The sequence below is a fragment of the Schistocerca piceifrons genome, chromosome 4 (genome assembly GCF_021461385.2).
Source record: "Schistocerca piceifrons isolate TAMUIC-IGC-003096 chromosome 4, iqSchPice1.1, whole genome shotgun sequence".
Lineage (NCBI taxonomy): Eukaryota > Metazoa > Arthropoda > Insecta > Orthoptera > Acrididae > Schistocerca > Schistocerca piceifrons.
Window position 1 is genome coordinate 609,995,793 of NC_060141.1, and position 72,089 is coordinate 610,067,881.

The window sequence follows — 72,089 nt, forward strand, 5'->3', positions numbered from 1 at the left end:
ATTTGCTAACTATGCCTATCAGTAGTTAGTGCCTTCAGTAGTTTGAATCTTTTATTTAGCTGGCAGTAGTGGCGCTCGCTGTATTGAGTAGTTGGAGTAACGAAGATTTTTTTGTGAGGTAAGTGATTTGTGAAACGTATAGGTTAATTTAGTCAGGGTCATTCTCTTATAGGGATTATTGAAAGTTAGACTGCGTTGCGCTAAAAATATCGAGTGTCAGTTTAGTGATGATCAGAATAAGTAAAGAGAGAAATGTCTGAGTACGTTTAGTTTTGCTCAGCTGTTGGAAAATCAAATAACGTAAGGGGTTTACCAGCGCAGTAATTCACTAATTTTTCGAAGGGGACGTTTCATAACACCTGGACTAGACAAACAGGTTGTTGAACTGGGTGCCACATTGTATGTCTATCACGTCAAGTTGGAAGTAATGAGGTACATCAAAAGCCAAAAGCGGAAACGATCTGACAGATAAATTTAAATCAGTCTTCAGTTGCGAAATTTCTTTGCGAAATTGTGATGAAAAGTTTGAATTATTAAAACGTAGACATTTATGTCAGGTCCGCAAATGACTACCTCGACTTATGGAAAATGTTCCAGGCCATGAATCGAAAGCTGTTGTTTTCCCAAGGACTTCTTTTTGTTTGTTGGCATCAGTCTGTTAATCTCACGTTAATAAATGATTCTTCCACTGCATTAAGGCATTTCATGAATTCAAATAATACGTGATGACCACAAAACATTTTGCCACTACTTTACTTACCTTAGCCTCAGTTTTTGTCCTAATGGCTCCCTTCAGTTAAGCCACCATTCACCGCCGTTCGTTATGTTAGTAGGCAGTTTAGGTTTTTATGTTGGTAACGCCACGTAGCGCTCCGTATGAAAATCACTGACTGTGCTGTGTGCAGTCTGTGGCTGGTTTGCAATGTTGGAATTTTTGCTATTGTAGTGTAGGGCAGTTGTATGTGAACAACGCATAGCGTTGTCCAGTTGGAGGTGAGCCGCATAAGACTGGATGTCATGAACTTCGCTATTAAGGTAAATACATTGTTTGTTCTCTATCAAAATCTTTCATTTGCTAGCTATGCCTATCAGTAGTTAGAACCTTCAGTAGTTAGAAACCTTTATTTAGCTGGCAGTATTGGCACTCGCTGTGTTGCAGTAGTTCGAGTAACGAAGATTTTTGTGAGGTAAGTGATTCATGAAAGGTATAGTTTATTGTTGTTAGTCAGGGCCATTCTTTTGTAGGGATTATTGAAAGTCAAATTGCGTTGCGCCAAAAATATTGTGTATCAGTTTAGTGATGATCAGAATAAGTAAAGAGAGAAATGTCTGAGTACGTTCAGTTTTGCTCAGCTGTTTGAAAATCAAATTACGTAAGAGTTTTTCCAGCAGCGTCATTCATAAATTTTTCTAAGGTGAGGTTTCAGTCAGAAGACAAGTGCATCGTATCGACTTTCTGGTTGGTGTCATAATGTTCTAGTAAGTGTTTTTCCAGCCTATAGTAGTGCGATGGAATATTAAAGCACTTTTCATGGTCTTTAAACGGTACAAAAAGTAAGGCAATTCCCATTCGGCACTGAACGATGTGGCATCTCCACATTTCATTTTTAGACAAGTGCATAGATGCCGCAGTATTCCTGAAGTAGAACGTAAATGAAATTTAACGTAAGCAGTATTGTCAGAAAACTGATTGGCGTCTGAGAAGGCGAATGTTTTGCTCTTCATCCTCAGCCCCAGTCACTGCTGTGCCCGGGAGCACATTCGGAGCACTCGCGCTCGTAGAGCGCTGTTTGGCAGGCCTTCACTAATACCTTAAACTGTATTCAAGTAAAAGGTGAGGTGTATAATAAAATATTTACACAAGCATTGTTTAAACGGCATAAAGTTAAAATTATTTATGTGGTACATTACACAACATTTCTGAAAATATTCAATGTGTCACACAGTTCAAAATATTCTACATAGAACGTAGTAATTTTTGAAGTCACTAAATCATGGACGAACATGGTCAATAGAGTGTAATGGTCAGGTATACTGGCTTGAGGGTGTAGAATGGACGCAGGGAGCTAATGAACTTGGTCCTTCGTAAGAATTGTGGCTACAGGCCTCAATATGGGATGTGGAGCGATGATGGCAAAGGTATATTTATAATATTATAATGGAAGGACATTAACTTTGAATTAGGATATTTAGAGATTAATAAGTCACTGGGATAGGGGACGATTGATCTTACATTTTAATCTGAAAAAACTAGTCATACATCAGGACTTCAACTGATGGGCCTTAAGTTTGGATCTGAAGGTAGAGGCTGGGCATTGAGATCTGAGGGTATTGGACGAAGATTAGGGTCAGATGGTATAGGTCTAAGATTGGGATCTGAAAGTATCGGTTTTAGGTTTGGATCTGAAGGGATCGGACGGACATTGGGATTTGATGGTAAGGGATGGAGGTTAGGGTCAGAGGGTATAGGTCTAAGGTTGGGATCTGCAGGTATGGGTTTTAAATTCGGATCTGACGGTATGGGGCGGAGGTTAGGGTCAGTAGGTATAGGTCTAAGATTGGCATCTGAAGGAATAGGTTTTAAATTTGGATCTGATGGGAGTGGCTGGACATTGGGATCTGAGGGTATGGGATGCAAGCTAGGGTCAGAGGGTATAGGCCTAATATTTGGATCTGAAGGTATCATTTTTAAGTTTGGGGGACTTGAGGGTATGGGATGAAGGTTAGGGTCAGAGGGTATAGGTCTCAGATTGGGATTGTATGGAAGGGGCCGTAAGTTTGGTGCTATAGGAACCGATCTAGCACTCCTGTCTAAGATTACAGATGGGTGATATGAACTGGAGCGCGAAGTTTTGACAATATGGTTGATGAAATGGGGAGCTATATCATCACTTGCTCCCCGGAAATCTTGTTGATTGATGTGCTTAGAAATGTAATAGTCTTCATGTATTTTTTCACTGTGCCGTCTGAAGTCCGAATCACTTCCAATGGCAAAGTCGCTTGGCTCTGAAACTCCGTGGCGATCACCTTCATTATATTGTGCACGCACTATAGTGACATAGAATGCGAACACCTCTGCGATTATCTGGAATGACAGAAATATTTGTTAGTCTTTGTTAATGCCCACAAGTATGTTAGCAAAGTTTCTGTTTAGCTTTAAACAAAGTTCTAGGAACAAATTACACGTTTTCTAGCTGACAACCACAATAGCTCCATGAGTGAATATGACTCCGTGGCAAAGTTGTAGCTGTATGCGGTGCTGGTGTAAAGGTTAGATTGTCACTAACTGCGCAAAAAAAATTATGCAACGTTATTAGAAACGCATGAACAAACACTTGCGAAACGATTATATTCTGCTCTTAAACATGGCTGGAAACACGCATTACATCGCTGCGATACTACTGTTTTCTAATCCAAATGAGAAACTGTGAACATATTTACTAACGTTATGTAGTCATCAGATATGCGGGACGTTAATTTATTATTGTTACAATAGCTCAACAATTTCGAGGAAAAATCAAAAGCAACTTTAAGCTCGTATCTGGAGTTTTGCGTCAACCACTGAACTCGCCTGTGAAAACTACAGACAGGAGCAGAGAAAGTTTAATTCAATCTTTCACTCTTTAACAGTCAGAAGGAGTTTAACGACCAAACATATTTAGAACGTAAAGGTCAGATTCATATATTGTAACTGTTCAGTGCATATCGTAACTCATTTTATTTTGGAAAGGAATATTTGATGGAAATATAGTTCGATTGTAGGTGAATACTCAGTCAATATCGAGGCACATGTATACGTAGCAAAATAGTTACAAAGTGCGAAGTGCCTCCATGGCCGTCGACCAAATTTATAAGCATATAATGACGGCTCACAAAATGTACACTGCTCACTCACATTCCAGTGTAACGTTACGTGATGTACAATGGGACTGTCTGTACACATCTTGTCCACTGCTGGATTAACTAAGTGATTTGTCTGAGTTTGTAACAGAAATCTTGGGCCTGGGGCTAATGGAGCAGTATATTTCGAGATAACGAATTTGAAAGCATTCACTGTACCATAAAAGAGGGTCGCGATTGTACGGGTGGCGTTCAGTACGTAACGAAACACATTTTTCTTTTAGGCGGCCAATTTCGGTTGAAAAAACGCAGAACTTATTTTGGGACTTTGTGTAATATTTCCGCTTCAGCCCCTATAGTTTCATGAAGTTTCGATGGGTGACGGCGCTATACGTAGCCTGCGAAATGCTTTTTTAATGGAGGTGCCTTCCAAGCAAAGAGCTGTCATTGAGTTTCATTTGGTGGTAAACCATAGAATTACAGATATTCATAGGCGCTTGCAGGATGTCTACGGAGACCTGGCAGTGAAGCACGGTGAGTCGGCGTGCAAGGCGTCTGTCATTATCTCAACAGTGGACCGGTACTCGTCATCTCCCTTACAACCCGGATTTCGCACCTTCCGACTTGTATCTGTTTGACCCAATGGAGTATGCACTTCGCGTGAAGCAGTACATGGATGATGGGGAGGTTATTGATTCAGCAAGATGTTGGCACAGAGGTCGACCAGCAGAGTGATACATACAGGCCCTCCAGGAAAGATGACGTAACGCCACCGAATTGAACGCAGATTATATTGAAAAATGGAGTTTCGTAGCCAAAAGACTGGGAATAACACAGTGTAATGGCTTCCTCAATAAAACCAACCTACTTTCAGAAAAAATGTGTTGCATTAGTTAATGAACGCCCCTCGAACAATGACGGTACTGTGACGCTGTAGAGCTACACGTACTTCTGACGTTCGAATAGAACGTCGGCTACTATAGGACATGAAGGCTAACTGTCTTCCTACATTGGAACATACCACAGCCCAAGTAACATATGGAACAACCTCAGTTGGATCCAGGATAACAAGTAAGCAAAAGGGGTCTTCGAAGTATGCGCTATGGATTCATGCTGATGACAGTAAAGAAACATTACTATTTTAAATTATTATGCGAAAATATCTGATGGAGAGAGGTCTAGCGTATGCTCTAGTGGCCTCCACTAGGATTATTCGTTCATTTTATGAGTACACCTCTCTTTTGTTTACGAAGCCGTTCTCGGAGTTCACTTTCGGCATCAAATAGTGATTATCTGTCTTGGAAAGGATAGGCAATCATAGGAAGGTATTACAGTTTGCAACATCCATAGAATTGTCTTCGTGTGATTGGACGAACAAGCTCAAGAATTCAAACGGTTTTCCTGGGTGTAAAATGCCTCGGAATGTAACCTTAAAGAATATCATGATATCTGTAAGAACTCTCCGCGATGCATTATTTAACAGCTGAGGAACACACTCCAAACAGCGTGGATTTTGATATCGTATTTGTGTCCATCTATAAGCACCTGACTACGTCACTTCATGATCTATCAATAACTCCTCAGGGTACTAAAACGAAGTTAGAGTTTAACGTCCCAACGACGAGGGGATTGTTGGAGACATAGCACAAACGCATTGGAGAAGAATGGGGAAGGAAATTAGCCATTTCCTTTCGAAAGGAAATATCCCGGCATCTCCCTTAAGAGCACTGATTAGTGTAGCTTTCTATTTGTGAACTGTTACACAAAACAAGTTTTCTTCATTTCTATTCAACGTAGAGGCAAATGCTTTGTACAAAACGTCACGAGCTGTATTTACATAGTGCAGAAAGGACGAAAAATGGTGTAGGCTAGTTCAAATTGACCTCACGCATTCTATTTATAACTTTAACTGGAATTATTATTTTTTTGTAGTGCAAGAGTCGATTTCGCTGCACTTTACAAGAGATACTTCCATGTAATGTAATAAAAAAATAATCACCAATGAAATGAGGGCAACCTTTACTATTTATTTATGTCCGTAATGCCAAAAGATTGGAATACGTATCACATGTAAGAAGTCTCCAAAGGTTTGGAACTTTTTCAGTATTTTCCACTTTTGAAATATTTAAGGAAAACTGTTCTGCCCATTATAAAGTAAGTCGCTGGGTTAAGTAGAACACAAATTAAAGTGTGCTTGAAGTATTGCAAATCAAAGCTATGGGAAACTGAAGAAGCTATGTACAAGAGTTCAAACAATTCAAATAGCATCAGAACAGTCCAGCACCTTCAGCTACTTCAACCTAATGCACGGTGTCTTCCTTTTTTATCTTTCATCTTCTCGCTCCTGCGTTCAACCTTTATTTATTATTTGTAGAGAAAATCTCTGCTGATCTCCGTATCAGCAGTGTTATCGTCAACACTATTCCCGATCCATAACTCCTAACCCCCATCCCCCTGTTGTTTCTGCGCCACCAAAACGTTTTACATCACTCAGATTTTGAAAAAAATTGTTATTGGTCGTCTTCACTGCTTTTTGCGTAAGTTGCTCTATTCAAAAATGCCTTGTGAAAACCATATCCTTTCTCGGAACATTTCGGGCAAAATGTATGCCGTGATTGGTGTTTGTTGAAAGTTAAAAAAACTGCTTATATTGCTCTTACCAGTATTGCCAAACCTCAAGTAACACTGGAACAAATCACTCTCATTATCTGGAGTTATTCACGGCCGGTTAACGATTGCCACTCATTAATCTTCTACCTTAATCCCAACTATTTTGGCGCGTTTTCACAACATTTAAATTCGAAATTTCTTTCTATGCATACACTTTTGCTTCCCTCACCTCCACGAAACCTTTTGAGTCTCTGTCATCAAACCAGAAATAATAATTCAGATCTTTGAAAAACTTTAAAAACATATTTACCTTCCATTTCACCTCTTCAAACCATAAAACTTATGGAACCATTAAATAAATGGCTCGCAACTTCATAAGAGAAAACTTTCAATGAAAACTTGAAAACGGATAACTACAAACACACATGTCTGAAGTCTGAGTCTCAAGTAGAATAATTTTGTCATGGGTGACTTTCCCAAGAATACCCGTTAAGTAAAACAGGGTGTCCTGCTGCGTGAAGAAGTCCGTAGCTGCCTGCTGTACGTCCTCGTCAAAAGGGAATCGTCGACCTTTCAAGGCCTTTTTTATGGAGCCAAAGGCGTGATTATGGCATGGGGAGAGATTAGGACTATAGCGCTGGTGTTCGAGTGTCTCACATCTCAGTTGGCCTAACTTCTGCGTTACGACATTTACGATGTGGGGCAGTGAGTTGGCATTAAGTAGCAGCACTCCTTGTTACTCACCATCCCACAATGGCGGTTTTCGGCAGACATGCAGCCCCTACCCCGTACACATTCTTCATCATCCGATAGATATCTACCCGTGTTTGTCCTTCGGCAACCAAGAAAAGAATAACATAACGTTGGTCGTGTTTGGACCTATTTGGTAATAATGACACCATAGTACACGTTTTCGCATTTATCGCACGCACCTTGGAAAGAACCGAATACCACACTGATCCCTTGCATACATGTTGATGCATATAAACCCCCATCCGAATCACGCTACGTTCCATACACACTGCAGTAACGCCCTCAAACGGAAACTTTTTTTCGCCCTTTGTTTGATATTGTCTTAAATTTCATTTCCCTTGTAGAGGCCCTATATATCTTCTTCCCACCTTTCAGCATTCCCTTCTTTGCATAGCACTGGCTTGCCATCTGAGCTCATGAGATTCATAAAGTTGCTTCTGTTTTCGCCAGTTTTCCTATAGGCAGCATCTATCTCTCGTCTAGTTATGTGTGATTCTACAGCCTTTCATTTATCTTCTAGATCTTCCCGCTTAATCTTTTCGCATTGTCTTTCAATCTCATTTTTTACACTCTCTTTATTCCCTTTTGCTTCATTTGCTACCATTTTCGTCAGTTAAATTCAGTATCTCACGTGTTATCCAAAGTTTTCTACTGTCTCGTCTTTTCACCTATGTAATTCTTTGATGCCATCCCTATTTCATCTCTCAAAGCTACCCAGTCGTTTTTTGTTGTCTTCCTTTCCCCAGTTTCTGTCAAACGTTGCCTAATGCTCCTTCTGATACCGTTAACAACCTGTGGTTCTTTCAACTTAGCCACGTTCCATCTCTTTAATTTCCCACCTTTCTGCAAATTCCTCAATTTTACACTGCAGTTCATTACCGATAAATTATGGCTGGAGTCCGCTGAAAGAGTGGTTCAGTGTGGGGTGGCGGAGGGGTGAAATGGACTGCAACAGTCGTCGTGGGGCTGTGGACCACTGTGGCTGCGGCGGCGACGGAGCCTCTCCGTCGTTTCTAGGCACCCGGTTATCATACAATACATACAATACAATGATTGGAGTCCAGTTCTGCCCCTGAAAGTGTTTTACAGTTTAAAATCTAGTTCTGAAATCTCCGTCATTCCATTATATATTCCTGAAACGGTTCGATGTCCTCAAGTGTCTTCCACTTACACGACCTTTTACATAATTCTTAAACCTTAGCGTTGATCCGTTTATGCTCTGTGCCGAATTCTAAAGGCAACTACGTCTTTCATCCCTTCCCCCTCCGCAGTCCTTGGTCCATGTTCTCCTACATTTCTTCCATCTATTCCTTTTCCCTACCGAATTCCAGGCACTTATCACAGCTAGCTGAGCAATTTCCTTTGTCTTATCGTACGATGTGTAACTTTCTTAATCATCTGCAGAACTAGCACCCATATAAACTTGTACTTCTGTGGTGGCTGTTGGCTTGATGACTGTCTTGGCTGCAATAATGCATTCGGTATGCTGTTCATAGTAGCTAATCGGCACTTCTGTTTTCTTATTTATTTTTACGCCTACTTGAGACTTAGGTACACTTGTCCGATTTTGTGTTGATATCTTTGTGCTAAAATGACCAGAAGTCCCGATCTTCCAGCTGCTGCACTGTACTCTTACTATATCTAGCTTCAACTTCCCGTTCTCCTTTTTAAATCCTCTAACCTACCTGCCTTATTAAGAGAGCTAATATCCTACGTTCCGACCCATCGAATTCCTTGGCTTTTTAAAAAATGTTCAAATGTGTGTGAAATCTTATGGGACTTAACTGCTAAGGTCATCAGTCCCTAAGCTTACACACTACTTAACCTAAACTATCCTAAGGACAAACACACACACACCCATGCCCGAGGGAGGACTCGAACCTCCGCCGGGACTAGCCGCACAATTCATGACTGCAGCGCCGAGACCGCTCGGCTAACCCCGCTCGGCCCTTGGCTTTTCCTGAGGAAGACATCCTTATGAATAGTCCCAGTCCAGAGATCCAAATGAGAAGTCACTACCTCTAGAATACTTTGCGCAAGAGGATGCCATCATCATTTAACCGTAAGTGCAGCAGCCTGTCCTTGGGAGAATAAAGTCAGGCCCATAATTTTGCCTTGCTTTCAGCCTTTCGCATTACAACAAGACAATGTTGGCTGATGTTGCAAGGTCAGATCAATCATTTCGACTTTTGCCCCGGCAACTACTGAAAAGGCTGCTGCCCCTCTTCGGGAACCACGAATTAGTGCTGCCTCTTCACAGACACTCCTTCGCTGTGGTTGCACTAATGACGTGGCTATCTGTATCTTTTAATCAGCATAGCTCATTTAGGTAATATTTTCAAATAATGCTTCATTTTTATTAAACCTGCCCTACAAATCACAAAATTTCCTAAAGGTATGTAGAAAAATTCCAATAGACGTTGTTTTTCTGAGGGTGGAGGGGAAGGAGGAGGTGCAGCCTTGGCAGTTCTGCAAAGGGCACAGGATCACGACAGTACGGCTCTGTTGAATGCTGAGGGTTATAAACGTCTGCCCCTGTGGTGGAGTAAAAACCTTGATCCATCGCATGAACAGCACTTTAACCAGTTCTCACTGACCAGTTCAAACACTGGTTACACCAGCTGAGTCGTTTTCGATGTTGGACCCATATGAGGCGGAGATGAACGCAATCACCATTTCAATGTGAGAAATAGATTTATTTATTTAATCGTATGGCTGGGGTCCCCCGTCGGGCAGACCGTTCGCCAGGTGCCGGTCTTTCAATTTGACGCCACGTCGTCGACCTGCAGTCGATGAGGATGATAAGATGACAACACCCAGTCCTTGGGCGGAGAAAATTGAGAAAGAGATGTGTGTTCGTTATTGCTATACCGTATTCTCGATTATCTCTGTATAGAGTGGTCCCCTGTTGAACGAAACAGCTTTGCAGCAACTCGTGACACTTGGCCAGCAGAAAGCCAAAAAATTACTTTATTTCCCTTATGCAACTGAATAGTTGGTAATTCGTCATGATTCAGATGTAGGCCCCCGTTATAGACTACATGTGTGTGTGTGTGGCTGGCCGCGGTGGCCGTGCGGTTCTAGGCGCTACAGTCCGGAACCGCGGGAGTGCTACGGTCGCAGGTTCGAATCCTGCCTCGGGCATGGATGTGTGTGATGTCCTTAGGTTAGTTAGGTTTAAGTAGTTCTAAGTTCTAGGGGACTGATGACCTAAGATGTTAAGTCCCATAGTGCTCAGAGCCATTTGTGTGTGTGTGTGTGTGTGTGTGTGTGTGTGTGTGAGGAAGAGAAAGAGAGAGGGAGAGAGAGCATGAGAAGACAGCCAATTACTCGAAAACGACGTCTATCCATCAGGTAGTTTCAGAGGTTGCAAGTAATCAACTATGGAACAGTTTGGGGGACCGAAGTACTTGTAGTCTCAAAAAGAAGTCACTTTATCTACTATTTCGTCAGTATTTTGTTAATTGTTACAACACTTTATTACTGAGCTTCACTTTTTTAATAAAAACCAGTTTTCTTGTGGGATCATTTATTAACCCCAGAATTACAACAGACTCCTAGCAAAAACTATTAAGTTAGTGCAAATATTAAATGTGTAGCCTACGGCTTACCTAAACTACGCTTCTAGGGATCCAGGATTTTATATTCACATTTTCTTTGTTCTGTATCTGCTTAGTTAATGGGTCACTACATAGGTGTCCATACTTAACAAATGCTAACAAAATTCTGTGACAAATAATTAGCAATTGTATATAAAAAATAAAAAGCTTGTTCCAGCAAACAAGGAGGCATTACTTTATTACAGCATACTAATCAAGTAACTTTTCAGGCAACAGAAACCGTCCTGGAAAACTTTTGCAGATACTGTAACTTGTCAACAAGAAATTAAACAGGAAACTAGAAATTTCATTGTGTTTAGTAATGAGTATTGTATTAAGACTTTTGTATAACACACGAGACGATGAGTTCAGCGATTAAACGCATATAACATGAAAAATTGACGACTTACAGTGTGACTGATGTAACATACATCTGATGATTACTGTCCTTTACTAAAACTGTCCACGAAGAAAAGTAAAAGTGCTATCCAGCCTGACAGTAAACAGTATTTTACATTATGTATGAACAAACTATGTTCAGAGCTGTTTACACTGAGGTACAACATATAATGGGATCGATCTGTCCTGAGTTTCAGTGTGTTTTCATTACTACTATTGCGTGACTGGTAGCTTTCAAGCATATTTTATGGAGAGGTTCCATATTCGTTCCATCAAGATGCCTTTCAAATAGTTTATATTAGCTCTAAAGTAGAATGCATGTATAGAGTGAGGAAAGGAAAAGGGAGAAACTATAATAATTTGATAAGCAGGTTTTGTAGTATAGTTTCATTTAATTATAAAATACAGTATGGCTGCTATGAGATTAGAGTATAATTTACCCTTTTGAGCTTCTAGTTTGATTAAAGTAACCACTGTGAAACAAACATTCAGACTAAGTGATTTTGCAAAATATTTATTATGTTATTGTACATAATGAAAGCTACAGTTAATTGACATAATATGCATTTTTTAGTCGCAGGCAGGCGAAGAAAGTCAATGATGAGCTAACTGCTGCCTGCCAGATCATTGACCAATTGGTCGCAAGAGTCCAGAGTTTACATTTCCAGGTCTGGTGAAGCCTGGGTCTCCTACACTGGCTGGTCTGTTGTATTCTGGGTCCTTGATTGGCCTCGTGAAGCCTGGGTCCCCTACACTGGCTGGTCTGTTGTATTCTGGATCCTTGACAGGCCTGGTGAAACCTGGGTCCCCAATGCTGGCTGGGTCCTTGACAGGCCTGGTGAAACCTGGGTCCCCAATACTGGCTGGGTCCTTGAGAGGCCTGGTGAAGCCTGGATCTCCTACACTGGCTGGTCTGTCATAGTTTGGATCTTTAACAGGCCTGGTGAAACCTGGGTCCCCAATATTGGCTGGTCTGTTGTGTTCTGGGTCCTTGACAGGCCTGGTGAAACCTGGATCTCCTACACTGGCTGGTCTGTCATAGTTTGGATCTTTGACAGGCTTGCTAAATCCGGGGTCTAGAGGTCGTTTACCTCCTCCAAACTGTGCGTTTGAGGTGGTGGCAAACCATGCCACCGTAGCTATAACCATCTGAAACAACAGATGAAATACTGTAGGTGCTATATTAAACTAATTTTCCATTTAGTATGAAGGTTCTAAACTAAGAAACAAATAATGCAGGTATTACCTTTCTACTGTCTTGATATACTATATCCATCTGGAGACTATGGATTCAGTAACATAATTTTTGAAGAGATTGGGGAAAAAACTGAATTTACGAATAAATTCTTTCAATGATAGTCAGAGGCAAAATTTTAGCTATCGACGTGATTCAAATTTGAAGAGAAAATATAGCAAAAAATGAAGTTTTTAGCAACATACAGAAATTTCTGTGTCTCTCTATATACAATGAAGGTAACGACCTTAACTGAACGAATCTGGTCGTAGATCGTATGATCACTTTACTTCTGGATATTCCTTCCACTATAAATGAATGTTTCATTAACAACCAGTAAAAAGCGTAGTGTAGTAGGCCGACATGTTAACTTTCAAGCTAAATTTAAGTACGCTTCAGTAGTAACATGGGAAATTGCGAAGACTATTATGTTAGCATTAATTAAATTTCAGCTGCTGTGCTGTTTAATAATCAGGAAAGGCCAGCCACACACAAGCCAACCATGTTTAAAAAGCCTGATAACTGAAATGTTCTACAAAATTTGGCTGGAATACCTGTACTCTTTTATGACTAGTGAACCTCTGGGGTTACCTCGCTAGCGCGCGTTAGAGCGTGCGTTATTGGTACACAGCAAATCCTATTTCGATTACGGCTACTATTAGAGAATTTTGCTTCGAGAGAGAATCGATAAGGAAAGAGGAGAGCGGGGAGAAGGGAGTAATTAATTCGCCACGTTATGACATGCGAGGAAAGATTATTAGCACTTCCCTGTATTGCAGGTTGACATGAATAGCAGGGAGAGCAAATGGCTCCTTGCTGCCGTCGAATGATGCTTTAGGCAGGTGATGAAGCTTCCACGGTTTAAATATCTCAGTGCAGCCATTAAGAAAATGAAACTGAAACAATTGTAAATTGCCAAAAGGTGAAAGCTGCATATCGACTCAGCTAAAATATCTACAACAAGAGCTGTATCATCAGGCACAAAATTAACACATTACAAAACAGAATTTAATTCAGAATGCCTCTATGGATTAGATACACTTACTCTAAAAAGGGAAACGGACATTGAAAACAGTGAGAAAAAAGAACGAAAAATCGTAAGAAAAATTCTAGGTCCAAAACTTATAGACGAAACATACCCACTGAGATGCAATTAGAAAACAAAAAAATACACAAATATCCATTGAGACATTTGAAACGCAGGCTAAGGTCACAAAACTGAACCCAGACTAACTTACAAATGGCCTATTTTCAAATGGTTCAAATGGCCCTAAGCACTATGAGACTTAACATCTGAGGTCGACGTCCCATAGACTTAGAACTACATAAACCTAACTAACCTAAGGACATCGCACATATCCATGCCCGTGGAAGGACTCGAACCTGCGACCTTAGCAGCAGCGCGGTTCCAGACTGAAGCGCCTAGAACCGCTCGGCCACATCGACCGGCAATGGTCTATTTTGTTTTTACAGTAGAAGCAAAGCCACAACGGGATGAAGTGGGTTGGCGAGATCAAAACTGATCTGCAATTGCGAAGAATTACTCCAGAAGACGGCCAAACGGTGAAATCTTCAGGCCCAGATTTGACACGTGACAAGTTACCGAGAGGAAAATCCAAAGTAAAATACTTGGTCTGAAGAGAGAAAGGGAGCACACAGGAAGAGAACGAAAGAAATATGTCACCAAAGAAGGCATTGACTAACTCTAAGTACTTTGCGTAGTCATAATGGGCTTACTCGCTAATAAAAATAAACAGTCTGTGCACTGTATCGTTTGAACTGCAGAAAGAAAAGAATAAGCTGTAAACTGTGCACTCTGCTTTTATATGTCGATGAACTAACACAGTTTTCCCCCGTGTGATAGAAACAAACCGATGGGTCACTGGCGAAAAAATGCGTGAGCACGATATTAGGTTTGATCATTTGCTTTCGTGTGAATAAGCCTTGAAATGTTTCGTATCAGCCAATTACTGATCTGGAGCTGTGTTACAAGTGCCACGGAGTAATACGAAGTACATAAGAATATATTCCATAAACACGTCAGTGCCGCGTATTTCAAAATCCAGCACATTCTTGAACTGCAATTTCTCTACATCAAGCTTACGACGACAGCTACAACTGCACAGGATCTTTATTTTTGCCTGCTGCAAATACATAACACATATCGAAATCCTGCAACAAAGTGAAGTGTAAGCAATGCAGAGATTCTTGAAAGACTGCTAAATCAGATCACACCCTCAGATTCAAAAGTAATACAGTGCCTGTTTTCTCTTTAAAACGAAATGTTGTTCCAATCGTGAAACTGAAATTTGCCAATCTACGACAACATTGTCATTGCAGCAATACCATCATACAAACACATTGAAGAACAGAAGAAACTGGTGCACCTGCCTAATACCGTGTAGAGCCCCAGAGAGCATGCAAAAGTGCCGCAACACGACGCGGCATGGACCCGACTAATGTCTAAAGTTGTGCTGGAGGGAACAGACACCATGAATCCTGCAGAGCTGTCTTTAAATCCGTAGCAGTACGAGGGGGTGAAGTTGGCTTTGAGAGAAACTGTCAAGTGTTTTTAAATGTCGGAGTGCGGGACATAATGGCGGGGTTGTAGAACTGTTTGACGAACGCTCCCGCTCCATAGAGCCGTCGGTTAAACATTGTACATGAGGACTCTGGATGCACTATAGGAAGCTAGACCACAAGGTTTAGGAACGGACAGTAGCATTTGCATAGTGAAGATTCACAGTGCAGAAAAGAAGAACTGAAGACCTGAAGGAACGTTAATGACTGACGTCATATATGTGAAGCACCGAGAATTTTGGTTTCTGATGGTCATTGTTGCAATACATACTAATTACAGAAGTGCGAATAAATAGTTAACTTCAAGCATTAATAGACTTATGGGAAAGGAAGCTTCTGTGTAACGAACTGCGTCTATCGTATTTACATGGTTAATGATTATATTGCGTGAACACTGGAACTAAGAACTTAATTAGAATTATCAGATAAATTGTGAGGGCATAGTACGAAGTTAATACGCGGAGTGACTCTGCTAACAGATGCGCATGTTTTCAAACAAATACAGTCCTGGAAATTGAAATAAGAACACCGTGAATTCATTGTCCCAGGATGGGGAAACTTTATTGACACATTCCTGGGGTCAAATACATCACATGATCACACTGACAGAACCACAGGCACATAGACACAGGCAACAGAGCATGCACAATGTCGGCACTAGTACAGTGTATATCCACCTTTCGCAGCAATGCAGGCTGCTATTCTCCCATGGAGACGATCGTAGAGATGCTGGATGTAGTCCCGTGGAACGGCTTGCCATGTCATTTCCACCTTGCGCCTCAGTTGGACCAGCGTTCGTGCTGGACGTGCAGACCGCGTGATACGACGCTTCATCCGGTCCCAAACATGCTCAATGGGGGACAGATCCGGAGATCTTGCTGGGCAGGGTAGTTGACTTACACCTTCTAGAGCACGTTGGGTGGCACGGGATACATGCGGACGTGCATTGTCCTGTTGGAACAGCAAGTTCCCTTGCCGGTCTAGGAATGGTAGAACGATGGGTTCGATGACGGTTTGGATGTACCGTGCACTATTCAGTGTCCCCTCGACGATCACCAGTGGTGTACGGCCAGTGTAGGAGATCGCTCCCCACACCATGATGCCGGGTGTTGGCCCTTTGTGCCTCGGTCGTATGCAGTCCTGATTGTGGCGCTCACCTGCACGGCGCCAAACACGCATACGACCATCATTGGCACCAAGGCAGAAGCGACTCTCATCGCTGAAGACGACACGTCTCCATTCGTCCCTCCATTCACGCCTGTTGCGACACCACTGGAGGCAGGCTGCACGATGTTGGGGCGTGAGCGGAAGACGGCCTAACGGTGTGCGGGACCGTAGCCCAGCTTCATGGAGACGGTTGCGAATGGTCCTCGCCGATACCCCAGGAGCAACAGTGTCCCTAATTTGCTGGGAAGTGGCGGTGCGGTCCCCTACGGCACTGCGTAGGATCCTACGGTCTTGGCGTGCATCCGTGCGTCGCTGCGGTCCGGTCCCAGGTCGACGGGCACGTGCACCTTCCGCCGACCACTGGCGACAACATCGATGTACTGTGGAGACCTCACGCCCCACGTGTTGAGCAATTCGGCGGTACGTCCACCCGGCCTCCCGCATGCCTACTATACGCCCTCGCTCAAAGTCCGTCAACTGCACATACGGTTCACGTCCACGCCGTCGCGGCATGCTACCAGTGTTAAAGACTGCGATGGAGCTCCGTATGCCACGGCAAACTGGCTGACACTGACGGCGGCGGTGCACAAATGCTGCGCAGCTAGCGCCATTCGACGGCCAACACCGCGGTTCCTGGTGTTTCCGCTGTGCCGTGCGTGTGATCATTGCTTGTACAGCCCTCTCGCAGTGTCCGGAGCAAGTATGGTGGGTCTGACACACCGGTGTCAATGTGTTCTTTTTTCCATTTCCAGGAGTGTATATCAGATCAAGCGTGTGCTATTTGCTACTGTAATATTTGTACCTCATTTAACATCTTATCAAATCCCATACTGGTTCCTGTCTATTATCTACACTGAAGAGTCAAAGAAACTGGAACACCTGCCTAATGTCGTGTAGAGTCCCAGCGAGCAGGCAGAAGTGCCGCTACACGACGTGGCATGGACTCGACTAATGTCTGAAGCAGTGCTGGAGGGAATTGACACCATGAACCCTGCATGGCTGTCCATAAATCCGTCTGAGAGTACAAGGGGTTGGAGATCTCTTCTGAACAGCACGTTACAAAGCTTCACAGTTATGCTCAATAATGTTAATGCCTGGGGAGTTTGATGGCCAAAGGAAGTGTTTAAACTCAGAAGAGTGTTTCTGGAGCCACTCTGCAGCAATTCTGGACGTGTGGGATGTCGCATTGTCCTGCTGGAATTTCCCAAGTCCGCCGGAATGCACAATGCACATGAATGGATGAAGGTGATTAGACAGAATGCTTACGTACGTGTCACCTGTCAGGGTCGTATCTAGACGTATGAGGGGTCCCATATCACTTCAACTGCACACATCTCACACCATAACAGAGCCTCCATCAGCTTGAACAATCACCTGCAAAAGTGCTGTGTCCACGGATTCGTGAGGTGGTCTCCATACCAGTGCACTCCCATACTCTCGGTACAATTTGAAGCGAGACTCGTCCGACCAGGCAATATGTTTCCAGTCATCAACAGTCCAATGTTGGTGTTGACGGGCCCAGGCGAGGTGTAAAGCTTTGTGTCGTGCAGTCATCAAGGGTACACGAGTGGGCCTTCGGCTCCGAAAGCCCATATCGGTGATGTTTCGTTGACACCTGTCGATGGCCCAGCATTGAAATCTGCAGAAATTTGTGGAAGAGTTGCTCTCCTGTCATGTTAAACGATTCTCTTTAGTTGTTCCGTTGTTGTAGGATCTTTTTCCGGCCGCAGCGATGTCGGAGGTTTGATGTTATACCGGATTCCTCATATTCACGCTACTCTCGTGATATGGTCGTACCGGAAAATCTCTATTTCTCGTTTCCTCGTAAATTCTGTGTCCCATCGCTCGTGCGCCGACTGTAACACCACGTTGAAAGTCACTTAAATCTTGCTAACCTGCCATTGTAGCAGCAGTAACCGATATAACAACTGAGCCAGACACTTGTCTTACATAGGCGTTGCCGACCGCAGCGTCTTATTCTGCCTGTTTACATACCTCTATATTTGAATACGCATGACAATACGAGTTTCTTTACCACTTCAGTGTATAATTTGCTCCACATCCCTCCCTATATTTCTTCTACTTTTTAGTAAAATAATAGATATACATGCTTACAGTAACCGTAAATTGACGGTTACACCTACTCATCAGTTCACTCTGTAAAAGAAAATCTTGAAACGAGTCACAGGAAGAGCTTATTGCACTAGTTAGAACAACGTAAGGAAATGATTCTATCAGTTGTTAATTGGTGTTTTATTGAGGGACTTTGGGTATGCCTTTGAGTCAGCAGACTTTATCTTAAGCATTGTTTTGTTGGTCTTCATACACAAGTTGAACATCTTCGTTAATCGAATCAAAAGAAGCGGTTCGATTTCCTGGTGTAGCGTAGCGCTAAGGTGTAATCTAAGATCGTTCATCTACATGCACAAAGTGGAAACATAAACATATTCCATTATTATGAGTAATACTCCTACACTGAACCTTGAGGTACAAATGACGTCATGTTTCTCTATAGAGCCTTTCGCGTCCCCTCCGTTATACTGGAAAGCACAGTGAAAAATGATTCAAATTACTTGTCATCTGTGATAGAGACACCTTAAATTTCCAGTTTTTCAGTCAGCGTATCAAGAATGATCGACGTAGTCTATCTTCAGCCAGTTTAACGCTGTCGGAGACATTGACAAATGCAGTTATGACACTATGGTGGCCCGACAGCTTGATACATGACTGTGAAATATCTCATTTGTCAATCAGTATCATGTCAGCTCGCTGTGAAATATGTATTCCTCTATGTTCGACAACGCTGGAAAATGAAACATTGACATACAGCCTACGAGACAGCGGTGTTCTAGTACACTACTGGCCATTCAAAGTGCTACACCAAGAAGAAATGCAGATGATAAACGGGTATTCATTGGACAAATATATTATATTTGAACTGACATGTGATAACATTTTCACGCAATTTGGGTGCAGAGATCCTGAGACATCAGTACCCAGAACAACCACCTCTGGCCGTAATAACGGCCTTGATACGCCTGGGCATTGAGTCAAACAGAGCTTGGATGGCGTGTACAGGTACAGCTGCCCATGCAGCTTCAACACGATACCACAGTTCATCGAGAGTAGTGACTGGCGTATTGTGAGGAGCCAGTTGCTCGGCCACCATTGACCAGACGTTTTCAATTGGTGAGAGATCTGGAGAATGTGCTGGCCAGGGCAGCAGTCGAACAGTTTCTGTATCCAGAAAGGCCCGTACAGGACCTGCAATATGCGGTCGTGCATTATCCTCATGAAATGTAGGGTTTCGCAGGGATCGAATGAAGGGTAGAGCAACGGGTCGTAACACTTCTGAAACGTAACGTCCACTGTTGAAAGTGACGTCAATGCGAACAAGAGGTGACCGAGACGTGTAACCAATGGCACCCCATACCATCACGCCGAGTGATACGCCATTATGGCGATGACGAATACACGCTTCCAATGTGCGTTCACCTCGATGTCGCCAAACACGGATGCGACCATCATGATGCTGTAAACAGAACCTGTATTCGTCCGAAAAAATGACGTTTTGCTATTCGTGCACCCAGGTTCGTCGTTGAGTACACCATCGCAGGCGCTCCTGTCTGTGATGCAGCGTCAAGGGTAACCACAGCCATGGTCTCCGAGCTGATAGCCATGCTGCTGCAAACGTCGTCGAATTGTTAGTGAAGATGGTTGTTGTCTTGCAAACGTCCCCATCTGTTGACTCAGGGATCGTGACGTGGCGGCACGATCCGTTACAGCCATGCGCATAAGATGCCTGCTATCTCGGCTGCTAGTGATACGAGGCCGTTGGGATCCAGCGTGGCGTTCCGTCTTACTCTCCTGAACCCACCGACTCCATATTCTGCCAACAGTCATTCGATCTCGACCAACACGAGTAGCAATGTCGCGATACGATAAATCGCAATCGTGTTAGGCTACAATCCGACCTTTATCAAAGTCGGATACGTGATGGTACGCGTTTCTCCTCCTTACACGAGGCATCACAACAACGTTTCACCAGGCAACACCTGTGAACTGCTCTTTGTTTATGAAAAATCGGTTGGAAACTTTCCTCATGTTAGCACGTTGTAGGTGACGCCACTGGCGCCAACCTTGTGTGAATGCTCTGAAAAGCTAATGATTTGCATATCACAGTATCTTCTTCCTGTCGGTTAAATTTCCTGTCTGTAGCACGTTCATCTTTGTGGTGTAGCAATTTTAATGGCCAGTTGTGTAGAATGCTTAAAAAGTACGGGGGTTTTCAATAAGTAATGAAAGGCAACGTCACGTTCTTGTCGGCCGGTACCGGTTGAAAAATGAGGAAGTTTTGGTGGGACATAGTGGAAAATTCCCACTTCAGCGCCTACAGGTTCGTAAAGTTTCGATACGTGGCGGAGCTATACATAGCCTTCAGACTGTTGTCTGTAACGGAGGTGTGTTCCAAGCAGACAGCTGTCATTGGGTTTCTTTTGGTGGAAAACCAGAGAATCGCGGATGTTCATTGGTGCTTGCAGAATGTCTGCGGGGACCTGGGGCCAGGCCTCTGTCATCATCACAACAAGGTTGCGCAAATCTATCCTATCTCCAACGTGCTGGCCGGCCGCATGCAGCTGACTCCTGCAGTATTGGTAAATGTGGACACTATCGTTCGAGGTGATCGACGGATCACATCAGACACCTCAGTGTTCAACTGGACGTCTCTGTTGGTAGTGTTGACATACTCGACAACCAGTTTTCGCACTCAAAGACGTTTATCCGCTGGGTTCCTCACTGCCTAACAACTGTACAGGATGGGCGTATGGGCAGGCGGTGGGCGTTATGAAATGAATAGGATAAAATTTAGACAAAGGCCATTTATTGGCGGAAGCATGTTAAAAAGGGGTCACATGGACCAAGGGAGGTGAGGGTGAGCCAGAGCGTAGAGTTTGGCAAAACATAGTTCCTGAAGCTACCGAAAATTGTTGTCTGCCAAAACTAAGTCAACAGCGCCGCACCACCAGGAGAAACAGGAGATGTTCAATGCCACAGGGTGCGCATCGGACTCGTGGGTGAGCAAGAATACAAGAGTGGGCCCGGTGGCAGCGTACATTCGACGCACTACGCGGCTTCCTCCGCCCTGATTGGTCGCGATCGAGAAAACCGCGCGGGCGGCATGGAATTTTCCAGAGCGCCGCCTGCTAAGCGACGCCTGGGGCGGCGTTACCTCGTCAGCACGTGAGGGAGGCGAGTGGCCAAGGTGCCCTTCCTCGGTGCTGACTTCCTGTTGCTAAATCGTGGGACAAAAGAATTTACAGGCATCTAACACTGCCGGCCGTGGCTCGGCCGTAATGGAAAAATGAAGTTACCGTTTGAAAGTTCATATAATAAAGTAAAATCTCCTACTGTCTGGATCATCCCTTACACAAAAGACCAAAGAGAGCAACGAAGGACCATCTGAGCGGAGTTGCTGGCGCATTACGATGCTGAGTGTGACAATTTTTTGTTAAACATCATTACAAGCATTGCAACGAGGGTTCATCACTTCGAACCAGAAACAAAATTGAAATCCATAAAGTGGCGCCATGCTACCTCTCCCCCGAAGGAAAGGTTCAAAGCTGCACCCTCAACCGGTAAAGTCATGGCAACGGTTTTCAAAAATTGTTCAGTTGTGTACGAAATCTTATGGGACCAAACTGCTGAGGTCATCAATCCCTAAGCTTACACACTACTTAACCTAAACTATCCTAAGGACAAACACACACACACACCCATGCCCGAGGGAGGACTCGAACCCCCGCCAGGACCAACCGCACAGTCCATGACTGCAGAGCCTTAGATCGCTCGGCTAATCCTGGAAACGGTTTTCTTCGACTCTGAACGGACTATTCTGTTTGATGTCCTCCCACATGGTGCAACATTCAACTCTAAAATGTATTGTGTTACTCTCAGGAAACTGAACAAATGACTTCAGCGTTTTCGTCAACACAGAAATGCAAACGAACTTCTCCTTCTCCATGGTGACGCAAGGCCTCAAGTCTACGAGCCTGAGAAGAGCTCACAAAACTTTATCGGACTGTTGCTCCTCTTTCGCCCTGCAGCCCGGATCTCGTATCTTCCGATTTCCATTGGCCCAATGAAGGATGCATTCCACGGGAAGAGGTAGGTTGGTGATGGGGAGTTTATTGATGCAGCACGACCTTAGCTCCAACGTCGACTATTAGAGTGGCACCATGCGGGCATACATGCCCTCCCAGTAATGTGGTGCAAGTCCCTCGCATTGAACAGAGATTATGTTAAAAATAGCGATTTGTAGCCAAAAGAGTGGGTCATAATGTGGCGTGTTGGTACTGTCAATAAAGCCAATCTGCTTTCAGAAATAAATTAGTTGCATCATTTATTGAACGACACTCGTACATGGGAAAGTATGTGTCTTCCAGTAACGACTGAGAATATCCATCACAGCGAGCAGTACTGCATAAATAATATCTATCACTATATATTGGTTCTGGATTAGTGATCTTTCGACATGACTAAATAAAACTTTTCAGCAGTATTTTCGTTTGTATTGACAGCAAAAATTGTATCATTCCTTATATAGAAGTTCATTACACTTCGTGGTTCAGTCTGGAACCGCGCTGCTGCTACGGTCGCAGGTTCGAATCCTGCCACGGACATGGACGTTTGTGATGTCCTTAGGTTAGTTAGGTTTAAGTAGTTCTAAGCCTAGGGGAATGATGACCTCAGATGTTAAGTCCCATAGTGCTTAGAGCTATTTGAACCATACACTTCATGGATTACTTATATAGTAGTCCAATTCCTTAATACAAATGCATATATCTGCAACGGGCAAAGACTTTCATTTTTCTAAGCTACGTACCTGTTTGGCGAGAAAACTCTCTGTTTAAGATCGATTGAAGTACTAAAACCTATATACTTGAGATTATGATATCGCACTGTCCTAAAGAGACTGCGTAAAATTCCATCTTGGTTTTGATTTTAGGGACATTAACTTGCAACCTCCCTCAAATTTATAAGATGACTAACGTTGCGTGTCATCTGTTACTGGGCTTAATAATTAATACGTATTGAGGCTTTCTCACAATGTAATGGAACGCATCGGAGGCACAGCTGCACTCTTCACTGCATAAAGATAAAACTTTCAACAGTTACCAAAATCGGTGGACGCCTGATGAATTGCTTTTTCTTTATGCAAAAGCGTTGCTTTTTGATGTGTTTTATGTTGGTTCAAGTGGATGGAATATCAGATTAGCAATTCAAGGTTAGGTTCGGACGTGAGTTGTCACCGAGGTTTATGTTTATAGACGCAACTATAAAAACGCATCCCTATTTTGGTTCCAAATTTCACAATGTAGTTTCAAATCGAATTAGCCCTCGTACTTTAAAAGGTTTGTACATCACATAGAGGAGTTTAATTTCTGTGAACATGTACGACTGTCGCTTATCACGGTTTGGATTCACACACTCAGATTTCTCGTTAATCTGTGTGTCGTAATATCTAACCATGTAGTGGCTATAAAGAAATGTTGGTTCCAAAATACGAATAGAACTTGATGGAAACGGGCTGTATATCCTAGGGTGCTTTGTTTATGTTGACCTTTCTGCTATCGCGACTCGTTTAAGAAAGTCGTTTGTGAAGAGGTGAGGATCGTATGTAACTGGCACATGTAAGAGCAAATAATTTTGTTATCCGTAATATTTGTCTGCTAATTGGAGGTTGCCGTTTTCAATAGGATGGTTGTTCGTTTAGTTTGCAATTATGTTAGTGTACACTTTACTGTAGAAAGGAAACATTTATTACTGTTAATTTTATTACTAATGTAATCTAACAAGATGCTTCAATCGATAACAGCTTCAAGGATGAGAAACTAAGTGTACAAACCAAAATCTGAAACTGACATTTTGAAGGGTCTTAAAGCTCGAGGACTACGACCAACCGCGTCATATTACGTCATAATGGCCTTTAATCGTACTGACTGTAATTTTGGAATCCATGGTACCTTAATACCGTGTGATTACGATTTTTTCGCAGTCATGTTAGTCCTATACACGTATAATCAAGTAGCCGTTTTGCTAGCTGTTGCTGATTATGATGCTGACTGTTGTAGCCCTGATTCATGTTTTTGCGATCAGAGAGGGAAAAGTGTATTTAAGGCGTGATAGGTCTGAGAGTATTGCAGAGGAATCAAGAAATATCCCTTCGGGTTTCCTTTTTAACCCGTCAAGATCGCTTGCACGTTGGGTGCTTGGACATACACTCCTGGAAATTGAAATAAGAACACCGTGAATTCATTGTCCCAGGAAGGGGGAAATTTTATTGACACATTCCTGGAGTCATATACATCACATGATCACACTGACAGAACCACAGGCACATAGACACAGGCAACAGAGCATGCACAATGTCGGCACTAGTACAGTGTATATCCACCTTTCGCAGCAATGCAGGCTGCTATTCTCCCATGGAGACGATCGTAGAGATGCTGGATGTAGTCGTGTGGAACGGCTTGCCATGCCATTTCCACCTGGCGCCTCAGTTGGACCAGCGTTCGTGCTGGACGTGCAGACCGCGTGAGACGACGCTTCATCCAGTCCCAAACATGCTCAATGGGGGACAGATCCGGAGATCTTGCTGGTCAGGGTAGTTGACTTACACCTTCTAGAGCACGTTGGGTGGCACGGGATACATGCGGACGTGCATTGTCCTGTTGGAACAGCAAGTTCCCTTGCCGGTCTAGGAATGGTAGAACGATGGGTTCGATGACGGTTTGGATGTACCGTGCACTATTCAGTGTCCCCTCGACGATCACCAGTGGTGTACGGCCAGTGTAGGAGATCGCTCCCCACACCATGATGCCGGGTGTTGGCCCTGTGTGCCTCGGGCGTATGCAGTCCTGATTGTGGCGCTCACCTGCACGGCGCCAAACACGCATACGACCATCATTGGCACCAAGGCAGAAGCGACTCTCATCGCTGAGGACGACACGTCTCCATTCGTCCCTCCATTCACGCCTGTCGCGACACCACTGGAGGCGGGCTGCACGATGTTGGGGCGTGAGCGGAAGACGGCCTAACGGTGTGCGGGACCGTAGCCCAGCTTCATGGAGACGGTTGCGAATGGTCCTCGCCGATACCCCAGGAGCAACAGTGTCCCTAATTTGCTGGGAAGTGGCGGTGCGGTCCCCTACGGCACTGCGTAGGATCCTACGGTCTTGGCGTGCATCCGTGCGTCGCTGCGGTCCGGTCCCAGGTCGACGGGCACGTGCACCTTCCGCCGACCACTGGCGACAACATCGATGTACTGTGGAGACCTCACGCCCCACGTGTTGAGCAATTCGGCGGTACGTCCACCCGGCCTCCCGCATGCCCACTGTACGCCCTCGCTCAAAGTCCGTCAACTGCACATACGGTTCACGTCCACGCTGTCGCGGCATGCTACCAGTGTTAAAGACTGCGATGGAGCTCCGTATGCCACGGCAAACTGGCTGACACTGACGGCGGCGGTGCACAAATGCTGCGCAGCTAGCGCCATTCGACGGCCAACACCGCGGTTCCTGGTGTGTCCGCTGTGCCGTGCGTGTGATCATTGCTTGTACAGCCCTCTCGCAGTGTCCGGAGCAAGTATGGTGGGTCTGACACACCGGTGTCAATGTGTTCTTTTTTCCATTTCCAGGAGTGTAGTTGAGCGTCCTTATGTGAGACTAGAATCTTGGACTCAGTGCAGAGTATTCGTTGTAATGATTAGACTTGACAAATTACGTCTGCCTGGGCGACTGGATGGCAGACCTGAGAACTTGCCTTTAGACAACGCTGACTTTGTGAGAACGTGAGCGGCTGGAGGTATGAACCCATTGTGTAATCGCAGACACGTAACTGGTGGTGAGTCACTAGGCCTTCAGAATCTGAGTGACGCAGAAATCACCGTGTCGGAAACGTTTACATGCGAACCGTATCATGCCGCCTGTCAAGAACCACTTCCAACACTAATGGACAAGCTTGCCTCGGGAGAGAACACAACGGCTTTATAACGCCCTTACCAGCCGGATCATGCATCCAAGCCAGAGATGTGCAACGTTATACTGATAAGCGGGTTCACACTGCCTGTTTCTTCGTAAACCGACTCGAGTTTTTAATCATCGAAATAAGAGAATAGGCTCTATCAACCCGAGGAGTTTCATTTCTTTCTCGCCTCCGCTTCAGGATGCTTTTTTTGTCAAGCAGTGTCTATTTTTACACAAAGTCGTTGGAAAACAAATGAAGTTTAAAAAGTAAATAAACAAAAAGACTGTTATAAACTTCAGAAGTACTGAACTACCGACCTCAGTTTGCTGTATAAACAAAAGTGAAAATGACGCATGCCTCAGGAGTGGACATACATATAAAAATTTTTACCTCTACTATGTGCCTTGTACTGTTAACAAGGACATCACTGAATTGTTGCAGCGAATGCGACTGTTCTCTACTATGGGAACTGCAACCTTATACAGGGTGATCCATTGATAGTGACCGGGCCAAATATCTCACGAAATAAGCACCAAACGAAAAAACTACAAAGAACGAAACTCGTCTAGCTTGAAGGGGGAAACCAGATGGCGCTATGGTTGGCCCCCTAGATGGCGCTGCCATAGGTCAAACGGATATCAACTGCGTTTTTTTTTTAAAAATAGGAACCCCCATTTTTATTACATATTCGTGTAGTACGTAAAGAAATATGGATGTTTTAGTTGGACCACTTTTTTCGCTTTGTGATAGATGGCGCTGTAATAGTCACAAAGGTATGAATACGTGGTATCACGTAATATTCCGCCAGTGAGGACGGTATTTGCTTCGTGATAAAATGGACCGTTTACAAATTGCGGAAAAGGTCGATATCGTGTTGATGTATGGCTGTTGTGATCAAAATGCCCATGGAGCGTGTGCTATGTATGCTGCTCGGTATCCTGGACGACATCATCCAAGTGTCCGGCCCGTTTGTCGGATAGTTACGTTATTTAAGGAAACATCAACCACGACCAGCAACAAATGATGATGCCCAAGTAGGTGTTTTAGCTGCTGTCGCGGCTAATCCGTACATCAGTAACAGACAAATTGCGCGAGAATTGGGAATCTCAAAAACGTCGGTGTTGAGAATTCTACATCAACATCGATTGCAAAAAATGGTACAAATGGCTCTGAGCACTATAGGACTTAACTTCTGAGGTCATCAGTCGCCCAGAACTTAGAACTACTTAAACCTAACTAACCTAAAGGCATCACACACATCCATGCCCGAGGTAGGACTCGAACCTGCGACCGGAGCGGTCGCGCGGCTCCTAACTGTAGCGCCTAGAACCGCTCGGCCACCCAAGCCGGCCAACATCGATTGCACACGTAACATATTTCTATGCACCAGGAATTGCATGGCGACGACTTTGAACGTCGTGTACAGTTCTGCCACTGGGCACAAGAGAAATTACGGGGTGATGACAGATTTCTTGCACGCGGTCTATTTAGCGACGAAGCGTCATTCACCAACTCCGGTAACGTCAACCGGCATAATATGCACTACTGAGCAACGGAAAATCCACGATGGCTGCGACAAGTGGAACATCAGCGACCTTCGCGGGTTATTGTATGGTGCGGCATTATGGGAAGAAGAATAATTGGCCCCCATTTCATCGATGGTAATCTAAATGCTGATTTCCTACGTAATGGTCTATCGATGTTACTACAAGATGTTTCACTGCATGGCAGAATGGCGATGCACTTCCAACACGATGGATGTCCGGCACATAGCTCGCGTGCGGTTGACGCGGTATTGAATAGCATATTTCATGACAGGTGGATTGGTCGTTGAAGCACCATACCATCGCCCGCATACCATTCACCGGATCTGACGTCCCCGGATTTCTTTCTGTGCGGAAAGTTGAAGGATATTTGCTATCGTGATCCACCGACAACGCCTGACAACATGCGTCAGCGCATTGTCAGATGTACGAACATTACGGAAGGCGAACTACTCGCTGTTGAGAGGAATGTCGTTACACGTATTGCCAAATGCATTGAGGTTGACAGACATCATTTTGAGCATTTATTGCATTAATGTGGTATTTACAGATAATCACGCTGTAACAGCATGCGTTCTCAGAAATGATAAGTTCACAAAGGTACATGTATCACATTGGAACAAACGAAATAAAATATTCAAACGTACCTACGTTCTGTATTTTAATTTAAAAAAACCTTCCTGTTACCAACTGTTCGTCTAAAATTGTGTTTGCGACTATTACAGCGCCATCTATCACAAAGCAAGGAAAGTGGTCCAACTAAAACATTCATATTTTTTTACGTACTACACGAACATGTAATAAAAAATGTGGGTTCCTATTTTAAAAAAACGCAGTTGATATCCGTTTGACCTATGGCAGCGCCATCTCGCGAGCCAACCATAGCACCATCTGGTTTCCCCCTTCAAACTAGACAAGTTTCGTTCTTCGTAGTTATTTCGTTTGACGCTTATTTCGTGAGATATTTTGCCCGGTCATGATCAATGGACCACCCTGCATAGAGCCTGGACTGCTGAAATTCGTACTGCCTCCAGCTGCACATGTGAAATATACCAGAAGACAACTGGACCGTTGATACACTACGATCTTTTAGGCTGAATCTCAGGGTTTGGACACATCGTGCTCTAATGGGATGAAGAAAATGGCACCGCAATCTCTGACCTACTCTGTTCACTTGTCGTATGAGATAATTCGACCAGTTGTTAAGTAGTGCAACATAAATCTGGCAATGAGCAAAGGTATAAGCACTTTCTTTGCTGCAGAAACTTGCAAGTGACACTACTTATTCTGTAGCGTTTCTTGTTCACTCTATGGTAATTTGTAGACTCATTTAGATTCGACTTCTACGCCGATTGTACATCTACACTCTGCGTAAATTTGCGTGACTGTGTTAGCTCTGCCAAAAGCTGTATATAATTCACTCTGAAAAGCACCACCGGAAGGAAGATTCCTTATATCCAAGCTGAGTCCTATGGTTGTTCTATCCCCGTCGTCAAGTGTTGAACAACACATACGCGGCAGCTAAAATGTTTACCTGAGCTTTTACTAAGACAGTTTCCAAAATTTAGAAAATTCAAGAGAAACAGAATTTATTTGATAAATCTGGGAAATGTCAGAGAAAACCGAAAAGCTCGAGGTATTCTGAGATTCTGGCTGGAACCGATCTGCTCGTTGACGGACAGAAACGTTGCAAGTCATTTTGTTACAAATACCCCTGCGATTTTGCTTAGGGACAGTCGCTTGTGGAGTCGCTCGCCAACCTCGATAATATTCTTTATCGCCCGTGGGTTCTGGTGCTCCTGGCATTGCATGGTTGTGAGTACAAAGGAGTGTAAGTCGGACGTGAGAATTTGTGATGTACGTGTGAATTCGTCATTCGCAAAAAAACAAACTGGACAAGAAAATATACAAATACGAATCCATGTTTAAACATTTATGTTTTCTAGATCGACTTTGAATATTCAGTTTTCTACATCTACATCTACATCTATACTCCGCGAGCCACCTTACGGTGTGTGGCGGAGGGTACTTATTGTACCACTATCTGATCCCCCCTTCCCTGTTCCATTCACGAATTGTGCGTGGGAAGAACGACTGCTTGTAAGTCTCCGTATTTGCTCTAATTTCTCGGATCTTTTCGTTGTGATCATTACGCGAGATATATGTGGGCGGTAGTAATATGTTGCCCATCTCTTCGGTTCTTGTTAACTACTTTCAGTGCAAAGTAGTGTTACGACAATTTCCTGTAGTGTCATGTTTCATGTTAACAATGTCCGTAGAGGGAAAACAGTTCCATTTGAAACATGAAGCATAACTGCTATCAAAGTTTGTTACTTTTACGTTCCAGTGACAATATTGTCTGAAGCGTATTCCTGCAAAGATTTCTCACGCAATTGAAGTGGTTTCACAATGACGCAAGATCGTATAACTTAAAGAACTGTAGATGAAACTGTAAATAAGCTATCGTTTCTTCTTCACCTTTCTGGTCTCCAGCTAATAATTTCGCCACAAACCTCTCTAACAGCGTAACTCAAAAAATCTACTTAATGATCTTTGTCTACTCTGTTTCTCTAATGGCGTAAGTTTCATAATCAGACTGAAGCACTAAAGTGGAGTTAGGTGCTGCTAATACTTTTTTTTTTTTTTGCCACTCTTCCGACGTATTTCTGCAGTAAAATGTATTTCGTAAGGTATTTTATTTGCCTCTGTTCTTAAGCAAAGACACGTCTGATGTCGACGTGAATACGGAGCGTCGTCATTAAAAACAGGCTACTGTGACACAGGAAGAGTGGAAAAAGGCAGTCATACTACTGGAAGTAAAAGATTTGAAGGCAACACAGTTTTAGCAAGTATCCGAAAAGACAGAAGAAAATCCAAGAAAAAAAATCAAGTTGGAAGCAACGGAAAAATTAGGATCAGCACATAATGAGACACAGAAGAGACTATAAATATCTTAGAGGAACTAACAAGTGAAATTATATTACTATTATAATTACTACGAAGAGTCTTTTGTAACGCATTTACTATTTCTTTTAGTACTTTTAGTCAATGACCACTCAGTACGGAAGAAACAGTGTAATATGTTTCGCATCTGCTCGCAGTTATGACACTACAGAAATTTTATTTGCCTTAAAAATTTGATTTGTCGTGTTAAAGTCTGAGTACTTGGATACTAACTCTTTTTTCAGTTACATAGGTACAGTGTTATGATCACTGAGCATAAATAAAGAGTGGTGGATACCTCACTGTAGTAATTCCTATTCGTGATTTACAGTGTTTTGAGTGCTATAACACTGTACATGTAACTCTGAACTGACTTCAGACTAAATTTATCAAGAATCGTAAACTAATGTAAAATGTGTATGGAGCACTTGTTTTCTCAGTGTAAATGAAGTTTACAATAAAATATTTTAAATTAATCAGCAATAAACGTATTACGAAATATCATGACTCATCAGTATTTGCCGGCCCGGGTGGCCGAGCGGTTCTAGGCGCTACAGTCTGGAACCACGCGACCGCTACGGTCGCAGGTTAGAATCCTGCCTCGGGCATGGATGTTTGTGATGTCCTTAGGTTAGTTAGGTTTAAGTAGTTCAAAGTTCTAGGGGACTGATGACCTCAGCAGTTAAGTCCCATAGTGCTCAGAGCTATTTGAACCATTTGATCAGTATTTCTTCAACAACAAAAAGACATGTGTCACAAATACTTTATTTTCGAAACTAGCTGAACTTCGAATGATCACTAATAAGTCACGTGGCAGCTGAAAAATGTGTTTGACATTGCGTCAGTCCTTGGTGGCGATCTAAAAATCAAGTTTGCCAAGATCCCAAGTAACTCGTAACATTACTATTACAGGTTTCGACAGATCCACGCTGCCAACATCCGATGATGGCAGTGTAGATCTATCGAAGCTGGTAAGAGTGATAGAAAGAGTTACTAGCGATCCTGGGAAACTTGATTCTTGAAGACTAATAAAGTTTACCATCACATACAACAAAAATTGCTTCAGGGAAATCTGGTATTTCAACTTTAAGAGAACTATAAATCCCACGGATCTTTTTTTGTTTATGAAACTGATCGACGTTTTGTTTTTCCCTTACCGTTCTAATATTTCATTATTTCAGTAACAGTATCGGGTGAGCCAAACAAACGAATTGCTGTCTCCTGCGACTTTAGTTCGATTATGTGAAGCTAAGTAAGCATCACGTGACCGTCCATCATTCATCCGAAGCTGGGACTCACATGTCACCCAGCACATTTACAACGAATAAAAATTCTAATCTCTGGAAGCTGTAATCAGGATCAGGCCGATGAAGACGAGCTGAATCGTGTAGTACCGCATGCACAAAGTTCAAATAAGCCCATGGTCCTCATATCAAAATGGTAGCAAGAGGTTTTCTTCTACCTACCAGTGTTGACTCTTTACCCTTAGGATTTGATAGTAATCTTACGGAAACAGCTCAGCATCTGGAATAATGCGGTGCATCTTTGTATATATTTTAAAACATTAAGAACTTTTATTTATATATGACAGCTCGAACTACTGTAAGCTTGTAAACTTTTATTTGATACTAACTTGTGTAACATACTCCTTGTGAAACCATTCTAAAAATAAACTTATTCGTAGTGTAACCCAGAGTATAATTAATGGTTCAATTGGCTCTGAGCACTATGGGACTTAACTTCTAAGGTCATCAGTCCCCTAGAACTTAGAACTGCTTAAACCTAACTAACCTAAGGACATCACACACATCAATGCCCGAGGCAGTATTCTAACCTGCGACCGTAGTGGTCGCGTCGTTCCCGATCGTTGCGCCTAGAACCGCTCGGCCACCTCGGCCGGCCGTATAATTTATCTCCCTAGTATATTGTACTATTGATAATGCTAAGCTTGTTCTATCAATCTACTTAAATTCAATATTTATGTTAAACCTGTGCGGCTATAATTATTACTGACTAAATAGCAGATGTTGCCTTAAAGCCAAATAAAAAAAGTGGCCAAGAGCAGAGGCCTTCTATGAACACAAGCAAGGCTGTTAACTTCCATTAAATTAATATTAGATCCTGTTTACTGGCGTACTCGTTTATCAACCCATATCAAAACAGATAGACGAATAGTAAGTAAATTGAAGTCAATTGTGTGACACTAGTTGACGTAAAGTTGTAATAAACGTCGTCGAGCGAGAGGACTAGTGCACGCCATCGGAGGGTGGAAGGGGGGGGGGGGAGAAGGAAGGTTCGGGTGGCGGGTAGAAACACGAATTTAAAAGAAAGAAGTTCGTGTTCCCTATGCTATTTCAAAAAACTGCAAGGAAAAGTTAAATTAAAAAACGTTCATATAAACCGAATCCTAAAATTTTCGACTAAATTGGAAAAACACACTTGGGAAAGAAGTAGCATAACATGAAATAGGTAACAAAATGGACGCTCACCAGTAGCTTGGCCATGTGGCTGCGTGAGCTGGACTGAGAACCGCAGTGAGGCGTTCTTTCGCTTTTAACCGCTGGGCCCTTACCTTGAACCGTTCTTAGCTTGTGTTAGCTGCGCAAACAATGAGTTTGGCGAATCATCGTCGTAGGCCTCAGGGGAGAAAGTTGTCCCACTGCTGATCTTTCTGACCCATAAAGGATTAACAAAGGTGAAGAGACGCACGTATGTAAAGTCTTTTTGCTGGAATGTTTCTACCTATTTTGAATAATTTCAGCGTGTGCATCAAGTATATTGTAATATAAATTAGTGAATAAAAACACAGCAGATGCGAAGCAAACAAACTAGATGTGCGCATTATTTGCCAAGTTCCAAAATGAATCCCCTTTTCTCTTTCTAAGAACTTATGGTTTTATGGAGTGGAATAAAATGTCAGAAGGAGTAACGAGCTAAAGAATATGTTCACCCCCTTATCACTTCAATATCGAACCTAATACTTTTGAGATTCTTTCCAGTAGAAGATTAATTGATGAGGAAATATACGCTATTTCTGTTTGTTATGCACTAATTTAGAGACAGAATAGAGTATGGACTCTCCAGTGAGAAAATATTTGCATAAGTAGAAGAACGTCAGCTTCAGTTGCGACAGTTTAATTTATTTGTGCGTCACTTTCTACCATTAGGTTAGAATCAAGTGCAGAGCAAAGCTGTAACAATGGTGATAAGCAGAATGTATATGGATAGGAGGGGGGGTGGCACATGTGTAGCGCAATTACAGGACATATGAGCTCTTGCTGCGAGTATCAATCCTTACAAAAATAATGCATTAGATAAACATTTTCCAAAACGCCATATTTCACTTGAAATGCTTTATGCAATCAGCTGATCAACGTAAGAGATTTACGTTGTCTATTTTTATTCGAGTTTCATGATAAGGCTAGAGATTTATTTCTTGAAACGAGAACCTTGCGTAATGAACATAACCGCAATAACTGTTACAAGACGTAGTTCGAAATATTACGCATAAAATAGTCCATAACGAATAATAAACAAATTCTTGCATAAATCAAGTTATTTACTTAGTTACAGGCATTGCATGTTTCATAGATAATAAGTGACTACCTGGTATGATTTTAACCCAACAAAGGTGCTCCCTCGACCAGTGGTTATTATTATGCAAATACGATGTGGCTGACAGATTTTGAAAAATTAAAAAAAGGAATGATGGCTTACTACTTGTTTATAACAATATTTTTAGAACTAAAATACACAAATATACAATATTATATAACACAAAAAATTACATAGCTCTGCCATATATTTAATAGAGTGCATGAAATACTAATAGTGCAGAACCAAGCATCTAAAAAACACAAAAAGTACTTATTTATCATTTTCAAGGACTAGTCAATCAGATTCAAATCGGTTCTAATTGTATTTCACTGAAATTTTGGCGCTTTCCAATTTCAAAAATTCTGAACAAGACATGCTTCCATAGTTGTCTGTCAGCTGAAGTGCTGCCTTCACTAAACCTGTTGAGCACTTGTTTCTTATGTCACAACTCTTATTCTTCACGAATGAAAAGATTCGCTCCAGGAAGGCACTGGGGCCAGGGTTACTGAGCAAAAACCATAAGACTTTGGAAATATTTTATATACCTGGCTCAGGTATGAAAAAAAGGAAAGATTTTTAAGCCACTTAGCAACATAATCACCATCTTCGTTTACACTGCTGCTAAGATAATCTCGATGACTGCTGAACTTCTCATGTAAGTGATCTACGCAAATATTTTCGCTAAAGGAAAAAGTTCTGCAACTTTTTCATAATCTTACAACCCAAGCCCTTCCTGAAGAGCTACCTTGTGGGACCATGCCTCAAAATTTCAGTCCACTACACATCACAAATTCAAATGATGTTTCAATCCTCCTCTTCTTTTGGCTGAGAGTGAGAAGTGATTATATCTCTTAAAGACTAAGTTTTCAACATCAGTACCTAATCTGTCAGATGAAGATTTAATTTTTATATTTTGACTTAAGTTCAGTCTTGATCACATCATATATGTTTTAATGATATATCATTAAAACATACATGATGTGATCAAGACTGAACTTTAGTCAAAATATAACAATTAATTGATCACTGCTTTCCAAAAATGTTTACCAAAATTGTGCGAAGATTTAATTGTGTGATGCATGGCATGATTATAACAATTACCTTTCATGAAGTAAGAGAACTTTTTCTCAGCAAATGATATATGGATTTATTTTTTTTTCCAAAGTTCACATTGGAATTGTCAACACCGTAAGGAGACACAAATTAACATCCAAATTATGTTTTTACGCTCCTCAGTACCATATCGGTTACTGGAATAGATGTTACTTCAGTACTTTCAACAAAATCTGACGAGTATTCTGCACTCTATTTACAGAGTCGAAGTACAGGATGCAAAGTGGGAACATTTTTCAATTGCTTTTGTTTGATGCATCGCTTGCCAACGAGAAAAAGTTAGTCTTTTTGGGATACCTTAAAATAGACAGAAAGTCATTAACACTTTCAAAAGCAAGAACGTTCTACGCAACCATTTCCGCTTTAGTGCGTCCAAATGAAAGTTTGGAAGCAATTAGAGACTCATTAAACACAGGTTTATGTTTCCAGTCCAGATACGAATAACTTAGGATATGTTCCACTGTAAGACACACTAAACCAAGTTCACAAGCGGTACTTTGATAAAAGTACCGCTTCTTTATTGCTTAAGCAACTAAATAGCTTGATAATTTATTTGAACTAACAGAATAACACTTTTCGTTAATGCGATATCCCTTTTATTATATACGTATGTTGTTTCGTGTCAGTTTGTCTACCATGAGACTTACTAAAGTGCTTCCTACACAAACGAAAAAGTGCTCAACTCTCGTCTGGTCCTGGCTTAACCAACCGAAAGGTATCTTCCCATTCCTTGAGATATATTTCGTGATGTTGGCCTTGAGATGTAAACTTTTTTCGCAGAGGAGTCTTTGATGGACCTTCTTCAACCTCGAGCACTTCAAGATGAAACTAATTTTCTAGAGAAGACTAACGAATTGAAAACACATTTTGAACCACGCTTGAATCAAACTGTAGACCCTGGAGAAAGCGCAATAAATTATTATCGTTGCTTGTTGCTACGGTTTGGAAACTGAAACGTTGTCAACATTCAAGATTTGAAATAACGAAAGAAACTATAACAAATCTAGTTTTCAAGAAGATGAGCTTCAAGAGAGCATTTATTCCATAAAATATAATTCGTAATAGACTTAAAAATAGAAACTGAGAACTATTCCCTCTGGGGAAAAAAAACAACCAAAAAGGGAAATTTGGGTGAAAAGACGGAAGACTCCGTTAATAACGGAGCGTCTGGTACCACGAAAATGAGAGAAAATGAGAGTATCCCTCGACTATCATTTCCAACCCTCCGCATGGGGAAACATCAGCATATTTTTTTTCCGTCTATACAGCTCAGTTACGTTAGTCAAAATGACATCTACTGCCTCCACCTGAGAATATTTTTGACAGTGGTTCTGGATAGGCCCACGCCCTCTTGGAACGTGTATGTCCTTTTCAAGCAACCACCTCAACCACTGCCTCCTCTGCACACTTTAGTAATTTTAAAATAGCGATTCCTATACGTCTTCACACATGAGATATCTCTTGAATGCTTCTGGTTTTGATTCATGAGAGCGGAAATTTCTTTGCTCTTATGCTTTGCAAGTATTACCCAAGCATATCATTACAACCAGCTGTAGGATTTTCATCGGGTGGTACCTGGGCTAGAACACCCTCTTCCATCCATTACCTTGTGTAGGTGTTTTTAGAAGAGCAAGCTAGTCGAGTTTCATTGGGCGAAGCAATGGTCTTGGTTGTTGAATAAATAAATTCCTTCCATTTCAGAGGCACCACCTTAAGAAGTTCACATCATCCATGTAAATGCTTATCTGTGTATCCGTGTCAAGTACCAGTCGTCCCTAGGTTACAATGACAATGAAATGCATGAATCATACGACACAAACAATACAAATAAAATCCACATGTTTGCCACAGCTTTACGTACTATTCTCATATATGCACGTGAACGATACACCGCATATCTCCACTGTGGTACAATTTGAGAAATAAGCTGTATTTTTCAAAAATATCTTCCAACTCCTCTTGTGTGGCTATGTAACTGTAGAATTCTACTCGTATTAAAGGTGGGCCATACTGAAAGTAAAACCAGCAACAAGCCACTATTAAATATTTTACGTGTTAAAATGTGGCACCTTTACTTACTTTGAACCACGAGATTCAAATTCAATTGTTTGTGTTCACATTTCTGTTATGTTAATTACAAATACCAACTACGAGAAGTTACTAGTTTTGTGAGGCATTCTAGGGTGGTGGCGGCCTATAGGAAGGCCCAGTATTAGAAGAAGAATGGATTTGAACCGTATTTGTATCACATGTAATAACGAACCTAAATAAGATAAACACCTTTGCATGAGGACAAAATAATCATCTTGTGATATTTACCTCGAAAATCTTACACCGTTTATTCGTGACTGATGTCTGCTGTTGGATTTTACTTTTCTCAGAATAATAAGGTACAACAGACACTCTTCTGGCTTTGGAGTTAAATGTGACACATACTTACCTCGGTACCTCGATAACAAGGACACTTGTGCACTAATGTAACGGCTGATAAAAAAACTATGCTAAAGGTAATGTATACCAGTGTTGTTATCACCTTGATAAAAATATTACATAACAAGTTCATGAGGCGTGAGTAATACAGTTTCTGTGAGCTTTGTGCAATGGCAATTACATTGTCTTTACTATTTAATGGAACTATGCAGCAACATTTTCTGAAAACATTTTCATAACTATACAAGCGCTATTTTAGACATTCTATTGTGAAATAATTTCAAGTTACACATCAGTTAGTTATTTATAGGTGAAATTTGACGAATGATTTACATGCAATGACTGCTGGATGAGCATTATTTGAAATAACTGATGTCAGACTGTGCTGCACAGAGAAATGTTATGCCAGTAAATACTATTTTAAATATTGTGGCTGGCACTTGGTATTCTACAACGACTTAATTATTCTGTACATTGTAATAAAAGTAGTGAGGCACTAATGCATAAACAATGTTGTAGTTGTGCATACTACATTACACGTTCTTAAAGCTTACTATGATTTCATGTTAATTTTATAGTTCTGTATTGAATTAACTTATAACAAAAGAGTTATATGCAAGTACACGCTATTAGCCTTTAGTTTTGTACATGATATTCGATTATTATGTACGTTTTAAGTGTCAAGTACGTTAATGCGTATTTACGATTTAAGACAGGAAGGATGAATAGAGGAATGTTGAGTACATTGTAACAGATAAAATTATTTTCTTACATTTTTAAAATTATGTTTGTGAAGATATTGTTCTTTTTATGTGTTTTTTTTTGATGATCCCTTAACAATCATTTCAAGCTCATAGACTGTGTAGCTTCGAAACTGGGGTATTTGATATTACATATGAATGTAAACTGTTACAATGAGCCCCAATGGATGGCAGAATGTTACACACACTGTGGTACAGTGTAGTAAGTATGAAAAATTACACTTACGTTGGTGTAACTTGTAATCTTAAACTGCTTCAGAATACAAACTACAGTTAAATGCTAAGCGAAGTAAATATTTAGAATTTCCGAAAATAGTTCAAATTTTTTTTTTTTTTTTACTGTTCACTTTACAGATATGATGAACTGTGTTGTTGCCAGAAAACTCTACTAAAATATAATCGTCTTGAACAGCCTGTCTAATGTTTTCCTCTTTGCCCTCATTTCGACCCGTAATTTCTTCACTTTGTTTTCCACTTTTCCATGCAATTCAGGTACTTTTGGAAACCGATTTCATTCGGTGATGTATTGTTGTTACGCCGTTTTAAGTGAAACTTGTGGGAATTTGTAAGAGAGCCACAGTACGCGGTGTATCATCTACCGATGGCCAATAAGGGCAGTGTGGCAAAATATATCTTATAGCAACATGTACACAAAAGGATCATGAGTGGGGTAGCTGTTCTCAGCAAAACCTGCACTGCATCGTGGTATCAGCCAGAGTGGGCAGGACAGTGACACCACTCCATGGCAAGAGCGTGTCACGAGCTATGTGCCCCTTAGTTATAACAGTCATATAAATAGCTTTGAATTTTGAGACAGATGCATTTAGAGTACGGTAGCATCCCCCCCCCCCCATGCCAAAGCTATGCTAGATGATGAAATGACTGGACATGACCACCTGCAGGTATGGTTTCGAGACTGGGTCGGGATAGCTTCCTATCGCACCAGGTCTACACTGTGGGACTTGGTGTCACATCCCTGCTGACCCGCCAGCTGCCAGGGAGCAGCATGTTGTGCTCCATGTCTCGAAGTCTTCCGTTATCACCATGGTGGAAGAAAGCCTAGACTGAATCGCCTGGCCTGTGGGCGTCTGCCACAGGATGCCATCACAGCACAAGGAAGAGTGCACTGCTGACGTCGGGGCCTTAGCTGACTGATGCACTACTGGATTGCTGCAAGCCTGACATCAGCATCGCAAGGCACTGATGCGTGTACCTCTGTTCTGGGGCAGAAGCCAGTCATCTGCTATGTGTGGGGCATGTTTTCTTTGCATCATCAGTGACAAGATTGTATGTGAAATCTAATAAAATATCTCTGTAGACAAGCAGTCTGTCACTGGACGCCACCAACTCATCATTCCATCGCTCACCCCAAGGCGTGGCATCTGAAGTCGTCAACAGTCCTATAGAGTGGTGTGAACAGAGCTGATGTTGCTATCAATGGACAGCGGAGCTTGCACCAACCCACCCACAGAACAATGTCTGAACCGCAGTCTGTGGTGTCTTCTTTGTCGGGTGAATGAGAACACAATTACAAACTTATTTATGTGAGGCTGGAGGAATCAGTGGATGTTTCCCAGTTTAACCGTAATTATAAGGATCTTTGGTTAGAGCCCATACCACGTGCACAGTGTAATTTACTTTCGTGTTCTGTCCCTTGTGCCGAATATAACAGTTATTTGATTTACAAGTCGTCTTTTGGCCGTATGGAGAGGCAATGAAGGATGTCCAGGTGGATCATAATCAGAAATCAGTGTGCTAGTGTTATTAACTAACACATATTCTGTTCTTTTTATTGTTGCATTATTATCGTGGAATTCGTAAATATGAGTGAAGGTGAGGCAATGGCAAAATCAGACACACAAAGTGTCCCTGGTCAACAAACAATGGAATGATAGTTGATCAAGTATTGTGGTTAAAAGCAGAGAATACATCTGTGAATTGTAAGCTTGCAAAAAGGGATGAGGGGTTGGGGTTGCTAAATGAGAGAGCCTAGGGGTAGATTTAGCTGGTAAGTTGTCCAAGAATGTGTTATCATTTGCAGAACAATGGTCTCACGTATGGGGATGGTCAGACAAACGGTTGCTACAAATAGTATGACTGCACCTTTAAGGAGGAGCCAAGTCCTTTGTATGTTGCACAGAGACATTCGACAATGCAGAAAATTTTGAGTAGCTCAGGCAAAGGTTATTGGATGTAAGAAGCACAACAGCGAGCGGTTTTTCCATGACCAGTTAAGCGTAATTGGTGAGAGGCCTAATGACCCATAGAGGACTTTGTGGAAAAGACTGGAAAAATTAATGTGTGTACGTATGAACTGATGCAGACTGATGAGGCAAATAAGATACTGTTACAGAGAGCCCAGTAATGGGCACTCGATACTTTCGAAAGGGATTTAGCACAGAAAAGTCCAGTAGCGTGTGCACTGATGCGCCTAGAGGTTTCCATGCAACATTTAGGCTATCAACGGAGTTTGAGGAAACTGATGTTGCAATAGGGATAAAAGATCGACGAAAAGTGTTTGCAGCGAAAATAAGGTGCTTTAGCTGTGGGTGTACAGGGCATGTACAGAGGCAATACAGCCAGTCACAGCATAACAGGGGTGATATGTGTTATTAACGGTTTTATGGGAATAATAGGGTTGGTATGAAGCCATGGCAGTATCATGAGAATAATGGTAGGAGTGATCTGGCTTGTAATAAGCACTCATTAAACTCAACAGGGAACCCCAGAACCGCCGAAAATCGTTCCTAGTAAAAGCAAATGCATTAAATACGAATGCACAAGCGTGAAACTTGCTATAATTGGTGTAGTAGGTGGTAAGAAAGATAAGTTTTTGTTGGACAGAGGGACAGATGTGTCGGTGGCCTTGAAAGATTTAGTGGGTACGAGGTAATGGGACCAATGACTTTATAATTTGCTTGGGGTGGGGGATCTACATCTACATACATACACCGCAAGCCACTGTACAGTGCATGGTGAAGAGTACCCTGTACCAGTACTAGTCATTACGTTTCCTGTTCCATTTGCAGATCCACCGAGGGAAAAATCACTGCGTACATGTCTCTATATGAGCACTAATTTCTTGTATCTTTTGCTTACATGAACAATATATGATATACAACCAGTGGGGCCGATAATAGTGACTTTTCAGTTATTGGAGGCAACCACGTTTAGACAGTATGTAGAAGTTGTAACTCGTGTAAGGGAGGGCTACAGCAAGATCCTAGTGTTATAATTTCCGCCTCAGCATCATGCTATAACTAAGTTAGTGGAAGACATTCTGCCTAGTGGAAGCTGTCGTCAATGTTGATCTGTAGTGAGTAGCATCTGTTGTATCGGAGCAGTCCAATTAAACTGCGAGCAATGACATTATGGTTTAATTCACATGATCATGTGTTGAGCGGCACTGGGAAGTTCCTGAAGGCATGGTGTGTATGGTGGAACCGCTGGAGGACAGTGATTTATTAAATGTAAAGTGTTATTTAGTAAGACGAATGCATACAGAGAAAGGACAGAGGGAAGGTAATACCCATCAGCATGGATAAATTTGGCACCAAGGAGGCTATCTTGTAAAGGGAATGTCAGTGAGAATGTTAGAAATTCCAGCAGAGGAAGATTGCTGTACAAAAAGCGCAAGCTGTGAAAGGGCACAAGATGCCACTAAGACTGCTTTACATATGAAGGTTAAACGTTTGAGGGGAACATAGAGGGCACAGACTGAAGAACTATTCTTAGAGTTTCAAGATTTGTTGTTTCCATAGGGGCCATTGCCTGCAACACCTGTGGTCCAAAGCAGGATCTCTATGGGGAACGAAGTGCCAGTGTACTGGAGGCTGTACAGAACACCATGGTATCTGTAGCTGATTTTTAAAAGAGGTTATCACTCAGCAGTTAGCTGACAGTAGCCCTGACTGCAGTATCCCATGGGAGGCATGAATTGTAATCAAACCAAAAAAGTCTATGGACTGTTCAAGAAAGCATTAACTCCTCTGTGACTACCGCCATTTGAACATGAAGACAATAACAGATGATTATCCCATTCCAAATTTCACAGAAACCACTGATAATTTTGGCCAGTGCTGGTATTACTCGAAGATGGACTTGCGGAGGGGGTATCATCAGCTGGAGGTGGCTCCAGAGGACAGATCAAAGACTGTGTTTTCGGTACCTTGGGTTTATTACCAGAGTAGAAGAACGCCATTTGGCTTGAAAAATGCACCATAAACATTCTAGCGTTTGTGGGATAGAATGTTCAAGGGATTGAAACCTCAACAATGATCAGTGTATTTCGATGACATAATTTTTTTTTTCAATATACATGCAAGAAAAGCGACTGCAGGAAGTCTTCAAGAGGCTTAGAGCTGCTGATTTACCACTGAGTATTTTGCATCGGAAGAAGAAAATCACTTGGGTCATGTAATTAGCAAGGATAGTGTGAGGAATGATCTGAGAGTGATACAAGTTGTGTGGGATTTTCCAATACTAACAATGAAAAATCTCACATAACTTTTATCACTTTCAGATCCTAAGGACTAGAAAAGGGTTACAGACTTTAGGGCCTCACAAATTGTTATAGAATGTTTGTGAGAGGAAGACAGATATAGCGTGACCGCTGACGCAATTACTAAGAATAAGTATAAATTTTGTGTGGTCTGAGAAGTGACAGCAGAAAGGAAGGATTCGCGTCGAGGGCAGTGTTGGTATTCTCAAATTTTCAGATAGAATAATATTGTCATGCAATGTAGTGAACAGCATTTGCAGTTGTATTGTGAGTCAAGAGGTTAATGGAGAAAAACGCCCTCATACCTCTGGATTGAGACAGTTGAATGGGTTTGAGAAGAATTATTCTACCACACAGAGAGATATGCTTAGCCTGTTGGACAGGGTAATACGTCCGGTGTTAACTGTATGGTAGGAAGTTTAAAGTATTGACGGACCATGCTGCTTTGGGATGGTTACTAGGTTTGAAGATCCCATCCAGTAGAGTGGCAAGGTGGCCATTAACACTCAGTGAATCTGAGTATGAAGTAATCAACAAAACAGGGAAGAAACACGGAAATGCGGATGCACTAAGCAGGAAAGCAGCAGTGAAAAGCATTAGGTGAGGACCTTGCTGATAGACAAGCAGCGCTGATCGCTGACGGAGAATGTAAGCAGTACAGTAAGAAGAACTGTACTTGCAATGGATTTTTATCCAACGAGACAAGATTAGGACCATAGGTGTTTGTATAAGCGAAGCTAAGGAAAGAAATGCTGAGAGAAGTTCATGATCACGTTTAGTCTGGTCATGGAGGGTGCTGAGCAACGAATCGGACAGTGGGGAAGAAACACTGGCAGAAAGGAAGGAAAGATGGTGTCAAGGTACATACTTTGTGTTAGAACTGATGAAGCAGGTTGTTGATACTGAAAAAGTTAAGAACTAGTCCACTTCATGATCAGTCAGATGGTGGGATGGAGTGGTTTCATTGGACGATCGCGACCATGCTTGTTATGTTAACTCCCACAATGTGTTTATCTTTTGCGATGATTGGATATAATTTCAAAGCTCACGCCAGCTCAGGGTTGTCACCGTTCAAGGTGGTGTATAGTAAAAAGATGCCATCACTATTCGACATGACTAAGCATAAATGAAGCAGGAATGGAGAGTCAGTCCGAGAGCTTGCGAGACTGTGAGAGAAGTTTGGAAGAGGGTCCAACAAGTGAACACCAAGGCACTGGAAAGGCAAGAGGAGGCAGTCAAGCGTACAGAAACTTTATTTATAGAAGGTGGGCCAGTGGGTGATGTTTTAGGGTCTATATACTCCAAAAGGAAGGCAAAGAAATTTGTAACACAGTATCAGGACCCTTACCAAGTGACTATTCAAGGGTGCACCAGAGTCAATGTCAGGGGGAATATTAGTAGAACCAAAGAAAAGAGCAAAAAATAAGGAGCGGAGGAGTGAGCTACAGCCTCTTATACTACTTTCATTAAGGCCAGGGAGACAGTCGATGTGTTTTACGTTTTTAAGATTTTTCAGATGTTGTTCTTTGTATGTTATTAAAGTAACTGAAGGTAGAATCATATATATATTTTAGGATCGGGATTTTCTTTAATTATTGTGATGGGAAACAGCAGGCTTCTGGGGGGGGGGGGGGGAGATGATAATGGTCCCAGCCCCTGGCCAGGAGGAGGAAGGCAGTATGATGGTTTTGGTGGTGTCCTTTGTCTGGGGTGGAATAGGAGTGCTGCGAGGTCATCACCGGGATGGAGGAGTTTTGTTTCCCAGGCAGCAGAATGTGGTATTGTCTAGGTGAGAGTGGACATTAAGTTAGGTATTTAGCGTACGGGAACTGCGGAACGAAATAAGGAAGTTGAAAGAAGTACTTTAGGATTTGCAACAGTTAACAAGTAGTACTCGAGTACTCAGGGAGGTGGCAGAAAAACGCAAGAAGTTACTTGTAACGTATGCATGGTTGAAGCAGCAGTTGCAAGAAATAGTAGGAGTGGTACCAGTGAATTGCGGAGGAAGGTAAGGGGATGGATAGGTGCAGCAATAAGGATACTCAATACAGTATTTGGGACAGCAGATGCAAACGACGTAAGTGAATTGAATGGCAGAGCAGAAGCCTCAAGAGAATTGGTATAAGGGAATAGGGCGACTGTTGAGTGACATTCCACGAGGATTATGAATTTGGAGAGTTGCGCGTTGAACAACACTTGCATGCTTCGGCAACTAACTAGAGAGGAAATGGATTATGCCAAAGCATCAGATAGCACTCTAAATCGAGGTTTAGAAGCCGTTCAAGCTCAGATAAAAATACTGTATGCAAGAATAACGCTAACACCACTGCTGCAGTCACTAAGAGGCAGTATCTAGAACGCAAGAATGGAGGTAACGAACTTTCAAGTAGACATTCATCAAGCAGTATATGGGCAATTATGTGCAGGCCTATTGTCACCCGAGCAATATCTGAAGGGATGGAGGAAGATGCAGAAGGAATTGTCGCCAGAAAAGCAGTTAGTAGCAGAGCCTAGCAATCAGAACCTGTCTTTGCACTACCACAGAAGAACTGTAAAATTAAAAACAGATGTGCTAGGTTGTATGTATTAGTGGAGGTACTGGTGGCATACCAACATACGTTGTTTAGATGTTACGTGGGGCACACCTATTAATTAAAGTTGGAAACAGTGTGGAGGTTTGAACACAGAAAAGAAGATGGTGTGTTATTGAGAGCAGAAAATGAGGATTAGCATGAGATAATGACCAAGGGAGAACAACAGCAATGTCATATCTCCTACTCACGAGATCCAGACATAAGGCAACACATGCAACAAGCAATTGTTCAGGCGCAAGGAAGAGGAGCGACAGTGCTGAAAGGAGGTGATGGAATCAAAGCTGTACGTCCAACGAGCGGGTATGCATTGGATATACTCTTGTACCATGATATAAGTGGTGACAAGTTGCTATCACCAAGAGAAGCTCTTAGGATCAAAAAACTTAGTTAACGGAACCATATATTAAATTACAGGACCAGCGTTTTATTTACCAGCTACAATTATGGGAATGACTCCTTTAATATAACACAGTTGCAGCTGTATCGGCCAAATGGACTCTCAGAGATGTACCCTACACGAAAACTAACCTTCTTGAGTGCTGCCTGGGAACCAAGTCTTGTTCTTGGGTATTCCAGGTCCCAGTAGACTGGATCCCCTGAGCAATTTCCACAGGGAAAGGAAGCATGAAAGAAGTCTTGTAGGGGTAAGAATGTGCCCATCGCATAGACACAGCACACAATATGCGTTGAGGGAACTACTAGACAGTAGCCATAAAATTTAATTTAGTATAAGAAATGTGTGATCAGTCTTGTATAATCTTGGGAGTTTGTCACTTTTGTTGTAAATCGACACTGGAACTAGTCACAAGATGGTCTAGCCATGCTCAACAAAACTTGCGCCACGCAATAGTTATAGTCACAGAAGACAGAACGCTGTCTACACACCATAGCAAGTACCATTTCATGAGCTGTGTGACCAGAGGCTGGTCGATGGGCAACAAATGCACTCTGGAGCCATATAAATAGTTGTGATTTTTGAGGCGAATGCATCCATGGTTCAGAAGCACCAGACACGAAGGCTGCACTAGATGATAAGGCGAATGGCACTACGGCAGCTTCAACTACGGGTTCCAGACTGAGCAGAGGCAGCCGCCTCCTGTACTAAATCCACCTTGCCGAATTTGGTGCTACAATGCCAACGAACTGCCCCACGTATCGCTGCCGCCAGACCCCTGCCATGAGGCAGCGGGTTGTGTCCCGTGCAATGCAGCTTCCCTCTTCACTGTAGTGTTCGCGAGCTGGACCTGAGTCGCTTGGGTGTGAGCGTCTGCAGTGGAAAGCTGTCGCAGCCCAGGAAGGAGAGTGCCACTGTCGTCGATCATTTGGACTCTGTCGGCCTGACGTCAGCGTCGTAGAGTGCTGATGATGACGCATGTAGCTCTACACCAGAGCAGACGTCAACTGTCACTGGCCTTTACTGGCCTGCGCACCGGAATGTGGTGTATCTTCCTCGCTTTGCCAAGACGTGTGTAACTGCTGTCCAACTAAATATTTCTCTCGACTACCCGTTTGTAATACTGTCTCACTGGCCAATCACTCCACTGCTCATTCCTTGGAGTGGCACCTGAAATCGTCGTAACCCCTACAGTGGTTTTGGTTTCATTTTCGTGCTTGCTCTTCTGCTATCTTTAAAGAACTTCTAACGTTATCTGCTACAGCGCAATTTATTCTCCTTTTTTTTCTTTGGCTGCTCGTTCTTTTGTCAACTTTAAGGAAACGTCTAAAACTACCAAGACTAACTAAATTCTGGTATGAAGCATGTTCCTCAGTTATTACTATATCAAAGAGGAACTTCCTGTGACTCACATTAACCTTCATCACTGACGTTGGGTCCTAGAATAGAACTTGTGCTGGTCACATCGTTGTAACACTGTTACGTAGTGCCCAACATTAAAAATGGTTCAAATGGCTCTGACCACTATGGGACTTAACATCTTAGGTCATCAGTCCCCTAGAACTTAGAACTACTCAAACCTAACTAACCTAAGGACATCACACAACACACAGCCATCACGAGGCAGAGAAAATCCCTGACCCCGCCGGGAATCGAACCCGGGAACCCGGGCGTGGGAAGCGAGAATGCTACCGCACGACCACGAGATGCGGGCGCCAAACATTAAACCGTTACGTTGTGTCAATATGGTAGGTCTGTATAATTTCTTCTATTTTGAAAAATGTGAAAAATTTTACCAATTTTTTGCAGTGCAGAGTGATACATTGGAATATTACTTACGTCATGACACTTAGATTTAAGTCAATTGTGTAGCCTATAAACAATAGACGGAAAATGATATTATGACAAAAATTTACTTCACACACACAAAACACATTTTTACACTGCACACCAAAGGTGAGTTATTAATTGCTTCTAATGTACGCTGACCAAAGGTGATAACAAATGAAATAATAAACACTGTGTCCAGTGTTGCAGTGTACCTTCCTGTACATAGTACTGTAGAGACCCTGAATTTATTAGCTCAGTGTGTATATTTCTGTCTCCTCTAGAAGTCTCACAAGGTTACCTTTTTTCATAATGCAGTAACTGAGTCTTCATTGTTGTTCACTGCTTTCTTTGTGTACAGGAAATATGAATTGCGCCCTACTGTTCAAACATATGCTGTTAATTTGTTCTTTAAATGACGGCTGAAAGCATCTAGGTGTTGGTCTGTATTGGAGAAGAAGCAATTTAGGCAACGGAGCATGGATAATTCGAATCTTTTGTCGGGGAGCTATTGCTAAAATTATTAGAAATGTAAGAACTATGTTCGGATGTTTATAGTTTATGTGAACGAACCGTTTAACAGTTTTCGCCGATTACAGAAAATTTCACGATTTTTCATCAATCTCTAGAATTCATGTTTCGCTGAGTAGAAGGAATTTCAACGGTTTTGTGTGATATGAAACCTCTTGCTCATTTCACAAACTATTCTGTGAGACGTAAATTTTATTAACCAGTATTTATCCATTCTGATCAGGCGATGTGCATTGATTAACTATTTTTTTTCTGTTTCAAGTATAAATTCTTTTCTTAACACTGATGTATTTCTGTTTGTAAAGATGTGATTAATGTATCCGTGTGTTTTGCTATGTAAAAGTGTTGTTTTTTTAAATTTTTCTATGAAAGTTTTCCACTGTAATAAACTATTGTAAATTAATTTTCACGTTAGGCTTAAACATAATTTGCGTTTAAGCGAATGAGAAAGACAAAGACATCTGAGAGTTGAGCGTGAAACTGTGAGTTGGAAAAAGTCGGTACTATGAAAACGTGGAGAAACACTAACTTGGAACGTATTGGTGAAATGAAGATTAAACAAGGTGCGTTCGTTGTTGCGCAACATGAAATTGGCTTTGAGAGAAACTGTGAAGTGTTTTTATTGATGGAGTGCGGGACATAATGGTGGGTCTGTAGAACTGTTTGACGAACGCACCCGCTCCATAGAGCCGTCGGTTAAACACTGTACATGAGGACTCTGGATGCACTATAGGAAGTTAGACCAGAATGTTTGGGACTGGACAGTAGCATTTGCATGGTGAAGATTCACAATGAAGGAAAGAAGAGCCGAAGACCTGAAGGAATGTTTAATGGCTGACGTCATAATGTTAAGCATCGAGAATTTTGGTTGCTGATGTACATTGTTGCAATACATACTAATCACAGAATTGCGAATAAATAGTTAACTTCAAGCATTAATAGACGTATGGGAAAGGAAGCTTATGTATGAACGGACTGCGTCTATCGGATTTACATGGTTAATGATTATATTGCGTGAACACTGGAACTAAGAACTTCATCAGAATTATCAGCTAAATGGTGAGGACATAGTACGAAGCTATGCGTGAAGTGACTCTGCTAACAGATGAGCATGTTCACAAACAAATATATCAGATCAGGCGTGTGCTATTTGCTACTGTAATATTTGCTCCTCATTAAACATCAAATCCCATACTGGTTCCTGTCTATTATCTACACTGAAGAGTCAAAGAAATTGGAACACCTGCCTAATGTCGTCTGGAGCCCCCGCGAGTAGGCAGAAGTGCCGTAACACGACGTGGCATGGACTTGACTAATGTCTGAAGCGGTGCTGGAAGGAATTGAGACCATGAACCCTGCAGGGCTGTCCATAAAGCCGTAAGAGTACGAGGGGGTGGAGATCTCTTCTGAACAGCACGTTGCAAGGCATCCCGGATATACTCAATAATGTTCATGTCTGGTGAGTCTGGTGGCCAAAGGAAGTGTTTAAACTCAGAAGAGTGTTCCTGTAGCCACTCTGTAGCAATTCTGGATGTGTGTGGTGTCGCATTGTGCTGCTGGATTTGCCCAAATCCGTCGGAATGCACAATGGATCTGAATGGATGCAGGTGATCAGACAGAGTGCTTACGTACGTGTCACTGTCAGAGTTGTATCTAGGCGTATCAGGAGTCCGATATCACTCCAACTGCACCCGCTCTACACCATTACAGATCTTCCACCAGCTTGAACATTCCCCTGCTGAGATTCAGGGTACATGGATCCACTCGATACAGTTTGAAACGAAACTCGTCCGACCGGGCAACGTATTTCCAGTCATCAACAGTCCAATGTCGGTGTTGACGGGCCTAGGCTACGCGTAAAGCATTGTGTCGTGCAGTCATCAAGGGTACATGAGTGCACCTTCGGCTCCGAAAGCCCATGTCTATGATGCTTTTTCCGGCCACAGCGACGTCGGAGATTTGATGTTTTACCGAATTCCTGTTATTCACAGTACACTCGTGAAATCGTCGTACGCTAAAGTATATACTTCATCGCTACCTCGGGGATGCTGCGTCCCATCCTTCGTGCGCCGACTATAACACCACGTTCAAACTCACTTAAATCTTGATAACTTGCCATTGAAGCAGTAGCAATCGATATTGAAGCAGTAGCAATCGATCTAACAACTGCACCACACACTTGTTTTCTTATATAGGCGTTGCCGACCGCAGCACCGTATTCTGCCTGTTTACATATATTTGAATACGCATGCCTACAGCAGTTTCTTTGGCGCTTTGGTGTAATGGCTACGTAGTTAGCATTCATACACAACTACTCGCTCTACGTAAGACCCGTACCGAAAGACTGGAAAGTTCCATAAGTCAAACCAATACTCAAGAAAAGAAGTAGAGACAATCCGATGGAAAAAGAGACCCTTATCATGGACGTCAATTTGCAGTAGAATTGTAAAACATATACTGTTTCCGAACATTATGAATTACTTCGACGAAACCGATCTGTTGATATACAGCACGGACTCAGAAAATATCGTTTTCGTGAAACACAAGTAGCTCTTTTATTCTCACGAAGTAATGAGTGCTGACGACAGGGGATTCCATATTTCCTTATTTCCAAAAGGCTTTTGATACCGTTCCTCATAAGCAGCTTCAGATTTCGTGCCTATGAAGCACCGCCTCGAGTTGTTCAACTGGATTCATGATTTCCAGTCAGAAAGGTCACAGTTCGTAGTAACTGATAGAAACTAATCGAGTAAAACGGAAGTGATATCCTGCGTTCCATGAGTAAGTGTTAGAGGCCCTCGGCTATTTCTAATACATATAAATGATTTAGGAGACAATCTGATCAGCCAGCTTAGATTGTTTGGACTGTTTGCACATGATTCTACCATTTACCGTCTAGTATAGCTATCGATGACGAAAACCAATCGCAAAATGATTTATACAAGATATGGTGCGAAACGTGGCAATTGACCATAAATAATAAAAAGTGTGTGATCATCGATTTGGATATTAAAAAGAATCCGTTAAATTTCGGGTTACATTATAAATCACACAAATCTAAAGACTTAATTCAACTAAATACCTGGAAATTACAGTCACAACCAACTTAAATTGGTACGACTACATAGATAATATTATGGGGAAGGCAAACCGAAGACTGCGTTTTATTGCCAGAACAATTTAAGATGTAACAGTGTAAGTAGGCTGTTTAGGTTTTTTTATTGGTAACGCTGTGCTGTGTGCAGTCTGTGGCTAGTTTGCATTGTTGTCTGCCATTGTAGTGTTGGGCAGCGGCAGCTGGATGTGAACAGCGCGTAGCGTTGCGCAGTTGGAGGTGAGCCGCCAGCAGTGGTGGATGTGGGGAGAGAGATGGCGGAGTTTTGTAATTTGTCATGAACTGCTATATATATTATGACTATTAAGGTAAATACATTGTTTGTTCTCTATTAAAATCTTTCATTTGCTAACTATGCCTATCAGTAGTTAGTGCCTTCAGTAATTTGAATCTTTTATTTTGCTGGCAGTAGTGGCGCGAGCTTTATTGCAGTAGCTCGAGTAACCAAGATTTTTTTGAGGTAAGTGATTTGTGAAACGTATAGGTTAATGTTAGTCAGGGCCATTCTTTTGTAGGGATTTTTTGAAAGTCAGATTGCGTTGCGCTAAAAAATATTGTGTATCAGTTTAAGCACAGTCATGTATAATTGTTCTAAGTGGACGTTTCATAACAGGTCTATTAAAGAGACTGCCTACACTACGCTTGTCCTTCCTGTGCTGGAGTACTGCTGAGCCGTACGGGATGCTTACCATATAAGACTGTCGGAGGACACCGAACAAGTTCAAAGAAGCGGTCCGCCGCTCGTGGTCTCGCGGTAGCGTTCTCGCTTCCCGAGCACGGGGTCCCGGGTTCGATTCCCGGCGGGGTCAGGGATTTTCACCTGCCTCGAGATGACTGGGTGTTTGTGTTGTCCTCATCATTTCATCATCATCCAGGAAAGTGGCGAAATTGGACTGAGCAAAGATTGGATAATTGTACGGGCGCTGATAACCACGCAGTTGAGCGTCCCACAAACCCAACATCATCATCTTCAAAGAAGCGCAGCTCGTCTTATATTATCGCGAAATAGGGCAGAGAGCGTAACGGATATGTTATGCGTGATGGACTGGCAGTCATAAAACAGAGGCTTTTTTTTGTTGTGGCAAGATACTTCTACGGATTTTCAATCCACCACTTTCTCTTCCGAATGTGAAAATATTTTTTGACTCCTACATAGGGGGAAACGATCACTGTAACGAAATTAGAGAAATCATTGCTCGCATGGGAAAGACTTTAGGGTTCGTGTTTTCCCGAGCGCTGTTTGAAAGTAGAACGGTATAGAAACAGAGGGAAAGTGATTCAATGAATCCTCTGCGAGGCTCTCAAATGTGAATTGAGGAGTAGTCGTGTAGATGTAGACATAGAATCCGTTCACAAAACACAGTAGCGAGAATGAAATATCTGCCATCGCTACATTACATGATACAGCCTGTGAACAGAGGGAAGATCCATCACTGCTGAAAATCATAGAAGTTTTGAAGGAGGAGGACCGGCAGCAGGTGAATTCCAATTAATAAGACAGAGCGTTATATAAGAGAAACTATGACGCATTGGGGCGGAAATCGTTGCTCGTCATGAAAACTCATCTATGGTCAGCTATATTGAAGTATTCCACGACGCTCCAATACCCGCTCAATGGAATTCGTGAAGACTTAACGGAATCAGACGCAGGCATTACCGGCCAGATCTCTACCGATTCGTTAAATCGTATGTGAACGACTGTAAGGAATGTCAATGGGGCCGGCCGCGGTGGCCAAGCGGTTCTAGGCGCTTCAGTCCGGAACCGTGTGACTGCTACGGTCGCATGTTCGAATCTTGTCTCGGGCATGGATGTATGTGATGTTCTTAGGTTAGTTAGGTTTAAGTAGTTCTAGGTTCTAGGGGACTGATGACCTCAGATGTCAAGTCCCATAGTGCTCAGAGCCATTTGAACCATTTTTGAATGTCAGTGACGGAAACAGATGCCGCAGTTGCTTCCGGAGCGTTTGGTACCAAATTCGCTTGTAGCACCGCCATTTAACCGAATTGGAATTGACCTCTTGCGGAGATTCCCGAAGTCGACAAACTAGAATCGTTGAAGCCTGCACTGACTACCTCGACCCCTATGCTGTAACCAAAGCTTTTACAACTGCCATAGTTTCGCAAACACCAAAATTCCTTATAGGAGACGTCAATTTGAAGCTCGACTCACTTCGTCTGATGATCTCGGACTGTGGGAATATTTTCCAGTATCAGACATAATTTAATGTCACCCACAGTATGACAACTGTCTGCTGCTCACATAGGAAAGGGATCACGAAGCTCGTCAGTTAGACAATGGTAGATTCGCTTTTGACGTACGTTGATTTTTGATGTCAGACAGAGAGATTGTGGTAGAATACTGCCCGTCATGATATTCGCATCCATTGGAAATGGAAATGTCGTGTGGCTAGGGCCTCCCGTCGGGTAGACCGTTCGCCTGGTGCAGGTCTTTCGATTTGACGCCACTTCGGCGACCTGCGCGTCTATGGGGATGAAATGATGATGATTAGGACAACACAACACCCAGTCCCTGAGCGGAGAAAATTTCCGACCCAGCCGGGAACCGAACCCGGGCCCTTAGGATTGACAGCCTGTCACGCTGACCACTCAGCTACCGGGGCGGACTAGAGCGAAGCGATACACTACAAGCTTGGCACCATTCTTCCCGTTCCACAGCCACGAGGCCAAAATGACAATAGATGCACTGTTTTCGTTTCAACCGGATGATATTCACGATGTCTACCTGATACACTTCATCACCAGGATCGAAGAGGCGAGACGCAGCTGACTCGGGTATGGACTCTGAACGCCCGGGAGAAAGACCGAGAATGCTGTAGCGTCAACCACTGACTGGCGTGAAAAGTCTCCAAAACGCTACTTTGGGGCGTATCTTATCCACTGTCGCTTGTCGGACCTCACATGTGAAATAGAAGGCTATGGTCCTTCATGAAGAAGACAAAAGCGCACAGCCATCGTCCATGTCTTCCGTATGAAGGCCTATTGCTATCCAGAGGCGCAAATCCACGTTGGCAGGTTCAAGGTAACGGAAGATCCGTTCGACAATCGCGGAGATTCGACGAGAGGGGCTATCTTCGATGCTTGTCATTGCGAAGAGGATATAACAACACGCCCAGGACGCGACATTCTGCCCGTGCCGCCATAAACAGAACTTTTGACAATATCTAGATGTAGGATGCTGTAGTTGGCTCTAATGAGGAATTCTGAAACCGCGTGTCGTGTTTTTGCAGAGGAAGGAGCGATGCCGCGAGTTAGTGTGTACGCAGTGTGGTGTTGTGTGTAACGTCACTGGTTGTCAGTTCAAACACGCCCCCCGTCCGTCATTTGTTATTTAATATTTATAGTTTCTGGAATGTTTTTGCAATAGCTTCTGTTTGTAATATTAGTGTATTCTGGAATATTCGATGTTTTTGTTAATACCAAAAATCTAGAATTTTCTATGTTCATATGAATTGCTGCTCCCTCTGGTCCATTTTGTTCTGACTGTACGATGGTGTCAATAATATATATACTTTCAGTGGTGTTGTACTTCATCGATGACTTTGCCTTGAGGTATGGAATTGCTTGTGGTGACGACATGACAATGTTTCTGGAAAAAACATTTGGCCAGAATACTGTGAGGTGATTTTCGTGTAATCGGAATATCGTCACCTGTGTAAACTGTGCAATGCCAAAACAATAAAGATCATAGAAGAATCTGGCAGTCACGAGGTATTAAACCTAACTTAAAAACATGTAATTTCATATATAGTACACTAATGGCCATTAAAATTGCTACACCACGAAGATGTGCTACAGATGCGAAATTTAACCGACAGGAAAAGATGCTGTGATATGTAAATGATTAGCTTTTCAGAGCATTCAAAAAAGGTTGGCGGCGGTGGCGACACCTACAACGTGCTAACATGAGGGAAGTTTGCAACCGATTTCTCGTACACAAACAGCAGTTGACCGGCGTTGCCTGTTGAAACGTTGTTGTGATGCCTCGCGTAAGGAGGAGAAATGCGTACCATCACGTTTCCGACTTTGATAAAGGTCGGATTGTAGCCTATCGCCATTGCAGTTTATCGTATCGCGACATTGCTGCTAGCGTTGGTCGAGATCCAAAAACTTTTAGCAGAATATGGACTCGGTGGGTTCAGCAATCGAGATGACAGGCATCTTATCCACATGGCTGCAACGGATCGTGCAGCCACGTCTGGATCCCTGAGTCAGCAGATGAGGATGTTTGCAAGACAACAACTATCTGCCCGAACAGTTAGACGGCGTTTGCAGCAGCATGAACTATCAGCTCGGAGTCCATGGCTGCAGTTACCCTTGACAGTGCATGACAGACAGGAGCGCCTGCGATGGTGTACTCAACGACGAACCTGGGTGCACGAATAGTAAAACGTCATTTATCGGATGAATCCAGGCTCTGTTTACAGCATCATGATGGTCGCATCCGTGTTTGGAGACATCGCGGTGGACGCACATTGGAAGAGTGTATTCATCATCGCCATACTGGCGTATCACCCGGCTTGATGGTGTGGGGTGCTATTGGTTACACGTTTCGGTCACCTCTTGTTCGCATTGACGGCACTTTGAACGGTGGACGTTACATTTCAGATGTGTTACGACCCGTGGCTCTACCCTTCATTCGATGCCTGCGAAACCCTACATTTCAACAGGATAATATACGACGGCATGTTGCAGGTCCTGTACGGGCCTCTCTGGATACAGAAAATGTTCGACTGCTGCCCTGGGCAGCACATTCTCCAGATCTCTCACCAATTGGAAACGTCTCGTCAATGGTGGCCGAGCAACTGGCTCGTCACAATACGCCAGTCACTACTCTTGATGAACTGTGGTATCGTGTTGAAGCTACATGGGCAGCTGTAACTGTACACGCCGTGCAAGCTCTGTTTGACTCAATGCCCAGGCGTATCAAGGCCGTTATTACGGCCAGAGGTGGTTGTTCTGGGTTCTGATTTCTCAGGATCTATGCACCCAAATTGAGTGAAAATGTAATCACATGTTAGTTCTAGTATAATGTATTTTTATCATCTGCATCTCTTCTTTATATAGCAATTTTAATGGCCAGTAGTGTAGTTCTTTTTCAGTACTAGTTGATCTAGCAGATTACGAAATGGCATAATAGTATCAGCTGTGCTGATTCAGGATAGCGACTCTCAAATAAAAGTCCGAATTTGCTGGAAAATGACTACATCTATTAGACTGAAAACTCTTTTTTTCTGTACAGATTCGGTTTCTTTACTTTGCTTTCGTTCAAGTGAACTTCGAGAGACACACACTCGGAAGCAATAGTGCACAGAAAGCAGCGTTTGTTAAGGCGTTAGAAAAGCGTATGAGACTCTGCCAACAGCTGGGCGCTCCCAAACAATATGATTTCTGCTCCAAAACTATAAAAAATAATCACTGTAATCACTTTCCGTACGATAACACAGTCCTTTGCCATAACCTTAATTTAACTCTTATCTACGTGTGTGCAATGTGACTTAAGAGCGTAATGGAAGACTTCAGAACCCAGTTTCTTTACGAATTACTACCTTATTATCATGTCTAGTATAGTAAGTGAAAATATGAACTTCTTAAATAGACTGTTTGACTCGCAAGACTAAATTCGAAATTAACTGAATCGATTTGCAACTTACAAGTCGACCGTACAAGTTAGCAGTTACACTTGAATTGAAAAAAATAAGTAAGTAAATAAATAAAGAAGGGTCAATGACATTTTTTAAGCTCTCTGTATGCAACTAATTTTTTAACTCTACATCAACAATACTTATGTATAAAATTTCTAATCTGTTATCACATGGTCACTAAACAGTCACAATGGAATAATCGTGCAGAAACTCTTTTCTGTGTCATTGTTTGAAATAATATTCTGCAATAAAATTCAATTACTAAAAGTCGTATTTTATAAATGAAATTATCTGTTGTAGAAAAAAAACAGCATATCTCATTCTGACTAAAGTAAAAGAAAAATTTCTCCTTAATGCGTGGGTCTTTACAGACATGATAGAAATATTGTAATTTTTTTAAAAAAATCTATTAAAACCTTCTAAAAACATTTGATAGCCGCATTAGCTGTTAGTAATTTATTACAGGATCGTACACAACCGGTTGCGCAATGTTTTAATCGCACCCTTAGGTGTGTACATCTATGAAAAATGAAGCAGAAGGTATAATAATGATAAAAATAAGGCAATTGACCAGAAAGACAGGGGGAAAAATACGTAACTAATTTGACATTGTTTCGTGTGAGGTTAGAATTCCCAGAACCGCCTAAATTGGATGGTTACGAGATGAAATAACACAAGTTCCCGTGGGTAGGAGTAGCAGGGAGTGCAGATGAGGGTTGCGAGGCAGGGGTATGGACCTAAAGATGGAGTTGAAATAAAATCTCGAAGGAAAACTGTTAGGAATACACCAGTGTTTCGACAGAAAAATATTAAGACTTACCATTGATAAAAAATCAAAAAATGCCCGCAGAAGACACATGGTGGACGAGTGACTATGCCCGAAGCAGGAAGGCTAGGCCACGTGATACCCCAGTTGAAGTAACTGAAACTGCCATCGCGCTATGTGCCCGAGGGAAGCGGCCAACAAGAAGTATGGAAATAGGCCGCTAGAGGGTGCGAACATAGAGACGGGAGAAACACGTTTACGTTCCAACCGAAAGCTGAGAACCGTTACAAAACAGATTAAGAAAAAAGACAGTGAGTAAGAGAACAAATACACAGAGGACAATTATAAGGCGCACAGCAGGAGCAGCTAAGATAAAATTAAAGTACAATGCAAAAACTTTCTATAATAAAACATTAGCGATATAAACATCACAGAGTTTTTTTTTTTTAAATGGTTACAACTGCAACAAAACCCATTTCCTAGAAGCGTACACGTAGGATGCAATTAAATAATCGCGAAACAGGTTGCGTATGTTCCTATTATAAAGGAACTACTAAGAGCTAATGGGACTACTAAAAAGTATCCTAGAAGGTTTTAATAGCTTTTAAAAATTTTTTAAATATTTCTATCATGTATCTAAGACGTGGATCTCCAAACCGTAAAATCATATGTCCATTCCCGCCTGCCATCTCTTTCTCAGCATCACCAACATAACACAGGATATGCTTAACAGTAGACAAATGGCGTTGGCGCTACGTCTCGCATATACATGAAATACGCAAGCAATCTTTAGTACCGTCTCTCTGAACTCTTAATTCAAAACTATAATTATCCATATCGCGTGCTGAAAATCACTGTACGAAACACTAAAAGATGTGCGAGTAACAAAGAAAACGTAACTCACACTGTACGGAAAGAAAAGAGATGTGCTTTACAGTACCCGTTAAACTATACACATCTCAACAATTAGTGCCTGCGTTTTTTAAGTTATTTGTTTTCATTGCTCCGATGTGGTTACTTATTCAGTGTAATGTGAGAGGGTGAATGATTACTTTGTTTCCTTTTTTCGTTGAAATATTTATTTAACTTCCATAAAAGGAAGCTGTAGGTATCTAGTGTCTGAAGTGTTTAAGTCTAAACATTGCCAGTAAAAAAGTCCGAACTCTACGCTCGGGCCCAGACAACTACGCGATGACGTCCGGCAGTCGTCCAGCATCCTATGCCACATGGCATCATTCTGGGGCGGTACAGAGAAGCAAAGGGAGAGCACACCGGTCTCCCGGCCGTTATCGGCTTTCCAGACCTCGGAACCGCTACTTATCATTCCAGTTGCTTCTCAGTTGGCATCACGAAGCTGACTGTACTCTTTTCCAGTCCTCCCACCAAGGGAAAATGCCTGGCAGTTCCTGGAATTGAACCCGGGAGCTCCACATGGCCATCAGACGCCGTAGTTAGCTACACCGGTGGATCTAACAATTACTAATGTGAAGAACGACTGTAACTGTAAATAAGGAGGGAGGGGGCGCCTTTCCAGGTGCATAATCATGGTCTGTAAACATTAATGCAATCCTTTTACCAGCAAACTAGCAATTCCAGAATGAAATTTTCACTATGCAGCGGAGTGTGTGCTGACATTAAACTTACTGGCAGATTAAAATTATGTGCTGGACGGGACATTTGCCCTTCGCGGGCAAGTGTTCTACTATTTTTTTTAAATTTCGTTTTGTTCGTTGCATTTGTTCGAGACGGACGTCCTATGACACCCATTCAATTTCATCGTTGATCCATTTACTCCTTTTTTTTTCTTTTTTTTCTTTGATGAGAGCGGATAACCCTCTGACCGAACACGTTGAGCTACCGTACCGGCACCGTCTGAACTACCCAAGAACGACTCACAACCCATCCTCACAGCACTTGTGCGCGAAAGGCAGTCCAGACTTCGAGTGTCTGTCCGGCACACAGTTTTAATCTGCGAGGAGGTTTGCCGGCCGCGGTGGTCGAGCGGTTGTAGGCGCTTCAGTCTGGAACCGCGCGACTGTTGCGATCGCCGGTTCGAATCCTGCATCGGGCATGGATGTGTGTAATGTCCTTAGGTTAGTTAGGTTTAACTAGTTTTAAGTTCTAGGGACTGATGACCTCAGATGTTAAATCCCATAGTGCTCAGAGTAATTTTTTTACGAAGAGGTTTCAAACTCGTAATTCTCCGTGTCATTCGGAGCGTAAAATTAAAACTCAGAGTCACGAAGTTAAAAGAAAATGGAATGATAACGTTTTACGAAGGCTCTTGAACTGTTCTATTATCTATGGGTCATATTCCGAGACGATAATTACAGAAGTGAAATATTTGTTTATCCATCACGTAATCTGTATACTACAGCACTGGTAATGAATGTTCAAAAGAAGGATGTACGTTGATCGATTTCAACAATAAGGTTCATGTCATTTTTATGGGAAGAGTTTATTTGTAAAAATTAGGAGCATATAGCGTGTCATTTGGAGTGAGAAGAAACGAAAAGATACTAATCCGAGAAGTTAAACAACGATACGTGCTGCAGAGTATTTGCAATCGACTAATGAGACTTGTGAACGATGTGGGGTAATCCTGTAAGTAGTATTTACCTTATGACGCCACCGAAATCAGTGTTTGCCAGCACGAACTGCTTAGCGGTTCATCAGAGTTATTAGAGTCGCTGGTAATGTGAATGTGAAACCTAACGACGCACGGGTCTCACGCGTTAGCGTCTCACGACGAGCAGCAATAGCACGGGTATTTGGGAGCTGACGTGGCGTATAGCGGTGAACTGATGAGGTCGATCGCTTCTGAAACACTACACAAACGAAAGGATTCCCTCGGTTGATATACCATTGGTGTTGCAATCAAGCGAAAATGACCGTGCAGTAGCTGAAGATAATAGGAAGATGCTGACTGTGTGTGTTTGTAAACTGCGTGTCCCACACACGGACCAACTTGTCGACAGTTGACACTTATTACTCGTTACTCAGCGCTAAGAAAACTGTACAGACTTGATTTCCTCGGCACCTCAAGGCCCGCATCTGCTAACAAAGTAATAATAATAATAATAATAACTGCTGAACAGTAAATGAAGAGATGTATTCTGATGTTGATCAGAAACTATTGTAAATGAACGGCCTTCTTACTTAGTTTTTCCGACCGGCAAGCGAACATAAGAATACGTGCGTAGATCATGTTCATACTGACGTTATGATAAGAATGCTTCTTTCGTAAATCAATGAATACCTTCAGAAGCTAATTACTTTTATTAAAGGACTCATTTTTTGATTAGACGGTTCTCTTCAGAAGTCAGCGGAGAGAGGAAGGGGAATGTGGAGAAGGAATATGTTTGCAATATTGTCCAAGTCTTTATCAAATTTCGTTGATATCGGTACAGTTTCTCAGCCGAGATAACTGTCGTTTTGCTGCCGTTGATTGTCGATGACAAGCGGATTATATAAGAAGTGCCTTGAGAAAACGAAAGACACTTACGGTTTAGATTTCTCAATAATGTGTTTGCAGCAAGACGGAATTGGAACAATGAGAACAGAGCATTTGAATCTTATTCTAACATCAGTCTACGGTGAATACACGCGTAAGAATAGCCCCTTGCTACATGCATACTGGTGAGAGGGAGACTATAGTACATTGACGCAAGAGACAGCAAAATATTGTGGAACTACTGACATGGACAGTACAGCCTCTTACGTTAATTCAGCTATCACCCTTTGCAACCGCATGCTGAGCTGCAAATACTCCTGCATTTTGCAGCAATATTATTGTGATACTATATTCGTGAACGTAAGCTTACTGAGATGACGCAGTTTCACATTCGACCTATATTCAGACGAAGTATGATTGGTACTCCTGTCCAGTTTCCCAGCTTGCTGTAATTTTAGAAGCTAGAAATTTAGCGCGAACCTCAATGCGAGATGCTTTTAGCAGTTTCGAAACCTGGCGGAAAATCCAAACAGATTCTTGCCGTATGTAAAGTATGCTAGCGAGAAGACACAATCAATGCCTTCTCTGAACGATAGCAATGGATATACTGTCGATGACAGTACTGCTAAAACAGAGTTACTAAACACAGTCTTCCGAAATTCCTTCACCAAAGAAGACGAAGTAAATATTCCAGAATTCAAATCAAGAACAGCTGCCAACGTAACTTAAAAACAGGTAACCTCGGAATAGTGGAGCAAGTTACATCACTTAATAAAAGAAAGTCTTCCGGTCCGACTGTATACGAGTTAGAGTCCTTTCAGAGAATGCTGACGAAGATCTGTACCCAAAAACTGGAACGTTGCACAGGTCACACCAATATTCAAGAAAGGTAATAGGAGTAAGCCATTAAATTACAGGCCCATGTCATTAACTTCGATATGCAACAGGTTTTTGCAACACATATTGTGTTCAAACAGTATGAATTACTTCGAAGAGAATGGCATACTGATACACAGTGAACACAGATTTAGATGACATCGTTCTTATGAAACACGACTGACTCTTTACTCACACGAAGTGTGAAGTGCTGTCGACAAGGGATTTCAAGTCGATGCCGTATTTCCAGATTTTCTGAAGGCTTTTGACACTGTACCACACAAGTGGCTTGTAATCAAATTGCGTGCTTATGGAAGATCGTCTGAGTTATGCGACTGGATTTGTGACTTCCTGTCAGGGAGGTCACAGTTTATAGTAATTGACGGAAAGTCGTCGAGCAGAACAGAAGTGATTTCTGGCGTTCCGCAAGGTAGCATAATACGCCCTCTGCTATTCCTATCTATATAAACGATTTAGTAGACGCTCTGAGCAGCCGTTTTAGGTTGTTTGCAGATGATGCTGTCGTTCATGGCCTAGTAAACTCGTCAGAAGATCAAACCAAATTGCAAATCGATTAAGAAAAGATATGTGTTTGGTGCGTAAATTAGCAATTGACCCTAAAGAATGAAAAGTGTGAGGTCATCCACATCAGCGCAAAAGCAAATTCAACAAAATACCTAGTAGTTACAATTACGAACAACTTAAAATGGAAAGAACACATAAAATATGTTGTGGGGAAGGCGTACCAGACTGCAATGTATTGCCAAAACACGCAAAACGTGCAACAGATCTACTAAAGGGAGTGCCTACACTACGCTTGTCCGTCCTCTTTTGGAGTACTGCTGCGCGTATGCTATACTTACCAGATAGGATTAACGGAATATATCGGGAAAGTTCAAAGGGAGAGGATATCACTGACATTTGGGATTTTTTTGGGGGTGGGGGGCGGGAGGGGGGGGGGCTCATTAAAACAAAGGCGTTTTTCGTTGCGGCGGGATCTTCTCACGAAATTTCAATCACCACCTATGTCGACCTACGTAGGGGGAAACGATCGCCATTACAAAATAAGGGAAATCAGAGCTCACACGGAAAGGTATGCGTGTTCGTTATTTCCGCGCGCTGTTCGTGAGCGGAATAATAATTATTGTGAAGGTGGTTTGATGTACCTCTGCCAGGCGCTTAAATGTGTTTTGCAGAGTATCCATGTAGATGTAGGTGTTGATGTAAAGCACTTTCGAAAGGATCTAGGTTTGTCCCTTTGAACAGGCTTTGAAACTGTTCAGATGGGAAGCGGCAGGATGCAGACTCCCAACAACATTAAATATAGCGTACTGCTCATCAGATACCTCTATGTGTGTTGCGAGAGATCATAGACCGACCGCCGGAAGCCGATTGCACAGTGATTCCATAAGCCTCTTATCTGGGTAAGGTTTGAGCACTACTCCCGCAACAAATGCAGGAGAACTTCCGCGAAGTTTGGAAGTTATGAGAGAGCTGCTGGCGGTAGTACAGATTACGAATCACAGTACGGAGCTAGGTTTTAATATGGCATGAAGTTTCAAATCGGCACACACGCCATTACAGAATGGAACTTCTTTGTGGGTAACTTATGTGAGGCATAAAGCATTCAGTGCTAGGGATGCCTATAGCTGAAATTAACTTGCAATCTCATACCGGTGCACCCATTTTAAATGTATTTGGCCTTAATTGTCTGTGAGACAGCCTATAATGTCGAGCTCTGTTACTGTTTGAATTTAATTGCATGTTTACTATAAACTCGTAAAAATTTCACTGGTCAACTGGTTTAAATAAACCCCTACAATCTCTTTTCTGTACGTGTGCGTGTCTATTTCAGATGGTGTTCAATTTATTGACACCAGATATTCGCATCTGGTGCCCAGCAGTCTATGTGAATCATTTCAGTGACGTTCCAGCAGTAAAGTGACTGAACTACACAGTCAGGAGGTCAAATTACGACTATAAAAAGTGTAATTCCAGTTAATCAGTAAACCACTTCAAACTCTAAGTTGCTACATATTGACATGCAATTGATGTACAACGTCCTGAAAGTATTAGTCACGAGTTTAATAATGTTTGAAAGATAAAAAATGGAGAATGGGTTATCTGGAGAAGAAAATGAAATAGCAACCATGTTACAGGAGAATGAATTGAAGAGAACAATCTTCATCTAGTGTTTGACGCCAAAGACCAAGCTACTTTCACGTCAGTTCCTGACTTATATTTTGTTAGCTGCAACGAAAGTCACTTTCCTATCAGTGCCACAAGAATTGTGATAGATGCTTTTCCTCACAGACCTGTGATAATACAGACTGATTGCACGGTCCTTGTCATAATGTAACACTATAGTGAGGGTTTAATGCATTCTGTTACCGTTGTTTAAAGCTACTTTTCCCCACTCAAGGTATGCCAAGTGTAACACTATCACATGACTGCTATAGAAGCACTTACTCAAAATGTAGTCTGGCTCAGCGGTTCTAGGCGCTTCAATCATCTCGGTTCCGAGAGTTCCGGAAACTGTACAGAAAACTGGAAGAGAGATCAACATAAACATCATTTCCGTCCTTTTTATTGCTCATGAAAACCACACATTGCATGACGTACCACCATACATAGAGACCTTCAGAGGTGGTGGTCCAGATTGCTGTAAACACCGGTGCCTTTAATACGCAATAGCACGTCCTATTGCATTGATGCACGCCTGTATTCGTCGTGGCATACTATCCAAAAGTTCATCAAGACACTGTTGGTTCAGACTGTCGACTCCTCAACGGCGATTGGGCGTAGATCTCTCAGAATGGCTGGTGGGTCACGTCGTCCATAAACAGCCCTTTTCAATCTATCCCAGACATGTTCGATAGGTTTCTTGTCTGGAAGTCATTCACAAGATGTGCACGATGGGGGCGCGAAATGTCGTCCACGAAGACGAATGCCTCGCCAATATGCTGCCGATATGATTGCACTATCGGTCGGATGATGGCATACGCGTATCGGACAGCCGTTACCGCGCCTTCCATGACCACCAGCAGTGTATGTCGGCTCCACATAAAGCCATCCCAAAACAGCAGGGAACCTCCACCTTGCTGCACTCGCTGGACAGTGTGTCTTCGGGGTCCAGCCTGCCGGGTTGCCTCCGACGATTGTCTGGTTGAAGGCATATGCGTCACTCATCGGTGAAGAGAACGTGATGGCAATCCTGAGCGGCCCGTTCGGCATGTTGTTGGGCCCTTCTGTACCGCGCTGCATAGTGTCGTGGTTGCAAAGATGAACCTCCCCATGGACGTCGGGAGCGAAGTTCCGCATCATGTATCCTATGCGCACAGTTTGATTCGTAACACGACGTCCTGTGGCTTCACGGAAAGCATTACTCAACATGATGGTGTTGCTGTCAGGGTTCCTCCGAGTCATAATCCATAGGTAGCGGTCATCCACTGCAGTACTAGCCCTTGGGCGGCCTGAGTTCCTGTCCCTCTGTGTCTCCTCCATGCTCTAACAACATAGCTTTGGTTCCCTCCGTGGTGCCTGGACTCTTCCATTGCTAAGAGCCCTACCTGGCACAAAGTATCAACGAGGACGCTATCGAACCGCGGTATTGACCGTCAAGGAATGGTTGAACTACAGACAACACGAGCAGTGTGCCTCCTTCCTGGTGGAATGACTGGAACTGATTGGCTGTCGGACCCCCTCCGTCTAATAGGCGCTGCTCATGCATGGTTGTTTACATCTTTGGGCGGGTTTGATGACATCTTTTAACACTCAAAGGGACTGTGTCTGTAATGCAATGTCCACAGTCAATATCTATCTTCAGGAGTCCTGGGAACCGGGGTGACGCAAAACTTATTTTCATGTGTGTATTATTAACAAGCTCTCAGTGCAAGTAACGTTGTCAGATAAATATTTACACAGTAAATACGAATAATAAAAGATACGCTTCTTGGCGCCCAACGTGGTGGGTGAATTACCACAGTCTCTCTGTTTCAGTAAGAAACGGCTCGTACGGTCCCGGCCGTTCTCACGCTGTGTGACCATATGGCGTGTCGTTCGATGAGTCTGCTTTGTGATCCTACCTATAACATAGTCTCCCGTGACAAAATCTTCCTGTACTGTGCATTAAAACATAGACATAGCAACAAAAATGTAATACACGTGGGCAGGGATGTGGCGGAAACTCCACAAAACGATCAGCTCCACACGCTCGATGGAATTCACAGGAAGCTGATTGAACGAAGTTTTCGACAGAACTGGATAAGAACATTCGCTGGACCCCCCCCCCCCCCCCCCCCATCACATATTAAGTAACAATGCTACATTGGTGCAGTAAAAAGTTTATGCTAAGAGGACACCTGAAAGAATACATCCTGGGATGGAGTGATGAAAATGGAACTCTGTACCGACACATCCATCAAAGTGGAGACAGAAAGATGGCCACGGAACTTTTGTCCGGCTTGGAATTGTTTCGGAGCCAGAAATGGACGGTAACCGTCGAAAATATGGACTTTATCCACTCGAGCAGAGACGTATGGAACCACCTGAGGCAATTGTGAGGAAGAGGACCGGTACACCAAGGAACACCTGACCAAATTACTTCCCATATCATTATTACATCAAGAGTGTCTTTCGACAAGAAACGTACCCTACATATTAGACGGCAGCTTCGTGAAATGAAAGAGATAGCATCTCCCTTGTTTCAGTATGAGTGTTCCTTCACAGTTTCAAACTTTGATACAGGGCAGGAGGACCTCAAACCTCTCAAGGCATCTGGATTCGATTGCATACATCCAGAATTCCTGGTTCAGACGGGAGGATGTGCTAACAAGTGGATGACATCCTTTTGAGGGGTCAGCTTCGACTGCAGTTCAAGGAGTCGAAAGTAATCACTGTTTTGAAGCCTGGCAAACACAGCAACAACGTAGAGAACTACAGCCCTGTCGCTCTCCTTAAACTTTGCTATAAGCTTCGTGAAAGGCTGATATATAACAAAATAAGGAGCTTCATCTTAAAATCGTATTCCAGTTGGTTTGGCAGGCTTCAGACCAGGGCGTAGCTGCTGCGACTAAACATTGTCTCCTACATCCTTCATAAAGGAAGGATACCAAATGAAGCTGAAAACATCTGTATCTTATTGCTGTCTTCGACGCTGTGTGGAAAGAAGGTCCTATCTACAAATTTCTTTGGGTCATACCATGCAGAAGGAAGGTCCAACTCGTTAACAAAATTTTATGTAATCGGAAGTTCCAGGTAATCACTGAAAGTAAGATAAGCAAGGAGAGGAAGCTAAACAACGGATTGCCCCAAAGATCAGTTCTCTCGCCAGATCTTGTATCTATATCTATCTGTCAATTCGTCCAGAAAATTCCGCAATGCTGACGACTTGGCTCTAGAAGTACAACACCAGGAAACTGAGACAGCAAAAGAGAACCTGACCAAAGACTTGTCTATGCTGGACAATTACTTCAACATCTGGTGCCTTCAAACCAGTGTGATTAAGATAGAAGTGCCTTGCTTTCATTTAAATAATCTCTTGGCGAACGTGAATCTGAAAGTAACTTTCAGCGGCAGAATTCTTCGTCGTAAGCTATAAGGAACTATATAGCGATCTTCAGCAACCAGCCTGCGATCTTCAGCTTTGGGTTTGGTGTACTCAAGTGCTGAGCATTGTACAACGGTGTAGATGATCACTTGTTGATACCCAGCTGAATACTAAAATGCGCATAATATCTGGGGCAGTCAGATCTACTATAGTTCCTTGTCTTCCACTGCTGTCCAGTGTTATGCCTCCTGATCTTTGCAGTTCTACTGCCCCAGTGAGGGGATTCCACAAGATCTCCAAGGATCTTAGTCTACCAGTGCGAAGTGACCTGCCACTCTTCAATATTAAAAGATAAATCGCGCCACCCTACTGTGCGTGACGCTGCTGACATGGATGCCAAGAATTTTAAACCTCTTGACGAATGGAAGGATCTGCGGAAAGATAGAAATACTTTGCGCGTGTCACTGGATAGAGGAAGCTTCAAAACTGAGCTGTTCTTTATTTGTTTGTACATGGCGACTACACAAGAGAAATCATTTTGTGTGTTGGAATTCGCTCGAAGTCAATCCACTGTTCGAGTGGATGTGCATTTCGTGGTTGATCTAGCTAGAAACAGCCTCTGTACAACCAGATTTATGACTGGCATGCAAAATTCTAGGAAGTTGGTTGTATATACAAGAGGAAGAGCACTGGTCGGCTATGCACTTCTGAGGAAAATGTCGAGATCTACCGAGAGCCCTTAGAGGTCCTCGAGAAGGGCATACCAGGAATTTAGCTTCCTCAAACAAATGTGTGCCTTACAAAGTGCAGTTATTGCAGCAATTGCGTCATGGTTACCGTTACACAAGGTATGAATTTTGCGTTTCAGTTCACCAGGATATGGTAGGGGATACTATTTCCGAACGACTCATCTTTCTGGACGAATCGACGTTTCATCTATCCGGTAAAGTAAACCGCCATAATGTAAGAATTTGGAGGTCACAAAATACTGCCGTCGAACATGAAAGAGACTCCCCGAAATTAGATATGTTTTGTGCTGTTTCTGTTCGCGAAACTTAAGAAGCTTTCTTTTTTTTCAGAGAAAACTATGACAGGAAAGTCATATTTGGACATTCTGTAAAATTGGTTGTTTCCTCAACTTTACGAAGGTTCCAATGATTTCATTTTTATGCATGACGACGCACCGACTCACTTTCACCTTGAGCTACGGCGTTATCTTAACTTCACCATTCCACAACGATGGACTGGAAGCGGTGGAGAACAATTCTTGAAGCTGTCGATTCAACAAACAGGAACTTGTTGCTTCGAGTGTGGAATGAAATTGATGTTTCTCGCGCGCAACGCTTGGTACTCATGCTCAGTGTACGGTATAGTGTCTGTGCGAACATATATCTTAAAACCTTCCTCTATCCAGTGACATGCGCAATGCATTCCTTTCTTTCATAGTTTGCCTGTAATAAACAACTGAAATTTTTCTTTCCTTTTGAATCATACTGTATTTAGTATGTATATATGGATATGAAGCAAATAGAAGATCAAAATTAGCTCACAGCATATTTTCAACGTTAATATCCTTTATGATTCGAAAAATGAGACAATAGTGTTCTTCTTTTGTTCGCCAGTTCATCATTCTCCCTAACAAGCCCCTATCATCGATGGGTTCCAGTGACTATGATAATGGTGCTCGATAGTGAGGATGTGATGGTGAAAGCGTTCATCCTGCTCTTTGCTTACAGCTTTCATATTCCCCGAAAATAAATCAAGGTGGAAAGGTGAAAAGTGAATCGACATTCTACATCCCATGTTCTTGGAGCTATTTAACAGGTCATTCACAATGGAAACACAGTTAATCATCTCTTCTGTTTCCCAAAAAACCCTTCACAATTGCTTTGAAAGAGGACCAAGCAGCTAAATCGATATCTGTGAGTTTAGTGTCAAAAATTGGATCTTTCGTCAACTTTCTTGTTTGCGATCCAACAGTTACACCTTCTTTCATCTTTGCTTCACTCTGTTTAGGAAACTTTTCTGTGAAATAACTTAAAGCCTGAACTAAATTAGCCATAGCTTTTACAAAGTTCTTCACAAGCTCCAGCTTGAGACGAAGAGGAGGCGAAATGGTTTTATTAGGCTCAACCAATGGAATGTTTTCCACATATTCCTTTCCAGACACATGTGATTTCCTTTTAGGCCATTCCTTGACTATTAGTTCTTGGTGTCACGGCTGTCCCAGAGGCACAAAAACAGCACTATTACGCGAACTCATCCGGTAAACCTGTGACTTGCAGGGTACAGACTGAAAAAAACAATGTTCCATCTCAGGGCACAGGCAAATCCACTGAAGATACATATGGATACTGGTCCCTTATTTTGCGTTAAGTTTTGGTTGAATCCCCTGCAATATTTTTGAGGCAATATGAAAAATGTCCTTTAGGTTCATACCTCACTAGTGGAACAGCGAATGGCATGGCTTGGTGTTTTCCTTTCTTATGTCGAACACCAACAGGACAATAAAAACACAGTTTAATATACCCTCTTAACTAAATCAGTGATTGGTTTTCTTTGAGATTTTGGCATTAATTTTCCAAAAACATAGCAACAGACGTCACGGATTTAGACGATGACATTTGCCAGTTGTCATTGTTACTAACTGTAAGCTTTAAACATCACACCTCTCACAATAAACAGTCATCGTGGTGACAGAAACTCTCAGTGTACTGTTGGGATGAACTCCGTATGATCAGAATTACACTATACGTGTTTGAACATGCACAAGATTATAAAGTCTCTCTTTCGCACTATGGGTTATCTTGCCGTCAGATAAGTAAAGTTTCTGCCGATTTGTATATCTTTAAGCACAACTGTAAAAAAAACTCAACATGAACAGTAAACAGCGAAGTATGGAAGATAACAAATAAACACTAAAACCCCTTAAAACCAACAATATTACGTAACAGAACATTTGGAAGGTAGATTCGGATTAAACACACTATAATATGTGCTAATTCGTATATATCACATACCAGATGCGAAATGTCTGTTGAGTAGTGTAACTGGTGTACGCACTGCACGCCAATCGTGAGTTGCGGAGACTAGCTGTATGTTTACAACAAACTACGAATATTATTCACAGTCGAGAAGAAATAGCGTTAAACGTGTCTATATGAACATTTCCAAAAGCTGATATCCTGAAACAACTTTTCGGGCAGCAATATAAATTAATTATTCACTGAGATCGTACGTGAGTAGCTGCAATACGAATAGGTGAATGCAAAATAAACTACTTTGCCTCGCATAAGGTGGATTTCGAAACCTAGTGTCGATAGGAGTAAGTTCGTAGTTTTCCTTATGTCTCCGCTGACTTTTCTTAGAAACTGAATTGACCTGCGCCCTTTTCCAACCACACTGCACGTCTTTCGATAAACAGATGTCGTACGACGAGCCAGTTACGTTATATAACGACATTCTATTGGATCCTATGGTCTTGCAATCATCGAACATTTTTAATTACTTTTGGTTTCACCAAATATTTATCACTTCTTCGTCTACACACTGATCGAAAGTAAGGACTGCGTTTCAGTAACCTCATACACAATAATATGGCAAATCAGTTTTCACACATTCAGATTTAATTTTTGTACTTGTTAGTAACTGCTCGAAACCACCTTCGGAAATATTGTTTAGTATTATAGATTGAGAATCAGAGCTTCTACCGCCTGAATATAAATTACATATTTATTATCAAATATGAATGTTAATTAAAAAATATCGGATCTAAATTTTTAAAAATATAATAATACATTCATCTTTAATTACTAATCGCATGAAAATTGCAGTATTCACAATAAATTAAATTTTGATGCCAAAATGCTAAACATCAGATAGACAATAAAACACTTATTTATTCCTATATACTGAAAAGTGTTATTAATCTGTCTAATTTATGTGTGTAATTTATTATATGTAAATGATTGATTATCATAGAACTGTTGATATTGTTGTGGTCTTCAGTCCTGAGACTGGTTTCATGCAACTCTCCATGCTACTCTATCCTGTGCAAGCTTCTTCATCTCCCAGTACCTACTGCAGCCTACATCCTTCTGAATCTGCCTAGTGTATTTATTTCTTGGTCTCCCTCTACGATTTTTAACCTCCACGCTGCTCTCAAGTACCAAATTGGTGATCCCTTGATGCCTCAGAACATGTCCTACCAACCAATCCTTTCTT

The 72,089-nt window shown here is 42.3% G+C and overlaps 1 protein-coding gene across 2 annotated transcripts; it reads right to left on the reverse strand.

Moving 5' to 3' along the window:
• Nucleotides 1-1,866: 1,866 nt before the first annotated feature.
• On the reverse strand, nt 1,867-33,288 carry LOC124795414 (cell surface glycoprotein 1-like). 2 transcript variants are annotated; one of them, XM_047259436.1, is made up of 2 exons: nt 33,185-33,240; nt 1,867-3,085 (listed from the first exon to the last, which is right to left on the reverse strand). In XM_047259436.1, the coding sequence occupies exons 1-2, from the start codon at nt 33,197-33,199 to the stop codon at nt 2,270-2,272; spliced, it is 831 nt and encodes a 276-aa protein (XP_047115392.1). In that variant the 5' UTR covers nt 33,200-33,240; the 3' UTR covers nt 1,867-2,269. The 2 variants fall into 2 exon arrangements, with proteins under 2 accessions (XP_047115392.1, XP_047115393.1); XM_047259437.1 differs by lacking the exon at nt 1,867-3,085 and adding an exon at nt 11,700-12,350 and having other exon boundaries at nt 33,185-33,288.
• Between the last annotated feature and the right edge of the window lie 38,801 nt (nt 33,289-72,089).